The 72,089-nt window shown below is 46.7% G+C and overlaps 2 protein-coding genes, 1 non-coding gene and 2 pseudogenes across 3 annotated transcripts; 3 read left to right on the top strand and 2 right to left on the bottom strand.

Moving 5' to 3' along the window:
* Window positions 1–30,736: 30,736 nt before the first annotated feature.
* LOC123104935 (nuclear pore complex protein NUP43) lies at window positions 30,737–34,834 on the top strand. Its single transcript, XM_044526884.1, has 5 exons — window positions 30,737–31,488; window positions 32,500–32,569; window positions 33,991–34,225; window positions 34,317–34,390; window positions 34,472–34,834. Exons 1-5 carry the CDS (start codon window positions 30,902–30,904, stop codon window positions 34,544–34,546), a joined length of 1,041 nt encoding a protein of 346 aa, XP_044382819.1. The 5' UTR covers window positions 30,737–30,901; the 3' UTR covers window positions 34,547–34,834.
* A 44-nt stretch (window positions 34,835–34,878) lies between these two features.
* On the bottom strand, window positions 34,879–35,065 carry LOC123150620 (U2 spliceosomal RNA). Its single transcript, XR_006475246.1, has one exon. It is a non-coding gene; the product is annotated as a U2 spliceosomal RNA (small nuclear RNA).
* A 12,882-nt stretch (window positions 35,066–47,947) lies between these two features.
* Window positions 47,948–51,677, top strand: LOC123076280 (protein MAIN-LIKE 1-like; annotated as a pseudogene).
* A 14,278-nt stretch (window positions 51,678–65,955) lies between these two features.
* On the top strand, window positions 65,956–67,323 carry LOC123085347 (obtusifoliol 14-alpha demethylase-like; annotated as a pseudogene).
* Window positions 67,324–67,864: 541 nt separating this feature from the next.
* Window positions 67,865–69,296, bottom strand: LOC123085337 (BTB/POZ and MATH domain-containing protein 2-like). The gene is made up of 2 exons (XM_044506967.1): window positions 69,145–69,296; window positions 67,865–69,061 (listed from the first exon to the last, which is right to left on the bottom strand). The coding sequence occupies exons 1-2, from the start codon at window positions 69,197–69,199 to the stop codon at window positions 68,067–68,069; spliced, it is 1,050 nt and encodes a 349-aa protein (XP_044362902.1). The 5' UTR covers window positions 69,200–69,296; the 3' UTR covers window positions 67,865–68,066.
* Between the last annotated feature and the right edge of the window lie 2,793 nt (window positions 69,297–72,089).

Raw genomic sequence — 72,089 nt, 5'->3', positions numbered from 1 at the left:
GCTCCCCAAAAGGATTAATGCCATATGCGCTTAGACCAAACCATACGTTCCTTGGGTCACCTGCAAACTCCTCCCAGTACTTTCTCTCGATTTTTCTCCACTGCGAATCGTTAGCGGGTACTCTCAACTTTCCGTCTTTCTTATGGTCTTCTCCGTGCCACCGCATCGCCTTCGCATGCTCTTTGTTTTGGAACAAACGTTTCAGCCATGGGATTATAGGAGCATACCACATCACCTTGGCAGGAATCTTCTTCCTGGGGCGCTCGCCCTCGACATCACCAGGGTCATCGCGACTGATCTTATAACGCAATGCACCGCATACCGGGCAAGCGTTCAAATCCTCGTACTCACCACGGTAGAGCATGTAGTCATTAGGGCATGCATGTATCTTTTGCACCTCTAACCCTAGAGGGCAGACAGCCTTCTTTGCTTCATACGTACTCTCGGGCAATTCGTTGTCCTTTGGAAGCATATTCTTTATCATTACCAGCAACTTTCCAAATCCCTTGTCAGATACACCATTCTCTGCCTTCCATTGCAGCAATTCTAGTGTGGTGCCCAACTTTTTTTTGTCAGCTTCGCAATTCGGGTACAACAATTTCTTGTGATCCTCTAACATGCGCTGCAACTTCTTCTTCTCCAAATCACTTGCGCAGTTACTCTTTGCATCGGCAATGGCCCGACCTAGATCATCAGCGGGCTCATCTGATGCCTCTTCTTCAGCTTCTTCCCGCATTGCCGGCTCAGCTTCTTCCCCCATTGTTGTATCATCGTATTCAGGGAACCCATGGCCAGGATAGCCGTCGTCATCCTCTTCTTCTTCATTGTCTTCCATCATAACCCCTATTTCTCCGTGCTTGGTCCAAACATTATAGTGGGGCATGAAACCAGACTCAAATAGGTGGACGTGAATGGTTCTTGACGTAGAGTAATTGTGACCATTCTTACAGCCAGCACATGGACAAGGCATAAAACCATCCGCCCGCTTGTTTGCCTCAGCGGCAAGCAGAAAAGTATGCACGCCAATAATGAACTCGGGAGAGCATCGGTCATCATACATCCATTGTCGGCTCATCTTCATTACACAACACCGAATAGACCAAATTAATACAAGTTCATACATAAAGTTCATATACAACACTTAATTAAATTCAACATACAAAAGAACTCTCTAGCTAAAGAATTTAAATGCAACAACAAATGCGATCAAGATTGCAACTAAGGTAACAATTGATCCAACAGCATAATGATACCAAGCCACACTATCAATGGCATATTTTCTAATCTTTCTAATCTTCAACCTCATTTTCTCCATCTTGATCTTGTGATCATCGACGACATCGGCAACATGCAACTCCAATTCCATCTTCTCCCCCTCAATTCTTTTCAATTTTTCTTTCAAATACTCGTTTTCTCTTTCAACTAAATTTAACCTCTCGACAGTAGGGTCGGTAGGAATTTCCGGTTCACATACCTCCTAGATAAAAATATCTATGTCAACTTGATGGGCATAATTTGTCATAAACACGAAATGCAACAACTAGTTTTAAAAGAGAATATACCACATCCGAATCATAACAAGGACGAGGGCCGATGGGGACGGATATCAAAACCATGGCACTATGTATAAAAAACAACGTACGGGTAAGATAATTATACGGTAACTATATATCCAAATCACACAAACATCAATTTGGTAATGTAAAACATTCATGAACAAGAGCCTCACAGCAAGGTGGTACCGGCGACGGGATGGTGCGGGCGATCGACGGTGGTTACGACGGAGATTTAGAAGGCACTAAGTAAACCACACCTACATATGCAAACTAAGTGTTATTTTTAACCTCAAACTGCATATAAATCAAATACTAGCACATATAATTCCTCCCAAATTACTAAACTCACAAATTAATCAATATACAAAGCATTGCAAGAGCTAATCTAGCAATGAGAGATGAAAGGACAAAGTTGCAAACCTTTGTGATCATTTGAATGGATGGGGGCCTTCAAATCTTGACAATTTTTGGGAAAAATTTATGATGAGCTCGAGGAAGAGAGGGGAAGAACAGAGGAAGTGAGGGGAAAGGGGAAGAACAGAGCGAGCTCGGGTGGACGAAGAGTTTAAGTACGATGACCTTTAGTACCGGTTCATGCCACGAACCGGTACTAAAGGTGCTGGAGGGGCCCCAGCCTGACAACATCCTATCACCACTCTCTTTAGTACCGGTTCGTGGCACGAACCGGTGCTAAAGGTTCGCCATGAACCGGTACTAATGAGAGCGGCCGGCTAGCCGTTGGAACCGGCACTAATGGACACATTAGTGCCGGCTCAAAATCAAACCGGCACTAATGTGTCTCAGATTTGCCCCTTTTTCTACTAGTGTTATTACACCTAGACGGAGGGAGTAGTAAGTATACTAGATACGGTGGCACACTGACTTAATTCGAATACAAGTGCCCAAAATTTGTGTGCATGTTATAATAAGGATTCACTTAAAATAGTATGTGAGTGAACAGAGGGATCAATTGGACAGTGTTCCCGAGCAGTAGCGGGATGTGTGAGGTAAGATACACCACCGGCACTTTCAATTTTTCTTATTAATTTGTTTGTTTCACCCTCTGACTGGTGGGACCCAACGTACTACGTGGAGAGAGGTAAGGTGACTAAGGCTGCATTATTTCTGCACCACTGTGGATAGTCTTACCACCAAAGCCACATGACACGATTATGATTGAAATCCCAATGACTCTCACACGAAAAAAAACACGGCATGCTTGTCACACGAATGCAGGAATGTATAAAAGGTTATTTTCCTCTCGTTGAACATAACGGGAGGGTTGTGTAGCTGGTTAGCCTGTTCGCTCATCAAACTTGAGGTCTCGCGTTCGATAACTACACTTGAGCATAATTTGTGCCAGGAGGATTCTTTGACTGGTCAAAGTGTTTTCTAGGGTTTGCATGCTTCACACTCTCTCTCCAGTATATATATACACGCTGGAGCCTCAGCGCTTGTACTTGCTCTGTTCACACTCTCTCGCCCTCTCCCGCTGGAGCCTCAACGCTTGTAGTTGCTCTCTTCACACGCTCTCGCCCTCTCCAGATCTAAACAAGACTTCGTTGGCCTCTCTCTCCCCTCACTGCTGCTCAAAGAGCCGGCAGGATCCGTCCGCCGGGAAGGGAAGGAGGCTTAACGCTGTCGCCGTCGGCGAGGGAAGGAATCCACTACCGGCGCAGCTGTTCACTTTCCACCCAGCGGCGGTGCGGGAGGGCCTCCGACCCCTTATTCTTCACCGCTGTCCCGTCGCCCACCGAACCACGCCCCAAGAACCTTAAGGTATAATTTACTTACTCCACATGCATTGCTCTAGCTGCATGTATACCATGAATCTAGGACGTGGTTCAAAGAGGAAAGGAGTGGGAAAAGTTGAATATAGCATGAATCAAGGACGTGGTTCAAAGAGGAAACGAAGGGGGAAAGTTGTATAGCATGAATCTAGGACGTGGTTCAAAGAGGAAAGGAATGGGGGAAAGTAGTGGGGAAAGTTGTATCGCATAAATCTAGGATGTGGTTCAAAGAGGAAAGGAAGGGGCAAAAGTACTAGTTCAAAAAGGAAAGGAAGGGACAAGGCTGTAGAGTTTGAGCAAGACTAGATTTGCTGCGCTCACATAGGAAAAGGTGTCTAAAGATAACAAAACTGGGACCAACACAAATATGCTCCTTGGTTGTTTGTTCTTTGTTGCGACACTGTGCATGACCACAGTACATCGGTAGATGCACATGGTGCTGGTGCGTCCACTGTCCCGTCCAACTCATTAGCTATTGTTAATCCAAGGCCATGTTTGGTTAAAAACTCCCTAGTCCCTACCTGCTTGGTTCCATGGACTAAACATGGACTAGAGGTTATTAAATGACATGCTAAAAGACCATGTTACCCCTAGTAATGAACTAATAGAGACAAGGTGCGATGCATGGCAGGGGCAACTGTTGGAAAAAGTCCCAAAAAGACTCCCTTGGGGTCTTCTTTGTTTAGTCCCAAATGCCCACTTTTAGTCCCTAAAAGTCCCTCCTGTTTGGTTTAGATGGGACTGACATGGAGTTTTTTTAGTCCCTACACCAAAATGTCCATGTAAACAAACACTCTCTAATAATGCCGCTGGAAAATTGATGCAATGCCACAGTTAAAAGCAAATTACATGTTTAACGAATTTTATTGGTAATATAATCTCTATGTTAATATTAATCAATGCCACCTTTTGAGAAATGCTACTGTCTTGCTTTCTTTCCCATTTAGATAAGGTAGATGCTTCTTTTTGTTGGCTTCTATGTCATCCACCATTATTGACCACTAATTGTTTCCTTTGCACCTCTGTGTAAACAGGGTTATCTACTTCACCTCGTTGCCATTGTGACCTTTTGTTGCACTACACAAAACACTTTTGTTTTAAGAGTGTTTTGTGCAGTTCAACCAAAATGTCACACCGACAATGTTGCTTCATTGCTTGATCTTAGTGGAACTGCACAAGAGGAGATCTTACTTCCTATCCGTTAAGGCGAATTTGGTTCAGATCTTCTTCTTGTGAGTCGTTTGAATTCCGCGTCATGAGAGGTCAGTACTAGCCTTCTTTCACATGATTCTGCAGTGTGCTTTCATATGTTGTGCTACTTGTACGATAATGTTGCTTGATTTTAGTGAACTGCACAAATGGAGACAAGACTTCCAATCTGTATGTGCACCGTAATATCCCATTGAGGTAAGATAAGGATATTTCACAACAACTGGCCTGTATTTTACCACTTTCATCAGAAAATTAAGTTTAGTACTATACTTGTGCTCCCTAATTGACATGCCAAATCTTACATTGAAGGCGAAGCTTGTCTGTTATTGAATCAAGTGATGAAGGGGAAGGACAAGCGGAAGAAAAACAAAAATCAACTCCCCGTGCTGTAATGAAGCACTGGAACTGTGATGACACAAGTAATGATATAGTTTTGCATCTTAATTTATTGCTATGGCTGGAACGAGCAATTGTTTTGCCACTGATTTGATGCCACTCTTAATGTAATTCGTAATTATCTCTACTTGTGCAAACAGGGATCTTCTTTGAAGATACCATATATTTTAGTGGAACTGCACAAGAAGATGTTGGAAACATTAAACTAATCGAGGAGTATATAGTAAGCATGGCCACCACCGTAGATAGCAACAGATGGTTCTGGAGAAGTGCTTCATCTGTATGCTCTACACAATAAGCCTCCTGACAAAGGTTGGTACTCGCCCACTGATTTCATCCATATGATTGAGCTTTGGCATCTCTATTGGTGTTGTGCTACTGTTTAGATACTGTCATGAAAAAGTGGTATTGTCCTTGAGAAGTGCTTCATCTGTGTTGTTTTAAATATTTCCTTTCCTTTTTTTCGAGCAAACAGGGATGCTAGCATTTAGTAGTCCTCTTGTCTTTGCACAACAGGATCATCTTCCTCTGAAGAAGAATATGAAGTACGTGAAGTGACTAGTTCCGATTATGCCAGGATGAAGAAGCCATGTCTATCTTCTCATCAGAAGGAGCAGTTGAAGGATGGTTACATTACTCCCCACAAGACCAAACTAACTTCAACTCAGAAGGATTGACAAATCTCCATTTTTTTGCTATGATGCGCGAGTACAATGTTCTAGGATTCTTTCTGGTGAGTTCCATTTTTCTAAAAGTGCGCTCTACATGGACCATGTACCTGTTGAAACTGTCAATTCATAGTACAATTTGCTTTATACTAATCACCTTTTTGTATTTGTGCAAACAGGGGTGCTCAGCTTGATTTCAATGGGAACTGCACAAAATGTTCATGAATACATCGAATCATTCATTTCCACCACAAGAAAGGAGGTGCCGATAAGTTCAAGGCGTTGCAACATATAAGGGCGAAATCATACAAGCTACGCGCGAATTTGGTTGATTTTGGTGGAACTGCACAAAAAGAACAGCTGGTTTATTTAGCATGAGGGGCCATGTCAATGTTCGAACTGATGGCAAACCCTGCCCATTCCACAATCGTAGGCATTTGATTTTTTGGAATGGGAAAACCTTGTCAAATTTTGCTCATTGATTTTAGAAAGACATGCGTTTGATATTTTCGAATGGGACGCCCTTTGCTGTCAGCAGCGTCGATCAATTTTTTCTTTATTCTTAGTTGTGAAGTAAATATTGCCTCTGACATGTGAGTCACTAAGATGCATAATCGTCGATTGTTTTGAATGTTCTCTATGAATTGCCAGGCCTGTGTGTTTGATTGCAATGTACAGAAATGCTAAAAAGCTGCTCAAACTCTTTGTACTCCTTCTATTCCTTTTTACTTTGCACATTGTGAAAGTGCATACTTTTTTGTATAAGATTGGTCAAAGTAGAGATACTTTGACTGCAGACAAAACTTGTATGCAGACTAGAAAGGACCGGAGGGAGTACATGTGAAACTGCTGCAAACGAGGTGATCACCCTGGGAATAATGCTAGTACGTATTGTTTTGCATGTTCATCCAATGCCAGTGATACAGGAATTCGAACTAATCGAAATAAATTCATTCATACACAGTCGGATTTCATATAAACATGCCGGATTTCATTACATTTCATACATTCTTCAACTAAAAAGGGGTGCGCTGGAGGTATAATTAATTAACCGAAGCTACCCAACTGTGTCCCGCTGAGCCGAACAGAAGCTTCAGTGACTTAACTGCAGGTGCAGTTGCGTAACTGACATGTGGCCTGTTGGGCCCACGTGTCAGTCAGCCAACTGCACCAGTAGTTAAGTAGAAGCAGCGTTCTTCTCCAGCGCAGCTCTCCGACTCCATGTCGCCGCCAAGAAGCTAACCGGCCGTCAATGGTCAAGCCGCCTAGCTTGGCTTCAACCGGAGGGTAGCAGCGGTGGCCTTACTTGGACCCGAGCGGCGGCGACCTACCGTGTTCTACTCTTCCTTGTTTTCTGTGTGGCGTGGCCTCGTTGGCAGCGGGGCGGGGCCTCGGCGGAGCCGGCGATGTCCTCTGTCTCATTGCCGGCGGGCGGCACCTCAGCGGAGCGGTGGAAATCCTCCCCCACGTTGCCGGCAGGGTGGGGCCTCGGCGGGGCCGGCGATCTCCTCTGCCTCGTTGTTTGCGGGGCGGGGCCTCGGCGGGGCCGGCGGTGTCCTCTGCCTCGTTGTTGGCGCCACGGGGCCTCGGCAGACCAGGGCCTCGTCGACGCCAGCGGAGCGGGGACTCGTCAGAGCCGGCATTGTCCTCTGCCTCGTCCTCGGTCTCGCCAAACAGCGCCTCGCCCGCTTCATCGCCCTCTTTGCTAGCCTCTTTGTAGGCGGCCGCAGCCTCCGCCACCCGCATGCGGTACCGCCAGCGCTCGAGTGGCGGAGCGGTACGAGTCGAGCAGCGCCTCCTGCTCCGCCCGCTCTGCGGCGATCTGCTCCTCTGCCTGCAGGTGCTCCTAGAGGAGATGGTCATTGTATGCGGCGTCGACCTGCGCCTCCCGGAACTGCTCCTCACGCATCTGCCTCACGATGCGTATATATTGGGCACGGGCCTCGCCGATGGTCATGGTGCAATGCACCGGCGAGGATGGCGCGGAGGAGGGGGTTGGCGCCGGATCGTCGACTACCATGTTCTCCATTGGGACGTCGTCGTCCTCCGGCTGCCTGCAGGCCAGCCGGTCGGCAGCAATGGCTGTCATCTCCTTGTGGTCCGTCGTCCGCCCTTCTCGAAGAGCGCTGGAGCGTGAGGAAGCCATGGTGGGCAGTAGTGGTGTGGACAGGAGAAAGGTAACGGATGCGGATGACTGCGGCTATGACCGACGCAGCAGTTTATATAGCAATGGTGGGTGGGCGGAGGGACGGACATGTGGCACCGGAGTAGCCGCCTCGGCAACCGCGTATCATTAATATGGGAGGCAGATGGACGGACGGACGACACTTGTGTCGTTTGAAGGCGGAGCAATCGCCTGCACCGGGAAGCGGGTCGGGCGGCGCTGACTGTTTCGGGCGGAAAGCGCGCGCGGGTCAGGAGATGACTTTACTTAGAGAGGATGACAATGGGGACCCACCAGGTCCATAGCCTCACGTACGCAAGTGCCTCCTTATTATATATATATATATATATATATATATATATATATATATATATAATTTATTTTGCTTCCTCCTAGTTTCCTGACATCACGGTCCCACACCATTGTCAACCTATGTACTCCCTCCTTTCCGGTTTATAGGGCTTATCTCAAAATTTTAGTTTTCCATTTTATAAGGCTCAATTTGGTTGTTTTCCATCACATGTTCAGATTCCAAGGTGCATTAAATCATTGCATGCAAGTATTAAGAGAAAATTGACCAATGCATGTACTTTATGCATGCACGCATTGATAAACATAATTTTTTTAGGATAACAAGAGCATTAATTAGGTGGTTTTGGAAAACTACAAAAAGTATTCCACCACTCGTCATCTACCTTGATTGGTGAGATTTTTGAATTGAGCACTATAAACCAAAAAGGAGGGAGTAGTCAATAAACGAGAGAATTGCACAAGAAGCGGCCGACAGCTGGGACCAGGCAGCTCGAGCAGTATTTGTGTTTTTGAGGTGTGAGCACTGCAGAGTTTTCCGATGTTTAGCCCAGATATTAATTTTTCTCCTCTGAACAACAACGAAAACATCGCTGCAGGTATTAACTGGGCGGGCTGTGGCCCGTCTAGCCTAGGCCAGATATCCAGCCCAGATATTAATTTTTTTCAAGCTGAAAATGGCTAGCCCAGCTATACTTTTTTTTAGGTATACCCAGGCAAGGTCAAGTTGTTATTCTCCGCCCCGCTGGGCTGCAAATCTTTCCTAGGAGGGATGCATTAGGCTTAACAAGAAAATGGGCTTTAAGAAATAATAAATGGGATGTAATTATAAAAACTGGGCAGTAACTATAAAAAATGCACCAAACACGTGATTACTTTATAAAATATTATATTTGGATATTGAAAATTTTAATTTCATTAATTGTTGCGAGCGCAATGTTTTGTTGGATTTTTACGTAATATAAATTTATATTGAAATTGTATTTAATCTGACTAGAAATTTCGGGATAAAAATATTTCGGATCCCATCAAAATGTGGGAAATTTTATTGAATTCGGTTTTGAACGGTTGGTTGAAATGGGATGTACTTTTAACAAACTGTAAATGGGCTGTAGTAAATTCCATTAGAATTCAAAAATGGGCTACACATTCTTACAAATCTCAAATGGGCTATAAGTTATCTGCCACACACTTCTGGCCTTACTAAGTTGAAGCGTCCCCTAAAAAACAGAGTTGACGCGTATACAAGGCTTTGTCAACTTATAGTCAACACACGGTTCTAGCAGCAGTGGCCGTTGGATGTCCATCCAACAGATGCCGTGCTTCTTCTTTCAATCTCGGATATTCTAGCTTCACCCGCCCAAAAAATGATTCCTCCCCCTGACATCTGGGGCGCACCGTTTCGGAAGCTAGCCTGTGGGCCTACTAAGTTGACGTACCAAGGGCTTTGTCAACTTAGTCAATATAAAATGATTCTAGCCGCAGTGACCGTACGATGTCCATCCAACGGCCGTCGTGCTTCTTCAACCTCTAGTCTTCTTGCTCCAGCCGCCCAAAGCAGCGCCGGTCGTGCCGCCTGCTCCTGCCTCCCGTGGCCGGCTGTGTTGTTGCGGAGGCCTCACCGCCCCCTACTACTCCCACCGCTGGCCAGGCCATCCCTCCACTCACCCACACCCCCTGTTATTCTGCGGTGACGGCAGCGCAGCCGAACCAGTGAACCCTCATACTCCTCTCCGCGTGTGCATGCACTGTCGCGTCTTCCCCGGCTCCGCGTCATCCCCTTCCTAGGCCTCGCCGTCTTCCACCGCCGTGGTGCTCTCGGTGCGGCGTGGTCAACGTGGTCAAGGAACGACTTCCATCGGACGTGGACTGTACGTGGAGAGGCTGACAGCTGGGTCCACGGCAGCCGCAAGGAAGTGCCTCCTTATTACGCACAAAATAATTATTCCTCCACCTGACAGCGGGGACCCACCGGACGGGCCACCGTATTTCGCGAAAAAAATGATTCGCTCCCTGACTGCTAGGACCCACGAGCTACATATTCGCACGCAAGGAAGTGCGTCCAAAAAAAACAATTCGCCCCCTTGACTGCTGGGACCCACCAGCTACATCTTCGCACGCAAGGAACTGCGTCCAAAAAACGATTCGCCCCCCGATTGTTGGGACCCACCAGCTACACCTTCGCACGCAAGGAAGTGCGTCCAGACAAAAAACAAATAAACGATTCACCCCCCTGACTGCTGGGACCCAGCAGCTACAGCTTCGCACGCAAGGAAGTGCGTCCGGGCAAAAAAAACCAAAACGATTCGCCCCCCTGACTGCTGGGACCCACCAGCTACATCTTCGCAGGCAAGGAAGTGCGTGACAGTCGGGACCCACCTGGTCGAAGCGTACGTAGCGTTGTCATTCTAGTCGCGAACGTGTATGCACATACTGGTCGATGTAGAGGCGCGCACGTGTCGTAGTAGAGGCGCGCACGTAGCATGTACACGTAAGTACAACGGCCAGGGTGCAAGAAAGAAAATATGGCCACATACGTACATACGGGCAGGGTCTCGAACGCCTACTCGCGCATACGTACGGCCAGGGCTCGTGTACATGACTGGGTCGTAACGGAGAAACAGCGTTGTCGTCGTGTTCATGGGGAGGCAACGGAATGCGTCGTGTTCATGGGGAGGCAACGGAATGCGTCGTGTTCATCGGGAGGCAACGGAACGCGTGGGAGCCAACCGGCTGGGTCGAAACAGAATGCGTGGTCGTGTTCATCCGGAGGTCTTGGACGGAACAAGCGATGGAAACGAGGTCTGGCGTACCGCAGAACGGAGGAAACGGCCTTGTGTTCGACCGACCACATTCGAAACGGGATCCTTTTCATGGGGAGGGGTCTGGCGTACCGCAAAACGGAGGAAACGGACCTCCTATGGTTGAAACGGGGGTCCTGTTGATCGGGAGGGGTGTGGCGTACCGCAAAACGGAGGAAACGAACCTCCTATGGTCGAAACGGGGGTCCTGTTGACCGGGAGGGGTGTGGCGTACCGCAAAACGGAGGAAACGGACCTCCTACGATCGAAACGGGGGTCCTGTTGATCGGGAGGGGTGTGGCGTACCACAAAACGGACGAAACGGACCTCCTACAGTCGAAACGGGGCTCCTGTTGATCGGGAGGGGTGTGGTGTACCGCAAAATGGACGAAACGGACTTGTGTTGGAGCGCTAGGTCGAAATGGGGGTCCTGTTCATCGGGAGGGGTGTGGCGTACCACAAAACGGGACTCCACGGGATACTGTTCATCTCCATCATCGACCTCCTCCAGCCTCCAAGGGCTACCGTCAACCTCCTCCAGCCTCCACGGGCTCCTGTTCATCCAGCCTCCACCGCGTGCTACACCACCGGCTACTGTTCAACCACCCCTCCACCGGCACCCCTCCACCATCTACTGTTCATCCAACCCTCCACACCACGGGGTCCTGTTCAACCACCCCTCCACGGGCACCCCTCCACCATCTACTGTTCATCCAGCCCTCCACACCACGGGGTCCTGTTCATCCAGAGGCAACGCCACCGCTCACTGTTCATCCAACCCCTCCCCCCCCCCACCCCCCCCCGCAACACTCACTGTTTATCCCAGAGGCAGCATCGATCGGCTTCAGTTAGCAGCAGTAGCGAAGGAATCGCTCGATCGGGTTCAGTTAACAGCCATCGATCGATTGCTCGGGTTCAGTAACGCGTAGCCTGCAGTGCAATCGCTCGGGTTCAGTTAGAGCCCAACACCTCGCTCGGGTTCAGTTAGAGCCAACGCCTCGCACACACGCGCGTACGTGTACGAGAGAAACACGCATCGCTCGGCCCCCGACCTCCCATCGTAATTGGGAACTCCCCGAAATTTTCCTCGCCCTCGCTTCTACCACAGTCTTTTCCGTCATGGACGGCCCAAAGAATGTCATGCAGCTGCGTCTCCGGCTCGTCTAGGACGAAAAGCCCATTTTCTATCATGATTTTTTTCATAGAAGTAGGAGCCCACCACATCTATGATGATACCGGGTTTTGTCACAATTATCGTCATAGAAGTGTCATATGTATGACAGAAAAAAAATTCGTTCAGCCCAAAATGTCATGGATGTGTCTTTTTTTGTAGTGCTTTGTCATCGGTATGTTACTTGCCCAAGATTCGATCGTCGGTATCTCAATACCTAGTTCAATCTCCTTACCGGCAAGTCTCTTTACTCGTTCCGTAATACATCATCCCGCAACTAACTCATTAGTTACAATGCTTGCAAGGCTTATAGTGATGTGCATTACTGAGTGGGCCCGGAGATACCTCTCCGACAATCGGAGTGACAAATCCTAATCTCGAAATACGCCAACCCAACAAGTACCTTCGGAGACACCTGTAGAGCACCTTTATAATCACCCAGTTATGTTGTGATGTTTGGTAGCACACAAAGTGTTCCTCCGGTAAACGGGAGTTGCATAATCTCATAGTCATAGGAACATGTATAAGTCATGAAGAAAGCAATAGCAACATACTAGACGATCAAGTGCTAAGCTAGCAGAATGGGTCAAGTCAATCACATCATTCTCTAATGATGTGATCCTGTTAATCAAATGACAACTCATGTCTATGGTTAGGAAACTTAATCATCTTTGATTCAAAGAGCTAGTCAAGTAGAGGCATACTAGTGACACTATGTTTGTCTATGTATTCACACATGTATTATGTTTCCGGTTAATACAATTCTAGCATGAATAATAAACATTTATCATGAAATAAGGAAATAAATAATAACTTTATTATTGCTTCTAGGGCATATTTCCTTCAGTCTCCCACTTGCACTAGAGTCAATAATCTAGTTCACATCACCATGTGATTTAACACCAATATTCATATTTGTAAGTGATTAATACCCATAGTTCACATCGTCATGTGATCAACACCCAAAAGGGTTTACTATAGTCAACAATCTAGTTCACATCGCTATGTGATTAACACCCAAAGAGTACTAAGGTATGATCATGTTTTGCTCGTCAGAGAAGTTTAGTCAACGGGTGTGTCACATTCAGATCCGTATGTATTTTGCAAATTTCTATGTCAACAATGCTCTGCACGGAGCTACTCTAGCTAATTGCTCCCACTTTCAATATGTATCCAGATTGAAATTTAGAGTCATCTGGATCAGTGTCAAAATTTGCATCGACGTAACCCTTTACGATGAACCTTTTTGTCACGTCCATAATCGAGAAACATATCCTTATTCCACAAGGATAATTTTGACCGTTGTCTAGTGATCTACTCCTAGATCACTATTATACTCCCTTGCCAAAATCAGTGTAGGGTATACAATAGATCTGGTACACAACATGGCATACTTTATAGAACCTATGGCCAAGGCATAGGGAATGACTTTCATTCTCTTTCTATCTTCTGCCGTGGTCGGGCTTTGACTCAATTTCACACCTTGTAACACAGGCAAGAACTCTTTCTTTGACTGTTCCATTTTGAACTACTTCAAAATCTTGTCAAGGTATGTACTCATTGAAAAACTTATCAAGCGTCTTGATCTATCTCTATAGATCTTGATGCTCAATATGTAAGCAGCTACACCGAGGTCTTTCTTTGAAAAACTCCTTTCAAACACTCCTTTATGCTTTGCAGAATAATTCTACATTATTTCCGATCAACAATATGTCATTCACATATACTTATCAGAAATGTTGTAGTGCTCCCACTCACTTTCTTGTAAATACAGGCTTCACCGCAAGTCTGTGTAAAACTATATCCTTTGATCAACTTATCAAAGCGTATATTCCAACTCTGAGATGCTTGCACCAGTCCATAGATGGATCGCTGGAGCTTGCATATTTTGTTTAGCACATTTAGGATTGACAAAACCTTCTGGTTGCATCATATACAACTCTTCTTTAATAAATCCATTAAGGAATGCAGTTTTGTTTATCCATTTACCAGATTTATAAAATCCGGCAATTACTAACATGATTCGGACAGACTTAAGCATAGATACGAGTGAGAAATTCTCATCGTAGTCAACACCCTGAACTTGTCGAAAACCTTTTGCAACAATTCTAGCTTTGTAGATAGTAACACTACTATCAGCGTCCGTCTTCCTCTTGAAGATCCATTTAATCTCAATGGTTCGCCGATCATTGGGCAAGTCAATCAAAGTCCATACTTTGTTCTCATACATGGATCTCATCTCAGATTTCATGGCCTCAAGCCATTTCGCGGAATCTGTGCTCCCCATCGCTTCTTCATAGTTCGTAGGTTCGTCATGGTCTAGTAACATAACTTCTAGAACAGGATTACCGTACCACTCTGGTGCGGATCTTACTCTGGTTGACCTACGATGTTCAGTAACAACTTGATCTGAAGTTTCATAATCATCATCATTAACTTCCTCACTAATTGGTGTAGTAGTCACAGGAACAGATTTCTGTGATGAACTACTTTCCAATAAGGGAGCAGGTACAGTTACCTCATCAAGTTCTACTTTCCTCCCACTCACTTCTTCTGAGAGAAACTCCTTCTCTAGAAAGGATCCATTCTAAGCAACGAATATCTTGCCTTCGAATCTGTGATAGAAGGTGTACCCAACTGTCTCCTTTGGGTATTCTATGAAGACACATTTCTCTGATTTGGGTTTGAGCTTATCAGGATGAAACTATTTCTTATAAGCATCGCAACCCCAAACTTTAAGAAACGACAACTTTGGTTTCTTGCCAAACCACAGTTCATACGCTGTCGTCTCAAACGAATTTATATGGTGCTTTTTTTTACGTGAATGCAGCCGTCTCTAATGCATAACTCCAAAACTATAGTGGTAAATCGGTAAGAAACATCATAGATTGCACTATATCCAATATAGTACGGTTATGACGTTTGGACACACCATTATGCTGTGGTGTTCCAGGTGGCATGAGTTTGTGAAACTATTTCACATTGTTTTAATTGAAGACTAAACTCATAACTCCAATATTCGTCTCTGCGATCAGATCGTGGAGACTTTATTTTCTTGTTACGATGATTCTCCACTACACTCTGAAATTCTTTGAACCTTTCAAATGTTTCAGACTTGTGCTTCATTAAGTAGATATACCCATATCTGCTAAAATCATCTGTGAAGGTCAGAAAATAACGATACCCGCCGCGAGCCTCAAGATTCATCGGACCACATACATCAGTGTGTATGATTTCCAACAAATCTGTTGCTTGCTCCATTGTTCCGGAGAACAGCGTTTTAGTCATCTTGCCCAAGAGGCATGGTTCGCAAGCATCAAGTGATTCATAATCAAGTGATTCCAAAAGTCCATCAGCATGGGGTTTCTTCATGCGCTTTACACCAATATGACCTAAACGGCAGTGCCACAAATAAGTTGCACTATCAGTATTAACTTTGCATCTTTTGGCTTCAATATTATGAATATGTGTATCACTACGATCGAGATCCAACGAACCATTTGTTGGAAATATGCCCTAGAGGCAATAATAAAAGCATTATTATTATATTTCCTTGTTCATGATAATTGTCTTTATTCATGCTAGAATTGTGTTATCCGGAAATCGTAATACATGTGTGAATAACAGACACCAACATGTCCCTAGTGAGCCTCTAGTTGACTAGCTCGTTGATCAACAGATAGTCATGGTTTTCTGACTATGGACACTGGATGTCATTGATAACGAGATCACATCATTGGGAGAATGATGTGATGGACAAGACCCAATCCTAAACATAGCACAAGATCGTATAGTTCGTTTGCTAGAGTTTTCCAATGTTAAAGTATTTTTTCCTTAGACCATGAGATCGTGTAACTCCCGGATACCGTAGGAGTGCTTTGGGTATGCCAAACGTCACAACGTAACTGGGTGACTATAAAGGTAGACTACGGGTATCTCCGAAAGTGTCTGTTGGGTGACATGGATCAAGACTGGGATTTGTCACTCCGTATGACGGAGAGGTATCACTGGGCCCACTCGGTAATGCATCATCATAATGAGCTCAGAGTGACCAAGTGTCTGGTCACGGGATCATGCATTACGGTACGAGTAAAGTGACTTGCCGGTAACGAGATTGAACGAGGTATTGGGATACCGACGATCGAATCTCGGGCAAGTAACATATCGATAGACAAAGGGAATAGCGTACGGGATTGATTGAATCCTCGACATCGTGGTTCATCCGATGAGATCATCGTGGAGCATGTGGGAGCCAACATGGGTATCCAGATCCCGCTGTTGGTTATTGACCGGAGAGTCGTCTCGGTCATGTCTGCTTGTCTCCCGAACCCGTAGGGTCTACACACTTAAGGTTCGGTGACGCTAGGGTTATGAAGATATGTATATGCAGAAACCCGAATGTTGTTCGGAGTCCCGGATGAGATCCCGGACGTCACGAGGAGTTCCGGAATGGTCCGGAGGTAAAGAATTATATATAGGAAGTGCTATTTCGGGCATCGGGACAAGTTTCGGGGTTATCGGTATTGTACCGGGACCACCGGAAGGGTCCCGGGGGTCCACCGGGTGGGGCCACCTGTCCCGGGGGGCCACATGGGCTGTAGGGGTGCGCCTTGGCCTAGATGGGCCAAGGGCACCAGCCCCTATAGGCCCATGCGCCTAGGGTTTCCACCATGGAAGAGTCCATGTGGTGGAAGGCACCCCTAGGTGCCTTGGGGGGAGGGAAACCTCCCCTTGGCCGCCGCCCCCCTAGTAGATCTCATCTACTAGGGCCGGCACCCCCCCTGGCACCCCTATATATAGTGGGGGGAGAGGAGGGATTTCACACCAGCCCCTGGCGCCTCCATCCCCCCCCCCCGTTACGTCTCTCCCTCGTAGTCTCGGCGAAGCCCTGCTGCTGTGACGCCCTGCATCCACCACCACGCCGTCGTGCTGCTGGATCTTCATCAACCTCTCCTTCCCCCTTGCTGGATCAAGAAGGAGGAGACGTCTCCCGTCCCGTACGTGTGTTGAACGCGGAGGTGCCGTCCGTTCGGCGCTGGTCATCGGTGATTTGGATCACGTCGAGTACGACTACATCATCACCGTTCTTTTGAACGCTTCCGTGCGCGATCTACAAAGGTATGTAGATGCATCTAATCACTCGTTGCTAGATGAACTCCTAGATGATCTTGGTGAAACGAGTAGGAAAATTTTTGTTTTCTGCAACGTTCCCCAACAGTGGCATCATGAGCTAGGTCTATGCGTAGTTCTTCTTGCGCGAGTAGAACACAATTTGTTGTGGGCGTAGATTTGTCAACTTTCTTGCCGTTACTAGTCCTTTCTTGCTTCAGCGGTATTGTGGGATGAAGCGGCCCGGACCAACCTTACACGTACGCTTACGTGAGACCGGTTCCACCGACTAACATGCACTAGTTGCATAAGGTGGCTGGCGGGTGTCTGTCTCTCTCACTTTAGTTGGAGCGGAATCGATGAACAGGGTCCTTATGAAGGGTAAATAGAAGTTGACAAATCACGTTGTGGCTTTAACGTAGGTAAGAAAACGTTCTTGCTAGAACCCTAATTCAGCCACGTAAAACTTGCAACAACAATTAGAGGACGTCTAACTTGTTTTTGCAGCAAGTGGTTTGTGATATGATATGGCCAAAGTTGTGATGAATGATGAATGATCTATATGTGATGTATGAGATGTTCATGCTATTGTAATAGGATTCACGACTTGCATGTCGATGAGTATGACAACCGGCAGGAGCCATAGGAGTTGTCTTTATTCTTTTTATGACCTGCGTGTCATCGAGAAACGCCATGTAAATTACTTTACTTTATTGCTAAACGCGTTAGCCATAGTAGTAGAAGTAATAGTTGGCGAGCAACTTCATGGAGACACGATGATGGAGATCATGATGATGGAGATCATGGTGTCAAGCCGGTGACAAGATGATCATGGAGCCCCAAGATGGAGATCAAAGGAGCTATGTGATATTGGCCATATCATGTCACGTTTATTATTTGATTGCATGTGATGTTTATCATGTTTTGCATCTTGTTTACTTAGAACGACGGTAGTAAATAAGATGATCCCTCACAATAAATTCAAGAAGTGTTCCCCCTAACTGTGCACCGTTGCGACAGTTCGCTGTTTCAAAACACCACGTGATGATCGGGTGTTTTATTCAGACGTTCACATACAACGGGTGTAAGACAGATTTACACATGCAAACACTTAGGTTAACTTGACGAGCCTAGCATGTACAGACATGGCCTCGGAACACAGAAGACCGAAAGGTCGAGCATGAGTCGTATAGAAGATACGATCAACATGAAGATGTTCACCGACGTTGACTAGTCCGTCTCACGTGATGATCGGACACGGTCTAGTTAAACTCGGATCATGTAATACTTAGATGACTGGAGGGATGTCTAATCTAAGTGGGAGTTCATTAATAATTTGATTAGTTGAACTTAATTATCATGAACTTAGTCTAAATATTTTACAATATGTCTTGTAGATTAAATGGCCAACGTAGTCCTCAACTTCAACGCGTTCCTAGAGAAAACCAAGCTGAAAGACGATGGCAGCAACTATACGGACTGGGTCCGGAACCTGAGGATCATCCTCATAGCTGCCAAGAAAGATTATGTCCTACAAGCACCGCTTGGTGACGCACCCGTTCTCCCTGCAGAACAAGATGTTATGAACGCTTGGCAGGCACGTTCCGATGACTACTCCCTCGTTCAGTGCGGCATGCTTTACAGCCTAGAGCCGGGGCTCCAAAAGCGTTTTGAGAGACATGGAGCATATGAGATGTTCGAAGAGCTGAAAATGGTTTTCCAAGCTCATGCCCGGGTCGAGAGATATGAAGTCTCCGACAAATTCTTCAGCTGTAAGATGGAGGAAAACAGTTCTGTCAGTGAGCACATACTCACTATGTCTGGGTTGCATAACCGCTTGACTCAGCTGGGAGTTAATCTCCCGGATGATGCGGTCATTGACAGAATCCTCCAGTCGCTTCCACCAAGCTACAAGAGCTTTGTGATGAACTTCAATATGCAGGGGATGGAAAAGACCATTCCTGAAGTATTTGCTATGCTGAAATCAGCAGAGGTAGAAGTCAGGAAGGAACATCAAGTGTTGATGGTCAATAAAACCACTAAGTTCAAGAAAGGCAAGGGTAAAAAGAACTTCAAGAAGGACGGCAAGGAGGTTGCCGCGCCCGGCAAGCAAGCTGCCGGGAAGAAGCCAAAGAATGGACCCAAGCCCGAGACTGAGTGCTTTTATTGCAAGGGAAGCGGTCACTGGAAGCGGAACTGCCCTAAGTACTTAGCGGATAAGAAGGCCGGCAAAACAAAAGGTATATGTGATATACATGTAATTGATGTGTACCTTACTAGTGCCCGTAGTAGCTCCTGGGTATTTGATACCGGTGCAGTTGCTCACATTTGTAACTCAAAGCAGGGGCTGCGGAATAAGCGGAAACTGGCAAAGGACGAGGTGACGATGCGCGTCGGGAATGGTTCCAAGGTCAATGTGGTCGCCGTCGGCACGCTACCTCTGCATCTCCCTTCGGGATTAGTTTTAAACCTTAATAATTGTTATTTAGTGCCAGCTTTGAGCATGAACATTGTATCGGGATCTCGTTTAATTCGAGATGGCTACTCTTTTAAATCTGAGAATAATGGTTGTTCCATTTTTATGAGAGATATGTTTTATGGTCATGCTCCTATGGTGAATGGTTTATTCTTTATGAATCTCGAACGTGATGCTACACATGTTCATAATGTGAGTACCAAAAGAAGTAAGGTTGATAATGATAGTCCCACATACCTGTGGCACTGCCGCCTTGGTCACATAGGTGTCAAACGCATGAAGAAGCTCCATGCTGATGGACTTTTAGAGTCTCTTGATTATGAATCATTTGACACATGCGAACCATGCCTTATGGGTAAAATGACCAAGACTCCGTTCTCAGGAACAATGGAGCGAGCAACCGACTTATTGGAAATCATACATACTGATGTGTGCGGTCCAATGAGTGTTGAGGCTCGCGGTGGCTATCGTTATGTTCTCACCCTCACTGATGATTTAAGTAGGTATGGGTATATCTACTTAATGAAACACAAGTCTGAAACCTTTGAAAAGTTCAAGGAATTTCAGAGTGAGGTTGAAAATCAACGTGACAGGAAAATCAAGTTTCTACGATCAGATCGTGGAGGAGAATACTTGAGTCACGAGTTTGGCACACACTTAAGAAAATGTGGAATAGTTTCACAACTCACGCCGCCTGGAACACCTCAGCGTAATGGTGTGTCCGAACGTCGTAATCGCACTCTATTAGATATGGTGCGATCTATGATGTCTCTTACCGATTTACCGCTATCCTTTTGGGGCTATGCTTTAGAGACTGCCGCATTCACTTTAAATAGGGCTCCGTCGAAATCCGTTGAGACGACACCGTATGAATTATGGTTTGGGAAGAAACCTAAGCTGTCGTTTCTAAAAGTTTGGGGATGCGATGCTTATGTCAAGAAACTTCAACCTGAAAAGCTCGAACCCAAGTCGGAAAAATGCGTCTTCATAGGATACCCAAAAGAAACTATTGGGTACACCTTCTACCTCAGATCCGAAGGCAAGATCTTTGTTGCCAAGAATGGGTCCTTTCTGGAGAAAGAGTTTCTCTCGAAAGAAGTAAGTGGGAGGAAAGTAGAGCTTGATGAAGTATTACCTCTTGAACCGGAAAATGGCGCAACTCAAGAAAATGTTCCTGAGGTGCCTGCACCGACTAGAGAGGAAGTTAATGACAATGATCAAGATACTTCTGATCAAGCCCCTACTGAAATTCGAAGGTCCACAAGGACACGTTCCGCACCAGAGTGGTACGGCAACCCTGTCTTGGAAATCATGCTGTTAGACAACGGTGAACCTTCGAACTATGAAGAAGCGATGGCGGGCCCGGATTCCGACAAATGGCTAGAAGCCATGAAATCCGAGATAGGATCCATGTATGAAAACAAAGTATGGACTTTGACTGACTTGCCCGTTGAGCGGCGAGCCATAGAAAATAAATGGATCTTTAAGAGGAAGACAGACGCGGATGGTAATGTGACCATCTATAAAGCTCGGCTTGTCGCTAAGGGTTATCGACAAGTTCAAGGGGTTGACTACGATGAGACTTTCTCACCGGTAGCGAAGCTGAAGTCCGTCCGAATCATGTTAGCAATTGCCGCATTCTATGATTACGAAATATGGCAAATGGACGTCAAAACGGCATTCCTTAATGGTTTCCTTAAGGAAGAATTGTATATGATGCAGCCGGAAGGTTTTGTCGATCCTAAGAATGCTGACAAAGTGTGCAAGCTCCAACGCTCGATTTATGGGCTGGTGCAAGCATCTCGGAGTTGGAACATTCGCTTTGATGAGATGATCAAAGCGTTTGGGTTTACACAGACTTATGGAGAAGCCTGCGTTTACAAGAAAGTGAGTGGGAGCTCTGTAGCATTTCTCATATTATATGTAGATGACATACTTTTGATGGGAAATGATATAGAACTCTTGGACAGCATCAAGGCCTACTTGAATAAAAGTTTTTCAATGAAGGACCTTGGAGAAGCTGCTTATATATTAGGCATCAAAATCTATAGAGATAGATCGAGACGCCTCATAGGTCTTTCACAAAGCACATACCTTGATAAGATATTGAAGAAGTTCAATATGGATCAATCCAAGAAGGGGTTCTTGCCTGTGTTACAAGGTATGAAATTGAGCTCAGCTCAATGTCCGACCACGGCAGAAGATATAGAAGAGATGAGCGTCATCCCCTATGCCTCAGCCATAGGTTCTATTATGTATGCCATGCTGTGTACCAGACCTGATGTTAACCTTGCCGTCAGTTTGGTAGGAAGGTACCAAAGTAATCCCGGCAAGGAACACTGGACAGCGGTCAAGAATATCCTGAAGTACCTGAAAAGGACTAAGGAAATGTTTCTCGTTTATGGAGGTGACGAAGAGCTCGTCGTAAAGGGTTACGTCGACGCTAGCTTCGACACAGATCTGGATGACTCTAAGTCACAAACCGGATACGTGTATATTTTGAATGGTGGGGCAGTAAGCTGGTGCAGTTGCAAGCAAAGCGTCGTGGCGGGATCTACATGTGAAGCGGAGTACATGGCAGCCTCGGAGGCAGCACATGAAGCAATATGGGTGAAGGAGTTCATCACCGACCTAGGAGTCATACCCAATGCGTCGGGGCCGATCAAGCTCTTCTGTGACAACACTGGAGCTATTGCACTTGCCAAGGAGCCCAGGTTTCACAAGAAGACAAGGCACATCAAGCGTCGCTTCAACTCCATTCGTGAAAATGTTCAAGATGGAGACATAGAGATTTGTAAAGTACATACGGACCTGAATATAGCAGATCCGTTGACTAAACCTCTCCCTAGAGCAAAACATGATCAACACCAGAATTCCATGGGTGTTCGATTCATCACAATGTAACTAGATTATTGACTCTAGTGCAAGTGGGAGACTGTTGGAAATATGCCCTAGAGGCAATAATAAAAGCATTATTATTATATTTCCTTGTTCATGATAATTGTCTTTATTCATGCTATAATTGTGTTATCCGGAAATCGTAATACATGTGTGAATAACAGACACCAACATGTCCCTAGTGAGCCTCTAGTTGACTAGCTCGTTGATCAACAGATAGTCATGGTTTCCTGACTATGGACACTGGATGTCATTGATAACGAGATCACATCATTGGGAGAATGATGTGATGGACAAGACCCAATCCTAAACATAGCACAAGATCGTATAGTTCGTTTGCTAGAGTTTTCCAATGTCAAAGTATCTTTTCCTTAGACCATGAGATCGTGTAACTCCCGGATACCGTAGGAGTGCTTTGGGTATGCCAAACGTCACAACGTAACTGGGTGACTATAAAGGTAGACTACGGGTATCTCCGAAAGTGTCTGTTGGGTGACATGGATCAAGACTGGGATTTGTCACTCCGTATGACGGAGAGGTATCACTGGGCCCACTCGGTAATGCATCATCATAATGAGCTCAGAGTGACCAAGTGTCTGGTCACGGGATCATGCATTACGGTACGAGTAAAGTGACTTGCCGGTAACGAGATTGAACGAGGTATTGGGATACCGACGATCGAATCTCGGGCAAGTAACATATCGATAGACAAAGGGAATAGCGTACGGGATTGATTGAATCCTCGACATCGTGGTTCATCCGATGAGATCATCGTGGAGCATGTGGGAGCCAACATGGGTATCCAGATCCCGCTGTTGGTTATTGACCGGAGAGTCGTCTCGGTCATGTCTGCTTGTCTCCCGAACCCGTAGGGTCTACACACTTAAGGTTCGGTGACGCTAGGGTTATGAAGATATGTATATGCAGAAACCCGAATGTTGTTCGGAGTCCCGGATGAGATCCCGGACGTCACGAGGAGTTCCGGAATGGTCCGGAGGTAAAGAATTATATATAGGAAGTGCTATTTCGGGCATCGGGACAAGTTTCGGGGTTATCGGTATTGTACCGGGACCACCGGAAGGGTCCCGGGGGTCCACCGGGTGGGGCCACCTGTCCCGGGGGGCCACATGGGCTGTAGGGGGTGCGCCTTGGCCTAGATGGGCCAAGGGCACCAGCCCCTATAGGCCCATGCGCCTAGGGTTTCCACCATGGAAGAGTCCATGTGGTGGAAGGCACCCCTAGGTGCCTTGGGGGGGAGGGAAACCTCCCCTTGGCCGCCGCCCCCCTAGTAGATCTCATCTACTAGGGCCGGCGCCCCCCCTGGCACCCCTATATATAGTGGGGGGAGAGGAGGGATTTCACACCAGCCCCTGGCGCCTCCATCCCCCCCGTTACGTCTCTCCCTCGTAGTCTCGGCGAAGCCCTGCTCCTGTGACGCCCTACATCCACCACCACGCCATCGTGCTGCTGGATCTTCATCAACCTCTCCTTCCCCCTTGCTGGATCAAGAAGGAGGAGACGTCTCCCGTCCCGTACGTGTGTTGAACGCGGAGGTGCCGTCCGTTCGGCGCTGGTCATCGGTGATTTGAATCACGTCGAGTACGACTACATCATCACCGTTCTTTTGAACGCTTCCGTGCGCGATCTACAAAGGTATGTAGATGCATCTAATCACTCATTGCTAGATGAACTCCTAGATGATCTTGGTGAAACGAGTAGGAAATTTTTTGTTTTCTGCAACGTTCCCCAACACCATTTTCATTGGGTGTATAACCATTGAAGGTTTTATTCATGTAAACTGAACAACAGTTATTCTCTAACTTATGAATAACTGTATTGCAATAAACATGATCAAACCATATTCATGCTCAACGCAAACACCAAATAACATTTATTTTAGGTTCAACACTAATCCCGAAAGTATAGGGAGTGTGTGATGATGATCATATCAATCTTGGAACCACTTCCAATACACATCGTCACTTCACCCTTAACTAGTCTCTGTCCATTCTGCAACTCCTGTTCCGAGTTACTACTCTTAGCAACTGAACCAATATCAAATACCGAGGGGTTGCTATAAACACTAGTAAAGTATACATCAATAACATGTATATCAAATATAGCTTTGTTCACTTTGCCATCCTTCTTATCCACCAAATATTCAGGGCATTTTCGTTTCCAGTGACCATTTCCTTTGCAGTTTAAGCACTCAGTTTCAGGCTTTGGTCCAGCTTTGGGCTTCTTCGCGGGAGTGACAACTTGCTTGTCATTCTACTTGAAGTTCCCTTTCTTTCCCTTTGCCCTTTTCTTGAAACTAGTGGTCTTGTCAATCATCAACACTTGATGCTCTTTCTTGATTTCTACCTTCGTTTGATTTCGACATCGCGAAGAGCTCGGGAATCGTTTTCGTCATCCTTTGCATACTATAGTTCATCACAAAGTTCTACTAACTTGGTGATGGTGACTAGAGAACTCTGTCAATCACTATCTTATCTGGAAGATTAACTCCCACTTGATTCAAGCGATTGTAGTACCCAGACAATCTGAGCACATGCTCACTAGTTGAGCAATTCTCCTCCATCTTTTAGCTATAGAACTTTGTTGGAGACTTCATATCTCTCAACTCGGGTATTTGCTTGAAATATTAACTTCAACTCCTGGAACATCTCATATGGCCCATGACATTTAAAACGTCTTTGAAGTCCCAATTCTAAGCTGTTAAGCATGGTGCACTAAACTATCATGTAGTCATCATATTGAGATAGCCAAACGTTCATAACGTCTTCATCTCCTCCTGCAATAGGTCCGTCACCTAGCGGTGCATCAAGGACATAATTCTTCTGTGCAGCAATGAGGATAATCCTCAGATCACGGATCCAATCCGCATCATTGCTACTAACGTCTTTCAACACAGTTTTCTCTAGGAACATATCAAAATAAACATATGAAAGCAACAACGCGATCTATTGATCTACAACATAATTTGCAAAAATACTACCAGGACTAAGTTCATGATAAATTTAAAGTTCAATTAATCATATTACTTAAGAACTCCCACTTAGATAGACATCCCTCTAATCATCTAAGTGATCACGTGATCCAAATCAACTAAACCATAACCGATCATCACGTGAAATGGAGTAGCTTTCAATGGTGAACATCACTATGTTGATCATATCTACTATATGATTCACGCTCGACCTTTCGGTCTCAGTGTTCCGAGGCCATATCTGCATACGCTAGGCTCATCAAGTTTAACCCGAGTATTCTGCGTGTGCAAAACTGGCTTGCACCCTTGTAGATGGACGTAGAGCTTATCACACCCGATCATCACGTGGTGTCTGGGCACGACGAACTTTGGCAACGGTGCATACTCAGGGAGAAAAATTTTATCTTGAAATTTAGTGAGAGATCATCTTATAATGCTACCGTCAATCAAAGCAAGATAAGATGCATAAAAAATAAACATCACATGCAATCAATATAAGTGATATGATATGGCATTATCATCTTGTGCTTGTGATCTTCATCTCCGAAGCACCGTCATGATCACCATCGTCACCGGCGTGACACCTTGATCTTCATCATAGCATCATTGTCGTCTCGCCAACTATTGCTTCTACGACTATCGCTACCGCTTAGTGATAAAGTAAAGCAATTACAGGGCGATTGCATTGCATACAATAAAGCGACAACCATATGGCTCCTGCCGGTTGCCGATAACTCGGTTACAAAAGAGGATCATCTCATACAATAAAATATAGCATCATGCCTTGACCATATCACATCACAACATGCCCTGCAAAAACAAGTTAGACGTCCTCTACTTTGTTGTTGCAAGTTTTACGTGGCTGCTACGGGCTGAGCAAGAACCGTTCTTACCTACGCATCAAAACCACAACGATAGTTCGTCAAGTTAGTGTCGTTTTAACCTTCTCAAGGACCGGGCGTAGCCACACTCGGTTCAACTAAAGTTGGAGAAACTGACACCCGCCAGCCACCTGTGTGCAAAGCACGTCGGTAGAACTAGTCTCGCGTAAGCGTACGCGTAATGTCGGTCCGGGCCGCTTCATCCAACAATACCACCGAAGCAAAGTATGACATGCTGGTAAGTAGTATGACTTGTATCACCCACAACTCACTTGTGTTCTACTCGTGCATATAACATCTACACATAAAACCAGGCTCTGATACCACTGTTGGGGAATGTAATAATTTCAAAAAAATTCCTACGCACACGCAAGATCATGATGATGCATAGCAACGAGAGGGGAGAGTGTGTCCACGTACCCTCATAGTCCGAAAGCGGAAGCATTAGCACAACTCGGTTAATGTAGTCGTACGTCTTCACGATCCGACCGATCCAAGTACTGAACGCATGGCACCTCCGAGTTCAGCACACGTTCAACTTGATGACGTCCCTCGAACTCCGATCCAGCCGAGCTTTGAGGGAGAGTTCCGTCAGCACAACGACGTGGTGACAATGATGATGTTCTACCGATGCAGGGCTTCGCCTAAGCACCGCTACGATATTATCAAGGTGGATTATGGTGGAGGGTGGCACCGCACACAGCTAAGAGATCCAAGGGATCAATTGTTGTGTCTACGGGGTGCCCCCCCCCTCCGTATATAAAGGGGGGAGGAGGAGAGGGTCGGCCAAGGGGAGAGGCGCGCCCAAGGGGGGGCAATCCTACTCCAAGTAGGTTTGGCCCCCACTTTCCTATTCCAAGTAGGAGAAGGGGGAGGAGGAGGTGGAGAGAAGGAAGGAGAAGGGGGGCCGCCTCCCCCTTCCCTTTCCCAATTCGGATTGGGGCAAGGGGGGCCGTGCGCCACCTCCTGGCCTATCTCTCTCCTTTCCAGTAGGGCCCATAAGGCCCAATAGCTTCCGGGGGGGGGGGTTGGTTCCGGTAACCCACGGTACTCCGATATATATCCGATAACCCCCGGAACTATTCTGGTGTCCATATATAGTTGTCCAATATATCAATCTTCATGTCTCGACCATTTCGAGACTCCTCGTCATGTCCCCGATCTCATCCGGGACTCCGAACTACCTTTGGTACATCAAAACACATAAACTCATAATATATCCGTCATCGAACTTTAAGCGTGCGGACCCTATGGGTTCGAGAACAATGTAGACATGACCGAGACACATCTCCGGTCAATAACCAATAGCAGAACCTGGATGCTCATATTGGCTCCCACATATTCTACGAAGATCTTTATCGGTCAAACCGCATAACAACATACATTGTTCCCTTTGTCATCGGTATGTTACTTGCCCGAGATTCGATCGTCGGTATCTCAATACCTAGTTAAATATCGTTACCGACAAGTCTCTTTACTCGTTCCGTAATACATCATCCCGCAACTAACTCATTAGTTACAATGCTTGCAAGGCTTATAGTGATGTGCATTACTGAGTGGGCCCAGAGATACCTCTCCGACAATCAGAGTGACAAATCCTAATCTCAAAATACGCCAACCCAACAAGTACCTTCGGAGACACCTGTAGAGCACCTTTATAATCACCCAGTTACATTGTGACGTTTGGTAGCACACAAAGTGTTCCTCCGGTAAACGGGAGTTGCATAATCTCATAGTCATAGGAACATGTATAAGTCATGAAGAAAGCAATAGCAATATACTAAACGATCAAGTGCTAAGCTAACGGAATGGGTCAAGTCAATCACATCATTCTCTAATGATGTGATCCCGTTAATCAAATGACAACTCATGTCTATGGTTAGGAAACTTAACCATTTTTGATTCAACGAGCTACTCAAGTAGAGGCATACTAGTGACACTATGTTTGTCTATGTATTCACACATGTATTATGTTTCCGGTTAATACAATTCTAACATGAATAATAAACATTTATCATGAAATAAGGAAATAAATAATAACTTTATTATTGCTTCTAGGGCATATTTCCTTCACCAAGAAAATGGCTTCCATGGTTGACTTCCCAGGCATGAAACCAAACTGATTTTTGGTCATGCTTGTCATTCTTCTTAAGCGGTGCTCAACGACTCTCTCCCATAGCTTTGTTGTATGGCTCATCAGTTTAATTCCATGGTAATTAGTACAACTCTGAACATCCCCCTTGTTCTTGAAGATTGGTACTAATATACTCCGTCTCCATTCTTCTGGCATCTTGTTTGCCCGAAAAATGAGGTTGAAAAGCTTGGTTAGCCATACTATCGCTATGTCTCCGAGACCTTTCCACACCTCAATGGGGATACAATCAGGGCCCATCGCCTTGCCTCCTTTCATCCTTTTTAAAGCCTCCTTGACCTCAGACTCCTGGATTCTCCGCACAAAACGCATGCTGGTCTCATCAAAGGAGTCGTCCAGTTCAATGGTAGAACTCTCATTCTCCCCATTGAACAACTTGTCGAAGTACTCCCGCCATCTATGCTTAATCTCCTCGTCCTTCACCAAGAGTTGGCCTGCTCCGTTTTTGATGCATTTGACTTGGCCAATATCCCTCGTCTTCCTCTCTCGGATCTTGGCCATCTTATAGATGTCCCTTTCGCCTTCCTTCGTGCCTAACCATTGGTAGAGGTTCTCATATGCCCGACCCCTTGCTTCACCAACAGCTCGCTTTGCGGCCTTCTTCGCCATCTTGTACTTCTCTATGTTGTCTGCACTCCTATCCAGGTATAGGCATCTAAAGCAATCTTTCTTCTCTTTAATTGCCTTCTGGACATCATCATTCCACCACCAGGTATCCTTATCTTCGCTTCTCCTTCCCCTGGACACTCCAAACTCCTCCGAGGCCACCTTACGAATGCAAGTCACCATCTTCATCCACACATTGTCCGCATCCCCTCCTTCCTCCCAAGGGCCCTCCTTAATGACCCTCTCCTTGAACGCCTGAGCTACCTCCCCCTTGAGCTTCCACCACTTTGTTCTAGCGACTTTGGCACGCTTATCCCGTTGGACACGAACCCGAAAGCGGAAGTCAGCAACCACCAGCTTATGTTGGGGTACAACACTCTCTCCAGGTATCACCTTACAGTCTACGCACACACGCCTATCTTCTCTTCTCGAGAGGATGAAATCAATCTGACTAGAGTGTTCGCCACTACTAAAAGTCACTAGATGTGATTCTCTCTTTCTAAAGAGGGTGTTAGCTACAATCATGTTGTAGGCTAGAGCAAAGCTTAAGACATCTTCTCCTTCTTGATTCCTGATGCCATAGCCAAAGCCCCCATGCGCCCCTTCAAAACCTGTGTTAGATGTACCCACGTGGCCATTGAGGTCTCCTCCTATGCAAAGCTTCTCACCAATCGGTACACTCCTAACCATGTCTTCCAGGCCTTTCCAGAACTCCCTCTTGTTGTTCTCATTGTTGCCTACTTGCGGGGCATACACGCTGATAACATTGAGAACCAAGTCCTCAACTACCAGCTTGACCAGGATAATCCGGTCCCCACGTCTCATGACGTCTACCACTCCATACTTGAGGCTCTTGTTGATCAAGATGCCTACGCCATTTCTGTTTGCAGCCGTCCCCGTGTACCACAATTTGAAGCCGGTATCCTCCACCTCCTTCGCCTTCTGTCCTCTCCATTTGATTTCTTGGACGCAAAGGATATCAACACCTCTCCTCACCGCTGCATCAACTAGCTCCCGAAGCTTCCTTGTCAGAGACCCTACGTTCAAGCTACCTAAGCGAATACTCATAGGCTCGGCTAGCTTCCTTACCCTTCACACTCGTCGAGTCAAATGCGAAGACCCTTGCTCATTTTCCACTACATCCGGGCGCCGATGTAGCGCGCCACTAAGGATGCGACGACCTGATCCTCGCTCACTTGCCACCGTATCCGGATCAAGATACGACGCGCCACCTAGGGGGTGACGTCCCGGCCCTTGCCCATTTTCCACCACACCCGGGTTCCGATGTAGCGCGTCGCTGAGAGGGTTACGCCCCAACGAAAATCTTTTGGGTTTCATCTCCATAAGAGTGGCTGAGTTTTTACGTTGGCTCGCCAAGCCTATCACAACCCTCCTCCTTTACCCGGGGTTGGGACCGGCTATGTTGAGACAACAACATATTTTTTAATTATTTTATATTTATAAAATATTATTGAACTCAAATATTTTTTTTTGAGAAAGAGATGCAAAAGAGAGATAGGGACGTGTAAAGGCCGTGCAGTGCAGCCCAGGAACAGAATTCCCCCCCATAGACGACAGCCCAGAACCAGCCACGCCCCCGCCCTCTTCACTCTCCGTCGCCGTTCGCTCGCGCCGCCGCCCGTGAAACCTAGCGCCGCCGCCGGTGGGAGCGCGCCTCCAAGCCACCGCCCCCGCCCCCAAACCCTCCAAGCAACAGCCAACAATGGCGGACTCTCCCTCCTTCCGCCGCCACCCGCTCCCCTTCTCCGTTGACCTCGTCCGCTGGCTCCCGTCCTCCGCCTCCTCCGGCCGCCACCTCGCGGCCGCCGTCCACGACCCCTCCGTGCCCGCCTCCTCGCGCCTCAGCCTCCTCCCGCTCCACGACCCCGCCTCCCCGCTCGCCTCCCTCCCGCTCCCCTCCCGGCCCACGGCCCTCCGCTGCTCCCCCTCCGTCCTCGCCGCCACCACCTCCTCCGGCTCCCTCCACCTCCTCCCCTCCTCCTTCGACACCGGCTCGGCGGTGTCCGTCCCCGGCGGCGCGGGGTTCCACGTGGGGCCCGTGCGCGGGCTCGACTGCGGCGGCGAGGGGTGGGTGACGGCGGGGGAGGACGGGAGGGTGCACGTGGTGTCGGACGGCGGCGATGGCAGGGTGGTGGCCAGGAGGGTGTGGGATGGGAAGGGCATGTCCGGGTACGAGGCGGCGAGGTGGGCGTCGTCGGCGGAGTTCGCCACCGGCGGCGCCGGCTGCGGCGTGCAGTGGTGGGACCGCAGGAAAGGGGACGCCGTGGTGGCGCACTGCAAGGGCGTCTGGTGAGTTTCTGCTGCTGCTTGTGGTTGATCGCTCGAGAGTGCTTGGTTTCCGCCGATTGTTCCGAAGTTCAGGGATCTATACTTCACTAGTTCTGTTATTATCTGGGTATGGTATGGTTGGATGGTAAATTGTATTCCCTCCGTTCAGATTTAGTCGTCGTGGTTTTAGTTCAATTGAACTAAAACCACAACGAGTAAATCGGAACGGAGGGAGTATCTCAGTGGCTATGCATTGACACACGGTTACTTCATTTCAATCAGATACCTTTCCCATTTCTTATTTACAAATAAAAGTAAGGTAAGGTTTACTCTATGTGTTTGTGTTATGGTCTCATGTCAAGATGATTATGTTCGGTAACAGTTTGATTCAAAATACTATGTAAATGCTTGGCCATCTTATATGGCCCATTTCTGGGAGGCTATTGCTCATCAGTTTTTCATTTTATTCGCTGATTAGTAGCTACACATAAGCTTGCAGGTGCCAAACTTCATTAGCTGCTGTCATGTCTGCCTATGTTTGAAGCATACTGTACTGCTAAGATATTCTCTAATGTTGGTATTAGCTGGTTCCGGTTCTATTAAATGAGATGTGGAAAGTTTGGACGTCCGTGGCTTTTCAGAGAATTTACGGCTTTTAGGTCCAAGTGTACTCGCGCAAGTTGTGTGGATTCAGCTGTAGCCGCCCAGCAAACAGATAGTTGTACTGTCAAGGTTCTTTCACATGTTCTAATATGGCATCAGATGTATTTCTTACAAATTTCAACTGGTGGCCGAACCAATATAGTCTACTGTCGATATCTAGTCCACGATTGATACGCAAATTCCTCTTTGAACTCTTGCTTCTCGACATCAGCTGTTCAAGATCATATCTGCTAACCTGTGATTAAATTTAAGAATTCAGAAATGACCATTGTGTTTGCGCTGTGAAACTTCATTTCATTGAGTTTTCATCATCCCGACTGCACCATGTAGTGCTCTTTATGCTGACTTGATGAACTTGTGATTTTTTAGGGGTCGTGGTGTCGCCACGGGCATGGTGCATTCCATTGATATACATCCATCAAGAAAGCATGTCTGTGTGGTATGGTCAATATCACTCTTTACATGAACTGGGAAATGGCAAATGAATGTTCGCTTCAGTTTAGGCATAATAGTTAAATAAATCATCATTTTTACAATTTCCTATGATATTTGTTAGCCTCGTGTTGACCATAAAACATAACCTCCATTCTTGTACACGAGGATATCTTCGTAGTATATGGGTAGGTGTCTGGACCGGATGTGAGTACCTGCAAGGACTCGTTGCTTTACACCCAGAGCATAGGCCGCCTAGGTCGGTGGTGCTATGTATGGGCTTCTTAGTCTTGCGTACACCTGCGCCCTTATGGCCCTATATGGTATACACACACATGGATATGGTAGTGCGACTACCCATCGTCAGAACTCATCTATATAGCTGAAAGTCAAACAACTTATTGTCAATATACAGCAATATGACCAATTTGTACCATGAAATTCACTAGGATAGAACATCCAACACTAAGTGAACATTTATGTCTATCCCCAAAACCTGCAAAATTCCAGTATTCAAAACAGGCACTGATTTATTTTATTGAGGCTGAGCAATCTTATGTCAATAAATCATCAATATACATAGGTAAATCAGTCTTCCATAAATGAATATTAGTCAAAAATAGTACAGAGGCAGCAGTTGTATGAATAGCGCCCCTTTTACTCTTTCAGAGTAAATCAAGTACTATATGTTTTGGTTTGTATATAACAATTGAAGCCTTTTCAGAGGTAAAGATGACCAATATCTTTGCAATATCCTTGGGTTGGATGCTTTTGCCGATTTCATCGTAATTCTCTGAAGCTATGCACACTGTTTCCCTGTTAAGCATATATTGTGCATAACCCGAAAGATTGAAATGGAATTACCAAAGGGCTTAATAGTACTGTGCAACATAGGGGCTGGATGCTGCTCTTTTGTTAAGCTTATACTGTAAAGGCACTAGCTGGTCTTTGCTCTGAAAGTTTCACTTCCTACATTTACCAAAGAAAAGCAAGCTTTGAACTGAACTCTTTTTGCATGTGATAAACAACAATGCTCTGTGAGTGTTACTTACCTCAACCAAAGATATTCTAATCCTTCATTGTGAATTATATTCAGAATTGTTTTGACTATCTGACTTACAAAATATACGTAGTGGAATGGTTCGTTAGCCCAGCAGTGTCCAGCCCCTATGTTGCACATTCAGCATCTGTGGTTTGTATACGTGTCAGGTAAGCCTAGTAGTAAGTGTGGGAGACTTGGCCTAGGAAGTGGTACGGAGTAACTGCTGACTGTCGAATGGCAAGGTGATTGAGCTGCAGAACTTGGATCACAATGTTAAGTCCAGAGTACGTATAACTGGCCAGATTGTTAGAAACGAATTAATGGGAGTGTTTAGATGAGCCATTACTACAAATATAAATCACGTCTGATTCTCTGATTGTTTGTAGGTTGGAGGGTCCTCAGGAACAATATTTGCTTGGGACCTACGCTGCGCACAGCAGCCAATACCACTCTCTGGTGTAGGGCTTGATGAAACAGCACAACCCGTGTGCGAGAGTGAGGTCTGGGAGGTTCTTTTTGACAACTATACACAGTCTTCTGATATTATCTCGTCTGTCTCAACAAGAATATTACCTGTGATGCTGTGCTCAGAGGATGGAATCCTTGCAATCGTCGAACAAGGTGAGCCTTTACCCAGAAAGCGTTGAATTAATGTGTCTGTTGTTGACTTATTCCATGCAAATTGCTTACGATATGACAATTTAATCACCAGATGAGAGGCCTCTTGAATTGCTTGCCGAGCCCTGTGCTATCAACTCCTTTGATATCGATCCTCAGAACCCTTCTGTAAGTTTGTCTGCTCCAGGTTGGAAACAGCAAGTTTCTTTTTCTTTCTTGTACTTGCTTTAATTTTCTCCTCGTACACAGGATGTCGTCTGTGCCCTGGAATGGGAATCGATTGGTGTGCTTACACGTGGAAGGGATGCAATGGCAGAGGAATGAATACATTCGCTCTCCGACAATTCTATTGAATTTCCATGCACAAGTTCCTGTGATGGCCCGTGGCGTGACTAGTCGAGAAATCAGGGTAAGCATCTTCCGAGGACACCGGCATGCTGTCCTTTTGTTGCTCATCAGCTATCAATGATGGAATAGGCGTGCTCGGCGTGTATTTCATTTGTTGTTTTGTGGGAAACTTTGTTGTCATTGTAATCGCGGATCGTGTAAAACTTACACTGGATCATGCGTAGCTGTGAATTGGTGTTCAGCATAGGTGAAATTGGAAGCATAGCTGTGAATTACTGGATCTATATTATTTTTATTTTTTGTTTTGGTTGGGGTGTGCCTGTTCCAAGCAGTAGTGCAACGCTTGGACGACGTATGAGAACGGCCAATAGGCGGATTCTCCCCCACAAAAAAATTAACTTAATATCTCATGGATCCGTAGATCCATGTATCAGATATTAAACTGATAAGAACAGATACTACACTTGATCTTAGCCAAGAGGCCGAGAAAGGTATGCTTCGATAGGCGTCCCCGGTTCTGGTTTTATTGCTCTCTAAACCGCCTAATCACAGCTTCAAAAGCGGTATGGGATTATTCCAATGAGTTCGAAGCTGCTACTTATTTGGGAAAAAAAGCCGACTCTTATTTTACGTTTGGCGGCCCTGCGCTCGTCCAACCAGGGAAGAAGCCCAACAAGTAGATGACGGCCCACATGCTGCCTATCTGGCGCCTCAGGCTCCAAATACAGAAAAAATGGTACCTGGTGCACCCTCGCTGCAGTTCCTTCTTAAAAGGGCAGTCCATATTATAGGGAGAAAAAAGAAGCCCCAGGTTATCTGGTTTTAGCCTTGTTTTTACTTTTCTCCGTTTTCGTTTTGCTTTACTTTCTCTCTTTTTTTAATTTTTTTCCTCTTCATTTCTTCTTTCTCAAATCCATGAACTTTTTTCTTAAAAATTCAAAAACTCTTTTACAAATTTGCGATTTTTCTTTCAAATTCGTTAACCTTTACCAACTTTCATCAACTTTTTTCAATTTTCTAGAATTGTTTTTTCAAATTCGTGATTTTTTTTCATTTCTGCTATTTTTTTTCGAATCATCAAAATTACTAAGTCATGAAGTTTCTCAAATTAGTTATTTTTTCCGCAAATTTCGTGGAATTTTTCAAATTGACATACTTTCTTCAAAAAAATATTTTTTTTGTGGATTTTTTAATTTTTTGAGTACATGATATTTTATCATGAATTTTTTGAATGTTCGTGAACTAGTTTTGAAATCTGCGAACTTTCGAAATTCGTGAAATTTTTCCGAACACGTAAGCGAACGGTCAATGGGTTAAGCGAACAGTCAACAGGTCAGTTATTGGTATTCGTGATATTTTTTCCAATATTTGATTTTTTGGATTCGCGATTTTTTTTTTCAAATTCATGATTTATTTCTCAATTGCTGAACTTTTTTTATCCGTGACTAGTTTTTTCAAATTTTTGATAAGTCAAGAGTCAATAGGGTCAAACGGTCGGTTGTCCACGATCAAACGACGAACTAGCGATTCTTTTAGCAGAACCGATCGAAGGAGCAATCCTGTTGTCGAGTGATGGAGCGAAGCGAGCACTCGTGCTAATGGGCCAGCCCAAGAGACTGCGCACGTGAGCAGCGGTACGGCAACCAACGCTCAAAGCGCTGGCTAGGATCTCAAGGTGGAGCATCCATACTACTCCTACATGCGGCTCGCAATTTGTGGAGATAGAGAGTGCCCTCCTCACCAAACATCATTAGTACTAGTAGTGAGGATAACACACGCTTTAAAATTCACATTTTTTCAAGAATGATTTGAAATAAATAAAAAACAGATTTGCGGATGTAAATACTACTTTAAATTTAACTGCACCGAGTGGTTAGCAAGCCCACAGGACCAGCAAGCCCACACACGTCGCTTGGGCCATAACTAAGGCAACAGGCTTAGAATCAATACGCGAGGAGAGAAGCAACGTACCAAGAGATCGGACAAACGCGTCAAGCCAGCTTCACTTTTGGTGACCCATTTTAAAGGTCCGCAAAGCTGCATATCAGCGATGAAGCCGCATCGAGCTCGGGTGAGGTGGTGATTCGTCATTTTTTTTTCGGTGGCTGTTGTGGTGGTGCCAGAAGCAGTTGACGAGCGTTGATGTCAAGCTCAGAAATGTTCTACTATCTTTTCAGTTTTGTCATATCGGTCTTTACGTGATTTGTACTTTGTTCTTTATGATATGAATGAGACACGTATTACCTTGCAAAATAAAAGAGCGACGTACGAAAAAGTTATTGTACACAGAAAAAATGGAAAAACAATCGGTCCTTTAATATTAGTATATATATATATAGATTAGATATAGATATAGATATAGATATAAATATAGATATAGATTCCGTGGGGTACAAGCACCTTGTCCGGGTGTATTAATTGGGCCAGCTCGCAACTGCACGAGGTGATACAGTAAATGCTCAGAATAGACATGCAGAACGAGGCAGATTATGTAAATGCCGATAAAGAGCGTTCCCTGTCGTGTGTTCCGTTTGGAGGAAGCGTGGAAGTTTTCCTGCCGCGAAGATGTGTAATCATAATTTTTTTATGTTGGTTTCACTATCGGCATAACTAAGGGTAGGTGGTTCATGACAATTTGTCGGGCCTTCGTCTTTCTCGGGAGTACTTCAGTGCTTCTCAATCAGAGTCGTTTTCATGCCGACTGTTCCAAATGTTCCTGTTTGACCAGATTTGATTACTTGTGGTACTATTTACATGTTGTTTATTTCTTTGGATGCCCCGTGCGTGCGTGTGTTTGGGCCGCGTTTGTATCCAAACAGACACACGCGGATGGGGTTGGACGTGTGCCCTCGTCCTCCCTGGCCCGCCCATCGGGGATGCAGACACCCCTTTTCCCTTCCCCTCCCCCTCCCGCCGCCCCTTTCTCCGCCATAGCCGCCGCCCATTTTCCCAGCCGCCGGATTATCCAAGCTGCCCAAAGCACGACCACATGATTTGTGCCTCTCTCTCCCCGGCGCCGACGGCCAACCGGTAGATCTGCAGCGACGAGATTTGGCACATCCAGCTGCCGGCAACTGCGCCTTGCCATGGATTGGTCGGGTACAATACCACACAGCGCCGGCAACGCCTCCGTGCCGCATGCATGTATTGAATCCGCCTCTAGCCGCTCATATCTATTCCGTCGGTGGTTCACTTGCAAGGACACGCCTGACCGTCGCCTGGACTAAGCGCTGACCCAACGGTTTGTGGGCTCACTGTTGCCGGTCATAAAGTGTGACGCCCCCGATTCAATCGTACACTAATCATGCACGCAAACGTGTACGATCAAGATCAGGGACTCACGGGAAGATATCACAACACAACTCTAAAACATAAATAAGTCATACAAGCATCATAATACAAGCCAGGGGCCTCGAGGGCTCGAATACAAGTGCTCGATCATAGACGAGTCAGCGGAAGCAACAATATCTGAGTACAGACATAAGTTAAACAAGTTTGCCTTAAGAAGGCTAGCACAAACTGGGATACAGATCGAAAGAGGCGCAAGCCTCCTGCCTGGGATCCTCCTAACTACTCCTGGTCGTCGTCCGCGGGCTGCACATAGTAGTAGGCGCCTCCAGTGTAGTAGTCGTCATCGCCGGTGGCGTCTGGCTCCTAGGCTCCATCGTCTGGTCACAGCAATCGGGTAGAGGTATGGGGAAAAGGGGGAACAAGGCAACCGTGAGTACTCATCCAAAGTACTCGCAAGCAAGGAGCTACACTACATATGCATGGATATATGTGTAAAGGGCCATATCAGTGGACTGAACTGCAGAATGCCAGAATAAGAGGGGGATAGCTAATCCTGTCGAAGACTACGCTTCTGGCAGCCTCCGTCTTGCAACATGTAGAAGAGAGTAGACTGAAGTCCTCCAAGTAGCATCGCATAGCATAATCCTACCCGACGATCCCCTCCTCAATGCTCTGTTAGAGAGCGGCCACCGGGTTGTATCTGGCACTTGGAAGGGTGTGTTTTATTAAGTATCCGGTTCTAGTTGTCATAAGGTCAAGGTACAACTCCAAGTCGTCTTGTTACCGAAGATCACGGCTATTCGAATAGATTAACTTCCCTGCAGGGGTGCACCACATTACCCGACACGCTCGATCCCATTTGGCCGGACACACTTTCCTGGGTCATGCCCGGCCGCGGAAGATCAATACGTCGCAACCCCACCTAGGCACAACAGAGAGGTCAGCACGCCGGTCTAAACCTAAGCGCACAGGGGTCTGGGCCCATCGCCCTTAGCACACCTGCACGTTGCGTACGCGGCCGAAAGCAGAACTAGCCCCCTTAATACAAGAGCAGGCTTACGTTCCAATCCGGCGCGCGCCGCTCAGTCGCTGACGTCACGAAATGCTTCGGCTGATACCACAACGCCGGTTGCCCATATCTTGTCCCACGTGGCGGTTAGTGCGTATAAGGTCAACGACCCAACTCAGATCAAATATCAAGATCTCGTTAAGCGTGTTAAGTATCCGCGAACGCCGAACAGGGCCAGGCCCACCTCTCTCCTAGGCGGTCTCAACCTGCCCTGTTGCTCCGCCTCAAAGATCCACTCGCGGGCACTCCTACGAGCCGACCCGTCTTTAGTCACCACAAGTATCATGTATAAAGTATATAGTATATACCCGTGATCACCTCCCAAGTGATCACGGCCCGATAATATAGCACAGCAGACGGACAAGAATGTAGGGCCAAAGATGGAAATACTAGCATCCTATACTAGGCAAGTAGGAATGCAGGAGCAAGGACAGGCTATGCATCAGGATAGGATAAACGAAAAGCAGTAACATGCGACACTACTCTAATGCAAGCAGTATAGAGAAGAGTAGGCGATATCTGGTGATCAAAGGGGGGGCCTGCCTGGTTGCTCTGGCAAGAGAGAGGGGTGGTCAACTCCATAGTCGTACTGGGTAGCAGCGGCGTCGGTCTCGGTGTCTAGCGGAAGAAGAGGGGGAAGAAACAATGAATACAATGCAAACAGATGCATGACGATGCATGACAAAGCAAAGCGTGATGCTAGGCGTGCCCTAACGCGGTATGAGGTGATACCGGTGAAGGGGGGGGGGAACATCTGGGAATGTATCCCCGATGTTTCGCGTTTTCGGGCAGAGGAGCCAGAGGGGGAAAGTTGCGAGTTTGATATGTTAGAGGTGTGTGGCGGACGAACGGGCTGCGTATCCGGGTTCGTCGCGTCGTTCTGAGCAACTTTCATGTTGAAAATAATTTAATCCGAGTTACGGATGAAAATATATGATTTCCTAAAGATTTTATTAATTTCTGGAATTTAATTAATTATTTTAAATTAATCCGAAAATGGATTTATGACATCACCATGATGTCATGCTGGCGTCAGCAGTCAACAGAGGTGTTGAATGGGTCACTGACAGGTGGGTCCCACTAGTCATTGACTTAGTTAACTAAACAGGATCAGTTAGTTTAATTAAAGTGATTAGGTTAACTAGTTAATTAGGCTAATCTAATCAGGATTAATTAAGTTAATTAAGTTAATTAATTAATATGTATTTTATTATTAGTTATTTTTAAACCTCTTTTTTTATTAAACGTTCTCGGGGCTAGGCCCCACATGTCATTGGCCCTAGGGGCATCACGGGGGCCGGGTTACGGGCGCACCTGAACGGGCGATGGCCCTCGCGGGTGGGGCTTGCTTGTCAGGACGCGGGACGAGGCCGTGGCCACGGCAGGGCTCGCCGGCCGGCCACAGCAGGCGGACGCAGGGGGCGGCCCGGTGCGTCGCCCGGGAGCAAGGCAGCAGCAAGGGGCTGGCCACGGCGCGGGAGCGTGGTGGCAGAGAGGGGCGCGGCCCGGCATCGGTGCGGTGTTGCCCGAGAGGGCCGCCGGCGAGCAGCACAACAGAGGGGGAAGGCGAGGCCAGGGCGCGGTCGGTGGTGCCGGAGCACGACCAGGGGGCTGAGCGGGGTGCACGGCCCAGACCGGCGCGGGGAGGCTGCGGCCCCGGGGCAGCAACAAGTGCGGGCGGCGGCAGCGGTCACGAGCTCCGGCGCGGGAGCAGAGAGCCACGGTGGAGGGCGCGCCGGTGAGGTAGAACAACAGCAGGGGGGTCAGCCACGGCGCGGGCGATGCACGTGCGGGTTCGGCCGGAGCAGGTCCGGGCTCGGGAGCGCCGAGGCACAGGCGGGCGACGACGATGCGGATCATAGGAGAAGGGAGGGGACGTGCGGTGGAGCTCACAGGGGTTCGTAGGGGTCCGGGCAGCGGGGCGTGGGGAGGTAGGCGGGGACGACGGCGTCGAGGGGGCAGTCCGACGAGGTGGAGGAAGCAGGCCGGCGGGGGAGGAGGAAGCAGACCGGCGGGGGGAGCTCCGGGCGCCGGTGTCGACGTACAGGGGCGAGGGGATCGGGAATCCTCCCGATCCAGATCCAATCGAGGGGGAAAGTGGGGGGAGCGAGTGGGCGACGTGGGGAAACGGCTAGGGTTTCGGGGGGTATGGGGAGTGCGGGGGGGGGCCGGCTGGTCTCTTGCCTAGTTGGGCTGGTGGCCTGCTGGGCCAAAGCCCGGGGGGGGGGTTGTTTCCTTTTTTTTTTTTTGTTAGTTTGTTTTTCTCTTTTGTATTTTCTTTCTTTATTTCTCTTTTTTGTTTTAATTCATTTTAAAATATTTAGGCATTTTATAAAAATGTGTTTACTTCACCATAATTACCTATGCAATATTTGGCACCCCCCGAACATTTTTGTTTTGACTTTTGAAAACTTTGGGTGTTTGTCGCTAATTCATTTTTGAATTTGCAATGTTTTTGAACTACCACTTAATTAGCAACAGTAACATAGATTACATGGCATCATCAGGAGAGTTTTACTGTAGTCTAATTATCTGGGCGTCACAATTCTCCTTCACTACAAGTAATCTCATCCCGAGATTTAAGAGGGGAGTAAGGGGGAAGTTCTGGTTATGGTATTCTAACGGATCTTCTCGAAGGAGTTAATCCCTTTCGTTGATGTCTTCATTTCTTTATTCCAATGCATCATGATAAAGTTGTCGTCCTTTCTTCGGGAACTCCATCGTACTTACGAAAGTATAAGGGGTAGCTCAGCTACGACATAATGCTTTTGAGGGAAACAATCTGGGTTAACCCATGAATGAGTATAAGATTATCTCTCGAGTTGAACATATAAAATACATCGAGAGTAAGGTACGAAGGTACAACAAGAGGTTCCAAGCGGATAGATAGCTGCTCGAAGTCTGTACCAGAGTGAGAAAGGGGTTCAGAGTAGCGAGAGTAAGTATTGCGTCGGATACCAGAATAGAGCACTAGGAAGGTGGCCCATGAATTAAATACAAAGCCAAGCGTGGGGAATATCCATTAGAAATAGGGTTGTACATGAGAGTCAGGTTTCGACCCTGTGGAACTGTGGGTTATGGGCCCACCATGTGGGTTAAAAGTAGGAAGGGCGGAGACGTCTTGCGTGATCATGCAAGCAAGGCATGCCAGAGGGTAGCCTGTCGATTATGTCGGCAACAACGTCGATGCCAAGGGCGAGGGACGAAGAGAACCATTTTCCTACTTGTTGAATGAGGCGGACCAATAGGCAAAGTTCTCGTCCATCGGTGGTTACCGTAATGTCATCAACAATAGTAACAGGCTCTTACTGACAGAGTTGTACATCGAGATGTTTGCACAAGCAGGTAATTATTTCTGCTTATATCATATAGATCATAGAAATGTTTAAACAAACCAATGGAAAGGAAAAAATGTCTATCAGAATTAATCAGAACAATGGAAAAAAATGTGTTTAGACACATTTTTCAGGGGTATATCCTTCCCAAGGACAAGCAGAGCATGATATCCATGACAGGATATAACATAGAAAACCCTTTAGGAATGGGGAGAGAAATTTTATACCATTACCCATACAACGGTGTTGGATAATCGATAAAGAAAATTTAGCATTGTGCTTCAAATGTTTTTATTGAAATTCGGAGTACCACAGACATGCTTCAAGATAGCATTGACAAGGTCTTCAAGCAAAGGTCAGACTTTGGATACACAAAGGATCCATCAAGGACAACTTATAGAATAAGTCTTACAATTTCCTCATGGAAGAATGGATAATCTTGCAGAAAAGGAAATTATAACAATAGGTCCTCCGGCTAGGTGCGCTAGGCATGACATCACCTTACCAGGTCACATGTAGACCAACGTTATAACGCTTGGAATTATGTTCCAACCATCATATCAGACCGAGATTCAGTTCAGATAGGTGGCAGGATAACTCAGACTCACGATGCCTGAGAAGAAAGGTGCAACACCAATTGTCGAGATGACATTGTAAGATTCTCGGGAATTGAACTGTGTGAGCGAGTTCCGAAACAAGATTTCATCATTAAACCAAGGAGAGGAAGAGGATGTGGCTGATGGACTCAACGACAATTCATCAAGATTTCCAAAGGATGGATTTCCACAATTAAATATTGAACGAAAATGCACCTGGAAATATGGACCAAGTAGGACGTTTAAAGTTAGAATGGTGATTCGATAACGAAACTATCGGCCATTCACTTCAAAACAATAGGGTTGCTAGAGATATCAAATTCCCACAACAGAGTTCACTCAACACGGGGGCCAAGAAAAGAATGGTGATGGCGAGAAGTATCACTGTAACAAGAATTTCTTAAGAGGTGGTGAAATCCTCACAACATTGTTGATATAAAAGATGGTAATACTCCAATGTAAAGAAGAACAATGCTGGGTAGCAACGAACTCAAGGTATAACACACAACACGAACAAGTTTGTGTTGGAGGGCGGCAATAAAGTGGCCGATGATAACACGACTCATCGAGGGCAAGGATGTCATTTCTCTTCATGAATCCGATTGATATCTTGGAAGAGCTCATAAGGTTGATGATGATCACGACACATTTGTCGAGAGATTTCATGAAGAAGTAATCAATCAGCGACGACATCGAGTCAAAGGAATGATGAAGCGAAAAGTTATTGGAACCATGGATATGACACAAACTCAAAATCAAGTCTGTTCAAGGAGAAATGATATGATGAGGAAAATCGACGTATGCTTAGCTCATCATCGAAAGTGGTGCTCCGGGAATAAGGACCAGGTAGCACAGTTAAAAGTTGCACGATAATGATATCGCCGATCAGGCTAGCGATGACTTGAAGGATTAATAAACTCATAAGTAATGAAAATTACTTAGAGTTATTGAATCGGAGTGTGGAATCAATTCACTTATCGGTGTTCTCGGTTGACAAACAACCCAGAACCCATGAAGTGACAAAGACAAGGTAAGGTAGTGTTTCATCAAAGTTTATAAGATGTAGTGCAATGGCAAGATATCCTCGAGATACCCGGGGTAATACTCGACACAAGATCAAAGTAAAAGGTTGGACTGGTGTATTGATCCATAGAAGACAAGTGATTAAACTTGCCCGAGAAATGGGATCAAAGAGAAAATATGGTCAGAACCACGATTGCATAGGATAAATTCACAGATACCAGATGCTATTGTATCAACGAAATAGTTATTATCGCAAGAAGCTTCTATGGTAGGATCTTATCGTGTCCATGGGCATGAACACAAAGTTCAAGGTCGACTCCCACTTCTTCAATGTATAACCTTCCATTCACCTCTCACTTTTGAAGAAGTCGTAGTGTTGAAATTTTATCTAGCAAAATACCAGAAGAGTATGACTCGTGAAAACTTTCGAGTTCACACATATAAAGGAAGGCATAGGTCCAACCCATAGGGGCTTCTTAGAAACATATACCACAAGTTTCAAGAGTAAATATCACAAGCTCGAAAGTAGAGCAAGGTTGAGAAAGTAGATGATACAATTTACCAAAGGCATTATGTATCCAAGGGAAGGCTCACAAGGTTATTGAATATGAAGGACAATGTCGGATAAATTCCAACAAAGGATCCGGTGGTCCTCAAGGTATCTGATGTGAGCATCAGTACTCAACCAGAGGAGGAAAGAATGCAAGGAGATCAGATTATAGAAATAACTGACTGATTCAATGCTCAAAAGCAAAGGAATAATGATTCCCAAATCAAGGGATCAAAAGCAAACACTCTGATTAAGGATGGATAAGATGAGTAAGCTTAGGGGTACAATCAACGACAATTTGATTCGTCGAGATCCAACTCATGTTTCAAATGACGTCTGAGCCAGAAAGATGAATTCTAGGATCTGATTAAGGATTGCAACATTCGCAACATATTGAATCAAGGGACCCAAAATGATATTGACAAGGGATGCCAATAAGATTACCAGACTTATGGGATTAATCATAATGCTAGTAAGCAAGAATTTCAAGAGCATTAGGATGTCAAGGATTTTTAGAAGAACGAATGGTATTTCGAAGACTTTTGTGAAATACGGGAATCAACTGTGGATGAACGGATACTCGATAAGTGCGAGAATTATCCGTAAGGGTATTCAGGTGACAAAGAATAGCAAGGCAGTAAGCTCAAAGGATTATCGAAACAACGACGAGTGTTTCGGGGTATCTTGTAATAACAAGACCAACCGGGGATTAATGTAAGAATAACAACTGCAAGTAGTTATCCATAAGGGTTGACGGTGGAAGGGGAATTGCAAACGCGATGAACACAAGTTCTCGGGTTAACAGCGGAGAGTATCTTCAGGGTCTTCATGTGTAGCAGACGATCATCAGTAATAAGGGGCTCTCCGGGTGAAAGTGATAACGAGAACCTAATGTTAGATTTAGCAAAATTCATTTAACCCGAATAGAAGAGATGTCAGAGTCCCAGAGTATAGGTTGAGGAATAAAAGATCCTACTACCACCCAATGGCGACGTGTGCCCGTAAGACACACAGCCATGTTAGTAAAAGTTTTGTATTGACTAGACTCGACTTCGGCCAAGGAGTATAGAAGGGGGATTCCTACAGGCAGTCGGCTCTGATACCAACTTGTGACGCCCCCGATTCAATCGTACACTAATCATGCACGCAAACGTGTACGATCAAGATCAGGGACTCACGGGAAGATATCACAACACAACTCTAAAACATAAATAAGTCATACAAGCATCATAATACAAGCCAGGGGCCTCGAGGGCTCGAATACAAGTGCTCGATCATAGACGAGTCAGCGGAAGCAACAATATCTGAGTACAGACATAAGTTAAACAAGTTTGCCGTAAGAAGGCTAGCACAAACTGGGATACAGATCGAAAGAGGCGCAGGCCTCCTGCCTGGGATCCTCCTAACTACTCCTGGTCGTCGTCCGCGGGCTGCACGTAGTAGTAGGCGCCTCCAGTGTAGTAGTCGTCATCGCCTGTGGCGTCTGGCTCCTGGGCTCCATCGTCTGGTCGCAGCAATCGGGTAGAGGTATGGGGAAAAGGGGGAACAAGGCAACCGTGAGTAATCATCCAAAGTACTCGCAAGCAAGGAGCTACACTACATATGCATGGATATATGTGTAAAGGGCCATATCAATGGACTGAACTGCAGAATGCCAGAATAAGGGGGGGATAGCTAATCCTGTCGAAGACTACGCTTCTGGCAGCCTCCGTCTTGCAACATGTAGAAGAGAGTAGACTGAAGTCCTCCAAGTAGCATCGCATAGCATAATCCTACCCGGCGATCCCCTCCTCAATGCCCTGTTAGAGAGCGACCACTGGGTTGTATCTGGCACTTGGAAGGGTGTGTTTTATTAAGTATCCGGTTCTAGTTGTCATAAGGTCAAGGTACAACTCCAAGTCGTCCTGTTACCGAAGATCACGCCTATTCGAATAGATTAACTTCCCTGCAGGGGTGCACCACATTACCCGACACGCTCGATCCCATTTGGCCGGACACACTTTCGTGGGTCATGCCCGGCCGCGGAAGATCAACACGTCGCAGCCCCACCTAGGCACAACAGAGAGGTCAACACGCCGGTCTAAACCTAAGCGCACAGGGGTCTGGGCCCATCGCCCTTAGCACATCTGCATGTTGCGTACGCGGCCGAAAGCAGAACTAGCCCCCTTAATACAAGAGCAGGCTTACATTCCAATCCGGCGCGCGCCGCTCAGTCGCTGACGTCACGAAATGCTTCGGCTGATACCACGACGCCGGCTGCCATATTCGTATAAGGTCAACGACCCAACTCAGATCAAATACCAAGATCTCGTTAAGCGTGTTAAGTATCCGCGAACGCCGAACAGGGCCAGGCCCACCTCTCTCCTAGGCGGTCTCAACCTGCCCTGTCGGTCCGCCTCAAAGATCCACTCGCGGGCACTCCTACTAGCCGACCCGTCTTTAGTCACCACATGTATCATGTATAAAGTATATAGTATATACCCGTGATCACCTCTCAAGTGATCACGACCCGATAATATAGCACAGCAGATGGACAAGAATGTAGGGCCACAGATGGAAATACTAGCATCCTATACTAGGCAAGTAGGAATGCAGGTGAAGGTATCAACAGAAGTAGCAAGGACAGGCTATGCATCAGGATAGGATAAACGAAAAGCAGTAACATGCTACACTGCTCTAATGCAAGCAGAAGAGTAGGCGATATCTGGTGACCAAAGGGGAGGCTTGCCTGGTTGCTCTGGCAAGAGAGAGGGGTCGTCAACTCCGTAGTCGTACTGGGTAGCAGCATCGTCGGTCTCGGTGTCTAGCGGAAGAAGAGGGGGAAGAAACAATGAATACAATGCAAACAGATGCATGACGATGCATGACAAAGCAAAGCGTGATGCTAGGCGTGCCCTAACGCGGTATGAGGTGATACCGGTGAAGGGGGGGAAACATCCGGGAATGTATCCCCGGTGTTTCGCGTTTTCGGGCAGAGGAGTCGGAGGGGGAAAGTTGCGAGTTTGATATGTTAGAGGTGTGTGGCGAACGAACGGGCTACGTATCCGGGTTCGTCGCGTCATTCTGAGCAACTTTCATGTTGAAAATAATTTAATCCGAGTTACGGATGAAAAGATATGATTTTCTAAAGATTTTATTAATTTTTGGAATTTAATTAATTATTTTAAATGAATTCAAAAATGGATTTATGACATCAGCATGATGTCATGCTTGAGTCAGCAGTCAACAGAGGTGTTGACTGGGTCACTGACAGGTGGGTCCCACTAGTCATTGACTTAGTTAACTAAACAAGATCAGTTAGTTTAATTAAAGTGATTAGGTTAACTAGTCAATTAGGCTAATCTAATCAGGATTAATTAAGTTAATTAAGTTAGTTAATTAATTAATATGTATTTTATTATTAGTTATTTTTTAAACCTCTTTTTTTATTAAACGTTTTGGGGGCTAGGCCCCACATGTCATTGGCCCTAGGGCCATAATGGGCGCCGGGTTACGGGGGCACTCGAACGGGCGATGGCCCTCGCGGGTGGGGCTTGCTTGCCAGGACGTGGGACGAGGGCGTGGCCACGGCAGGGCTCGCCGGCCGGCCACGGCAGGCGGACGCAGGGGGCGGCCCGGTGCGTCGCCCGGGAGCAAGGCAGCAGCAAGGGGCTGGCCACGACGCGGGAGCGTGGTGGCAGAGAGGGGCGCGGCCCGGAACCGGTGCGGTGTTGCCCGAGAGGGCCGCCGGCAAGCAGCGCAACAGAGGGGGAAGGCGAGGCCAGGGCGCGGTCGGTGGTGCCGGAGCACGACCAGGGGGCTGAGCGGGGTGCACGGCCCAGACCGGCGCGGGGAGGCTGCGGCCCCGGGGCAGCAACAAGTGCGGGCGGCGGCAGCGGTCACGAGCCACGGTGGAGGGCGCGCCGGTGAGGTAGAACAGCAGCAGGGGGGTCAGCCACGGCGCGGGCGATGCACGTGCGGGTTCGGCCGGAGCAGGTCCGGGCTCGGGAGCGCCGAGGCACAGGCGGGCGACGATGATGCGGATCATAGGAGAAGGGAGGGGACGTGCGGTGGAGCTCACAGGGGTTCGTAGGGGTCCGGGCAGTGGGGCGTGGGGAGGTAGGCGGGGACGACGGCGTCGAGGGGGCAGTCCGGCGAGGTGGAGGAAGCAGGCCGGCGGGGGAGGAGGAAGCAGACCGGCGGGGGGAGCTCCGGGAGCCGGCATCGACGTACAGGGGCGAGGGGATCGGGAATTCTCCCGATCCAGATCCAATCGAGGGGGAAAGTGGGGGGAGCGAGTGGGCAACGTGGGGAAACGGCTAGGGTTTCGGGGGGTATGGGGAGTGCGGGGGTGGCCGGCTGGTCTCTTGCCTAGTTGGGCTGGTGGCCTGCTGGGCCAAAGACCGGGGGGGGGGTTGTTTCCTTTCTTTCTTTTTCTTAGTTTGTTTTTCTCTTTTGTATTTTCTTTCTTTATTTCTCTTTTTTGTTTTAGTTCATTTTAAAATATTTAGGCATTTTATAAAAATGTGTTTACTTCACCATAATTACCTATGCAATATTTGGCACCCCCCGAACATTTTTGTTTTGACTTCTGAAAACTTTGGGTGTTTGTCGCTAATTCATTTTTGAATTTGCAATGTTTTTGAACTACCACTTAATTAGCAACAGTAACATAGATGACATGGCATCATCAGGAGAGTTTTACTGTAGTCTAATTATCCGGGCGTCACATAAAGTGCGAGATTACCCACAGCAGGTCGTGCACCGCGTTTCTACCACGCTAGAACATCCCGGATGGGTGTTCTTTAAGTGCAAAAAGATGGGGTATGTGCTTCTTTTTATTCAGTTGTGCTCTAGGATTCGATGCATTTTCGGTGGCTCATTTCTTACTCAAATTGGTGTGTAGGATGGATGCAAATTTTGGTATTGGGAAGAAGATTACATCGATCTATTGATAGCACGAAATTTGATACATGCTTGTGCACACATTGCTAGAATAGAGGTTAGAGATGGGATTAGATGTGAAACAACATCTACTCCATTCAAATCAAAGAAGAAAGAAGTGTGCGAGCTCGAGAAGTCGTAGATCAACAATGAAGACATAGAAAGATATTAATCCAGCTAGTGGGAGCAGTTATGGAAGTTGTATATCTTTTAGAATGACTGATTGTAATTCTTGTTTTCTTTGGCCTTACTCTCCTAGCGAAGAATTGATGAATTTTTTATGTACTCCAATGTAACAAAATGTCCTTGATGAAATAAAAGAAATGTGTTTCGGTAGCCAATTTTTTTATACATAGGGGCACTAGCCGGCCGTGGCGGACGTCCGTGCATTAAGTGCACGGAGAGCGCATCTAAGAAAACACCGAACACCGCACCATTGCCCTACCGAAACAGACACAATCCTGTAAAAATGAACTTCTGTTCCAAAGATAGAGACAAAAGAAAGGTAATTATAATCGGACTTGGCTTCTTTTTAGGCATGGGCGTTGGAGTTGGCCTCAGTTTTCAGATTCAAGGAATTTCATCGCGAAACTGTCAGGATGCCGATGGTGGCAAATTTGACAATTTTGACCTGTGAACGAAATCAATTCACGGAATGAACTGCCCGTGAAACTATTTCACTCCCCTGACCCATTTGTGTAGCGCCCGCCACGATGGCGCCACACCCTACTATGCAGCGCCTAGCTCGGGGGTGTTGCACGCCAGTCCACCGTGGCAGCCCCTGGGCCCGCACCCAGCAGTGCAACGCCTCCGCGCTAGGCGCCACACATGTAATGTGCAGCGCCCAGCCCGTAGGCGTTGCACTGTGACTTAGATGCCAGCCGCCCGCTCCCCCTCCCCCCACCCCACCCCATTCGTTCAGTTGCAAGTTACAGAAGCAGCGGCGCCGGTGGCTTGCTCCTCTCCCCCTCTCAATCCCCTCTCCCAAATCCTTCAGATCCGACGATTTGGTCCGTGCATTTCTTCACCAATCCATCCTAGAAGGTACTTTCCTCCGATCCCCTTCTTTCTATCCATAGAAAATATGATATTTTGAAGATTTGGGGAATACTTGTTTGATTAGATTAGATTTGAATCTTGCATGTATTAGAACTTTGCATGTATTGATTTGGGGAACCCTTGTTTGTTTGATTTGTGGAACCCTAGTTTAGTTTATGGAAGAGTTATTTTTATGAAGTAGGCATAGTTTATGGAAAAGTTATTTGTATGAAGTAGGCCTAGTTATTTGTGGAACCCTTTTCTATTAGTTATGTTTGATTTGATATGGTTGGATACATAGATTGGTATGGTTGCATCTAGTAGGCCTACTTTAGTTTTTTTGTATTCAAAAGATAATCGTGTTGACAAGAAAGCTTTCTTGCAAATTGCTAGGATAGTTTGGCTTCTCAATGATCATTGGGATGTACAACACCGGTCGTACGCTATGTCGGTGAAGCAGCAGGTAATAATGAAAGTTGCCGGTGTTATGAATTTCGTGTTTTTTTTCAAACACATACCCCCCATATGCAATGATTTGTTGGTTTGCTTGTAGGAGCTTGCACCTCTGAAGCTTCGGGCTCACGGGGTCAACCTTGGGTGGATGCTCTATGATGAGCGGTACACGCCGTATGTTAGGGAGACAGGACTTCTCCCTTTCATTCAGTTGGTCAGCCGGTCGACGCCACCCAACAATGCTCCAGCACTCACTACGCTTATTGATCATTGGAGGCCGGAGACACACACACTTTCCATCTTCGGACTGGGGAGATGACCGTGACGCTCCAGGATATAGCTATGATCACCGGTCTTCCTATCGATGGGAATCCTCTATGTATGAGCACCGATTCTGATGGGTGGCACGAGCAAATGCTTGCCCTTATCGGTATGGTTCCTCCGGAGCCGCGGGAACCAGAAGTAGAAGGCAAGAAGAAGGAAAGAGTCGCAGCCGGTGCTACTTTCACGTGGATTGTATCGAACTTCAGTAATTGCCCTGAGGATGCTGATGAGGACACGGTGAAGACATATGCTCGTGTCTACATGTGGTACGTGATATCCAGGAGTATGTTTGCTGATGGCACAGGCAAGAATGCTCCATGGATGTGGCTCAAAGCGTTGACCGTCTTCGATAGCAAATGGAGTTGGGGTTCGGCGACACTGGCTTACTTGTATAGACATGTATGAAATTGTTTCTGTTTCAATTCATTGGTACATTGTGAATGTGATCTTGTTGTTAACTCAACCATGTTCTCTTTTATGTGCAGTTGGACGAAGCCTGTTGTAGGCTATCTGGAGGTATTAGTGGTTGTTTGCTCGCACTTTCCATATGGAGCTGGGAGCGTTTGCCGGTTGGACGACCGAAGACCGTGAAGTTCGATGATTGGGACGAGAAAGACGACCCACTACGGCTCCCCACTTGGGCTTACAAGTGGGATGTGTTAAACGAGATGACGGATGATCCCTCGGTCATGTACAAGCTGTACAGGAGCGAGATGGATGAGATCACGCCTGAGCAGGTGAATCGACATTGCATAAGTTATTATCATGCTTCCATCGTAACTCGATATAAATTTTGCATTTTATCCCATTTTGTAGGTTGTATGGGAACCGTATGGAAAAGGAGAGAGTTTTGGGAACCCTATAGAGTCCAGGCTGAATCCGATGTGCACTAGGGATAGGGATCTCTGGCATATGCGGTGTCCACTCATATGCAACTGGGCGGTTGAGCTTCACCTGCCACATCGGGTGTACCGTCAGTTTGGTTTGTTCATGCCACACCCGCCGGAGTGGGAGGACACCTCCATAGTGCTACACGCGTAAGATATAATCAACCTTGAGCAATTAGCAGCTCCTCGGTGGTTTCGTTGATGCTAATATTATGTTTGTAACTTGCAGGTTGGATAGGAAAAAACAGCGGAAGATCAAGGATTGGGCCAAGCATCACAACAACTTTGTCATACAGTGGGCGCTTGCTGTGGAGCAAGCTAGGGCTGCAAAACGAGCCAAGCTTCGTGAGCACTGCCCGATTGTGTTCAACAACTATCTAACATGGTTTCTAGGCATCACGCATGTGGAGGTATGCAAGCCGGCGTATGATGATAAGATTTTGGAAGAACCCACCGTCTTTGATGAGGTAGCCCAGCAGCAGTACAACACATTAGTCAGGAAAGGCAACTCAGTGATCCCTGCGGGGCCAATGATGAACTTTGTGGTAATTGCCCTTTTTGCTTTTCAATTCGCACTATTCACATCTTCACTTGCCTAACACGTTAATACTGTTTATGCTCATAGCGTGCCCAGATCAAGAAAGCAGCTGATGAGACCGACACTATTCTGGAAACAACCCCAGCTGGCAAAAGCGATGGGGAAGGTGCACTTCGAGCATTCATTAAGGTTCACATATCCTTCAAACTAGCACTTAACATGTGTTGCTACGTTCGATGTCTCATTCACTTGTTCATGTTGCAGCGCCAGGGCCAAAAGTTAAGGTGGCTCTCAAACCTTTTCGGTTGTCGCGACCCCGAGTATGTATCACCAGAACGTTCTAGGTCGGCGACACCATCAGATCCAACTTCTGGCAATGCTAATCCATTGGACGATGAGGATGTGGGTGTGGTCACCCAAGAGGTATGGCCTGAGGATATATATCCAATTATTGATGCATTGCTAACTATATCCTCACACACGGTCTTTCCATATCTTTTGTGGATGCATAGGTTCCTGATGATATGACCTTGGAGACTTACAAGGTTCGGTCTGCATACGAGTTAAAGCCTAGGAAGGGATTCAAGAAATACACACCTGAGGACTTCACCCAAAGAGGCAAAAGGACGGTCGGCACCTCGCGGATGGCGGCTTTAGATGACTATTTGGATGACGATGTGGATGACGTGGAGGAACCGGAGCCGGAGCCGGAGCGGGTTCGTCTTCATAGGAAGGTGAAGAAGATTCCCTGCAAGAGAGGGGGAGGAGCAAGCAAGCGCGGAAGGAACTAGTCGTCGTCCTCTTTTAGCAATGGTAGTAATGGTAGCTCTATGTTGAACTCTATGTTGGTGGTAATGTCGAACTTGTCGTGTCGTGATGGTCACTCTGTGTTGAACTCTATGTTACTGGTAATGTCGAACTTGTCGTGTCGTGATGGTCACTCTATGTGTTGAACTCTATGTTGCTGGTAATGTTTAACTAGAAGTTGTTAGTAATGCTTATTGTGTGATGCAACTATCTGTGATGCGTATGACTTGAAATGACCCATTTAGAGGGACAAAAGAACTGGAGCAACAAAGAGCAACAGAAAGTTGGACAAGTTACAGACCTATGTGGCGCCTAGCTCAGAGGCGCCACAGTCCACAGTGCAACGCCTACATGCCAGGCGTTGCACTGTACAATGTGGCGCCTCCAGGCTAGGCGCCACACGGGTCTGTAACTTGTCCAACTTTCTGTTGCTCTCTGGATAGTTACAGACCTGTGTGACGCCTAGGCCAGAGGCGTCACACTCCACAGTGCAACGCCTAGCACGGCGGCGTTGCACTATGGTGTGTAACGCCTCCACCCCAGGCGCTGCACAAGCACTTAGCGAAATTTTTGGCCCAAACTGGAGGGATACATTCTGTTGCTCTCTGGATAGCTACTGACCTGTGCAGCGCCTAGCCCGGAGGAGTCACACTCCATAGTGCAACGCCTAGCTCCACGGCGCTGCACTATGGAGTGTGGCGCCCACGAGCTAGGCGCTGCACAGGTCTGTAGCTTGACATACATTCTATTGCTCTCTGGATAGCTACTGACCTATGCAGCGCCTAGCCCGTAGGCGCCACACTCCATAGTGCAGCGCCGTGGAGCTAGGCGTTGCACTATGGAGTGTGACGCCTCCGGGCTAGGCGCTGCACAGGTCTGTAGCTTGACATACATTCTGTTGCTCTCTGGATAGTTACTGCCCTATGCAGCACCTAGCCCGTAGGCGTCACACTCCATAGTGCAGCGCCGTGGAGCTGGGCGTTGCACTATGGAGTGTGACGCCTCCGGGCTATGCGCTGCACAGGTCTGTAGCTTGACATACATTCTGTTGCTCTCTGGATAGTTACTGCCCTATGCAGCGCCTAGCCCGTAGGCGCCACACTCCATAGTGCAGCGCCGTGGAGCTGGGCGTTGCACTATGGACTTAGTGAATTTTTTAGCATATGCAATGCTAGGCGTTGCACTATGGACTTAGTGAATTTTTTAGCGTGCTAGGCGTTGCAAACATTGTAAGATGACGTGAAGTAGGATTGATACATAGCAATCTAACAACTGTGAAGAGAACATATGCACGAAGTAGTTCACGACATATAGTAGTTCATAACACATAGTACTTCACGACACATAGTAGTTCTTACAACCAGCTCGAGGAGGAGACATAGTAGTTCACGACACATAGTAGTTATTACAACCAAATCGAGGAGGAGACATAGTAGTTCACGACACATAGTAGTTCACAACCAAATCCAGGAGGAGACATAGTACTTCATGACACATACTAGCTTTATTGGGTAGAGCAAGGGCCCTTTCCCTTCTTCTTCTTCCTCTCTTCTTCCTCTTCCTCCTCCCTTTTTCTTACGAGGTTAGCCTCCTTAACCACCCTTTCCATGAATATCTGATTGTCCCTCTCTTCTTTTTCAGCTGCAATTGCCCAAAGCTTCATGGTTTTTTCTTGAAAATCCTTTAGACGCTTCTTCTGTGCCTCCTCACATTTCCTCACCAACGCTTGCTCCCTAGAGCGCATCGCATCTGACGCTCTCTCTCTCCTCTTCCTCTCCTTCTCACGCTCCTCTTCCTTCTTCTTCTTTAGCTTGGCTGCATCCTCATCTCTAAGCTTCTTTGCAGCCTTCTCCCACCATCCCGCCATCTCATCTTCGCCATCCTCCTTCATCGTTGGTTTGTTGGGTTGGGAAGCCGCCATACCTACAATGAGTGAAACATAATGGTTAGTAAGGACAACAAGAACAAAAGGAAGCACATATGATAAACAAAAACATATGAAAATATGATAAACAAGAACATATGAAAAACAAGAACATACGGAAACGGTCCATCTAGGTATCCAAACATTCCTCTATAACGAACTTGCCCTTCTCCATCACCACGGCCAAGTCCACCACCAAGGCCAAGACCATCACCAAGGCCTAGACCATCACCACGGCCATTGCCACCACCACGAGCTCTACCACCACCACGGCCTAGACCACCACCACGAGCTCTACCACCACCACGGCCTCTTGTAAGTCCTAGTTGCCGACCTCTTTGTTGCCTAGATCCTCTTTGGCTAACACTTGGTTGGTTTGGCACTTGTTGGCTACCACTTGGTTGGCTTGGCACTTGTTGACTACCACTAGGTTGGCTACCACTTGGTTGCCTTGGCACTTGTTGGCTACCACTAGGTTGGCTACCACTTGGTTGCCTTGGCACTTGTTGGCTACCACTAGGTTGCCTTCGCTTTTCTTGGCTACCTCTTGGTTGGCTTGGCACTTGTTGGCTACCACTTGGTTGGCTCCCTTGTGTAGCTCCTTGTTGGCTTGTGCTTGCATCATTTGTCTTGGACCTTTTCCTTGGTTTCGTACATTTTCTTTTGTTGTGTCCATGACCTTTGCACTCCCCACAACGGGAGCTCTCAGGAGGCTCTTGGAATTGGTCGTTGCCCGCTTCGCGGCGGCCACCATGGCCCCATCCGTCCATGTCTCCTCTAAGACGCTTTGTCTGACGTCTACCCCGTTTAACAACCTTCAACTCCTGATCCGGCCATAGTTGAACTCCATGATACTCCGGCCATTGTGATTGGTCAAAGTACGGGTGAAAGCGGGGAGCCCATGTTTTCTTGACCGTCATGATTGAGAACTCCGACTCCCTCATGGTGCGTGGGTGATTGATGTCCACATTCCTAACGCGACCAGCGGTATACAAGTGTGAGCATGGGAGATGAAGCAACAACGGCCTCCCGCAAGTGCAATCACATTGTGTTAACGACACCTTGAAAGCCCGACCTCCATGTTGCCGGCCATCGTTTGTGGTTCCTCCTGGCTCTTTCACTTCGTACTTCCACTCTTCGTTGTCATATAATATAGCTTCTTCTGAGTCCGCCTTCCGTGATTGAAATACCAACCATTCATCAACTTTGGGTGGGAACTTGTACTTGTACTTCCATGGGTTCTCACCCGCTATTTGTGCATCGGTTTCCATCGAGTACTTTACAAAGTACGCATTCATCTTGTCAAATGTGTATTGAACTATTGCCGTCACGGGTAATCCACGTGCACCTTTGAGCACCCTATTGAAGCATTCCGCCATATTGCTTGTCATTTGACCGTATCTCCGGCCATCTTCATCAAAGGCACGTGCCCACTTGTTCCGGTATTGAATGTGCTTATTGAGAAAGTCTTGACCCCCGGCATCAAGTTTTTTGTGTGCGAGCAATTTGTGGTACAAAGTGGCGAAGCGCTTCTCGGAGAAAGCAAGACAACAATCTTGAAGATCATCGGCCAACTCCTTAAGGCCACATGCCCTATAGAAGTTTGAACAAAATTGCCTCATGCACCATCGATGGTGCAATGGAGCATGCCCGGGAATGTCAATCTCCACCGCGTTAAGAATTCCTTGATGCCGATCCGATATGACACAAATTTCCCTTTGAGCGGGTAACACCTTCGTCCTCAAAAGATGCAGAAACCACTCCCAGTTGCCATTGTTTTCCACCTCAACCAAAGCAAATGCCAATGGCAACACCCGGTTATTGGCATCACTTGCTATCGCAACCAACAAGGTGCCCTTGTATTGCCCGGTCAAGAACGTGCCATCAATTGCGATGACCGGCCTACAATGTTCGAAAGCCCTCACACATTGCTCGAATGCCCAAAAAGCACGGCCAAATACTCTGACTTTCCTTCCTTCATGAACCGTTGTTTGGTGCCCATGAGGCTCGACCACATGAACCATGCCCGGGTTTGTCGCGGCCATGGCTAACAACAACCTAGGGATTCGGTTGTATGCTTCCTCCCAAGTACCATACAACATCTTAAAAGCGGCTTGCTTCGCCTTCCATGCCTTGCCGTACTTCACCTTGTAGTGAAAGATGGCTTTCACAAGGTCAATGACATGTTGGACGCTCATTGTTGGAAGTGTAGATATTGAGTTGGAGAGCCTGTAAGCGATGAACTCGGACGTGAGTTGTTTGTGGTTTTGGGACACAATCTTGCCATCCACCCTTTTGCCTTGGCACATGTGAGTTGGCACACAACTCACTACGTGCCAAGTGGGACCTCCTTTCCATGGTCTTGCACGCACAATCCATGGACATATTTCATCTTCACATGCACATGCAACCGTGTAGCGCACTTTGACGTCCGAGTGCACCACCTTGTGTGGACGATAATGCGTAACCGAGTAGTTGTCGAGCCACATCTTCAATTCCAAGAAGGTGTCGAACTTAGAACCTTTAGCAATCCGGTTCTCGTCGTCTCCCAAATCACGATGAGAGCTTGGCCTAACCCCAAGAGGTACACATTGGCCACCATCTACCACGGCTTCATCCGCGAGACTAACATCCTTCAACAATGTAGTCCGATGATCCCGACCAAATACCTTCTCGAAATCTTCGGCCTCCTTCACCGTGAACCCCTCCGCATGAACTTGTTCATTGGGACCATCGTCATCCGAGTCCGATGCATATGCACGGGAAAAAGGGATGGAAGGGTCCATTGTCTCTTGCAAGTGATATTTGTTGAGATCACCCACATTATTGTCATGGAGATCAACTTCATTGTCATCGTCCGCATACTCATCATTGTCCTCTTGCAAAGCTTCATCTTGGTTGTTTGTAAACGGGCTCAATGTTGGCCTCACTTCTTGGGTCAAAAGAGGTTCAACAATTTCATCTCGCTTCAAGGGTGTGGGGCTACTAGCAACCAAAGGGGAGGGGTTCGGTTCAAGTCCAAATGCAAACTTGAATCAACCTTCTTCGTTGCAAATAACTCAAGAGCCTTGTCTAGTGATTCGGCCACCGTCTCCTTGTATGCAACCCAACGTTGCTCCGAGTTGACACGCATTGTCTTCCAACGGATGTGCATTCCAAAACCAACATTATGCCTTCCCTCCAACTCTATGATATCACTAGGGTCCGTCCAATTCAAATCTTTCCTAACTTGTTGCAAGAGCTCCGCATAGCTAGGACTACTATCAAACACCATGTCAACCTCATCCGGGTCCGGTTCTACATTGCCTTTCAAAAAGGCGTCCTTGTCCCCATGATGAACAAACACACATGTTCTTCCCATCCCTATAAGCATTCCAAAATCACAAGGTAACATTGCTTCCATGAGTACTAATACAAGGATTAACACGGAATAGAAACCCTAATATATATATCAAACAACAACCCTAACCCTAACCCTAACCCTAACCATAACCATAACCATAACCATAACCCTAGCCCTAAACCTAACCCTAGCACCAACATAAGAACACCCATAAGAATAACCCTAGCGTACTAACAAAGCCTAACCATAGAAATTGGCAAACAAACATCTCACATCTCCATGCAAATCTCTAAATCCAAACAAAACTAGGGTTTCCCCAAACTAGCAACAAATGAGCAATGGGAATTTTACTTGGACCAAAACAAGGGGATCGGAGAATATTACCTTGGGGGAGGGTTTGACTTCGAAATCCACGGAAAAATTCTTCAAATTTGCAAGATTTGGGAGAGGATTTGAGAGGGGGAGAGAGTGTGAGAGGGGGCAAAGCTCGGGGAGGAGAGTGGGAGAGTGTGTGGTGTGGGGGGTGGGGAGGGGGGGGGGAGCCAAGTGGCTGGATAAGTCACAGTGCAGCGCCTAGCGCGTAGGCGCTGCACTTTACAAGTGTGACGCCTAGCACGGAGGCGCTGCACATTACATGTGTGGCGCCTAGCGCCGAGGCGTTGCACTGCTGGGTGCGGGCCCATGGGCTGCCATGGTGGACTGGCGTGCAACGCCCCCGAGCTAGGCGCTGTACAGTAGGGTGTGGCGCCGTCGTGGCGGGCGCTACACAAAAGGGTCAGGGGAGTGAAATAGTTTCACGGGCAGTTCATTCCGTGAATTGATTTTGTCCACTGGTCAAAATTATCAAATTTGCCGCGGATGGTTCGTAATTCTCATGTACGATTCCGTGGAGTACAAGCACCTTGTCCGGTTGTATTAATTGGGCCAGCTCGCACTTGCGAGGTGATACAGTAAATGCTCAGAATAAACATGCAGAACGAGGCAGATTATAAAAGGGCGTTCCCTATCGTGTGTTCCATTTGGAGGAAGCGTGGAAGTTTTCCTGCGGCGACGATGTGTAATCATGAAATTTTTATGTTGGTTTCACTGTCGACATAACTACGTACGGGTGGACGGTTCATGGCAATTTCTCGGGACTTCGTGTTTCTCGGGAGTACATTTGTAATACCAGTGGAGTGTTTTTCAATCAGAGTCGTTTTCTTGCCAGGCTGTTTCAACTGTCCCGGTTTGACCAGAATTGATTACCTGTGGTCGATTTCTTCGGATGCCGAGTACGCACATGCACATGAGATTAGGGAAAATCAATTAAGCATGTGGGCACGAATCAATTAACCATGTGCACACATAGGGTAGTGCTATTTTAATTTTAACAATTGGTCTCAATATGGATGAAAACGGAGCGGAATGGATAGAACAGAGAGCTATCACATTTGTTTTCATATTTTTTTGTAGAAGTGAAAACGAATACAGAAACCCCGAAAATGAATATGGAAACAGATACTACCAAAAACAGACACATAGCGAATACAGAACGGACACGAAAACAGAAGTGTGCGTTGACCGGAACTTAAAAACCCCTTGAATCGTAGACAAATACACACAAAAACAACCAAATTTATGAATTGATAACATGGCTAAAATAATAAGATTATGTTCGCAACTTACCGCAGTATTGCAGTACCACTGGACAATTGCGTATAGGATCTAGTTGAGTACGTGTGTGGTAGTGGGAGTTGGGTTTCAAATGATCCATTCTGCTCATTGTGTCATTGTGTGTTGTTTGGTGGTTGGGATATAAAGCAGCCATAAGCCTATGATAAAAACAGAAATTCCATATTTACGGAAACAAAAAGTTCCGTTTCCACATTTGTTCCACCGGAAAACACCGTTCCATTCTTTTTTTTATTTCCGCATAAAAAAATTCCATTTCCACTTCCGTTTTGTAAATTTCCGTTTCCATTTTCATATTTCCTCTCCGTTTTAATTTTTCTTTCGGAAAAGCGAAAAGTTTCCACTCCATTTCATCCCTAGGTCTTAGTCAAGTGATATACTCCCTTTGTCCATGGAAGGAGAGTGCATCTACATACCCTTGTAGATCGTTAAGCGGAAGGGTTCAAGAGAACGGGGTTGAGGGAGTCGTACTCGTCGTGATCCAAATCACCGGAGATCCTAGTGCCGAACGGACGGCACCTCCGCGTTCAACACACGTACAACCCGGTGACGTCTCCCACGCCTTGATCCAGCAAGGAGAGAGGGAGAGGTTGAGGAAGACTCCATCCAGCAGCAGCACAACGGCGTGGTGGTGGTGGAGGAGCGTGGCAATCTAGCAGGGCTTCGCCAAGCACCACGGGAGAGGAGGAGGAGGAGAGGCAGGGCTGCACCAATAGAGGGAGAAAACTCATGTGTTGGCAGCCCCAAAACCTCAAGTATATATAGGGGGGAAGGGGGCTGCGGCCCCTTTAGGGTTTCCCACCCCAAGGGGTGCGGCCAGCCCTAGATCCCATCTAGGGGGGGTGGCCAAGGGGGGAGGAGTGCCTCCCAAGTCAAGTGGAGGCCTCCCCCTTTAGGGTTTTCCCCTTCCCATGCGCATGGGCCTTGGGGGGGGGGGGCTGGTGCCCCTGGCCCATTAAGGCTAGGGCGCCCCCCTATAGCCCATGCTACTGTATTGGACGTGGTGGAACAATTTCCGGACCTCCGGACCCCTCCGGAATCCTCCGGAACCTTCTGGAAGCTTCCCGGTACAATACCGAAAAAACCCGAACTTTTTCCGGAACCCGAACAACAACTTTCCATATATAAATCTTTACCTCCGGACCATTCCGGAACTCCTTGTGACGTCCGGGATCTCATCCGGGACTCCGAACAACATTCGGTAACCACATACAAACTTCCTTTATAACCCTAGCGTCATCGAACCTTAAGTGTGTAGACCCTACGGGTTCGGCAGACATGCAGACATGACCGAGACGTTCTCCGGTCAATAACCAACAGCGGGATCTGGATACCCATGTTGGCTCCCACATGTTCCACGATGATCTCATCGGATGAACCACGATGTCGAGGATTCAATCAATCCCGTATTCAATTCCCTTTGTCTAACGGTATTGTACTTGCCCGAGATTCGATCGTCGGTATACCGATACCTTGTTCAATCTCGTTACCGGCAAGTCTCTTTACTCGTTCCGTAACACATCATCCCGTGATCAACTCCTTGATCACATTGTGCACATTATGATGATGTCCTACCGAGTGGGCCCAGAGATACCTCTCCGTTTACACGGAGTGACAAATCCTAGTCTTGATTCGTGCCAACCCAACAGACACTTTCGGAGATACCTGTAGTGCACCTTTATAGCCACCCAGTTACGTTGTGACGTTTGGTACACCCAAAGCATTCCTACGGTATCCGGGAGTTGCACAATCTCATGGTCTAAGGAAATGATACTTGACATTAGAAAAGCTTTAGCATACGAACTACGATCTTTGTGCTAGGCTTAGGATTGGGTCTTGTCCATCACATCATTCTCCTAATGATGTGATCCCGTTATCAACGACATCCAATGTCCATGGTCAGAAAAATGTAACCATCTATTGATCAACGAGCTAGTCAACTAGAGGCTTAATAGGGACATGGTGTTGTCTATGTACCCACACATGTATCTGAGTTTCCTATCAATACAATTATAGCATGGATAATAAACGATTATCATGAACAGGGAAATATAATAATAACTAATTTATTATTGCCTCTAGGGCATATTTCCAACACCCTTCGTATCGGAATATATGTCGCTGGAGTAGTTGAACTACGGCTACTCCAACAACATATATTTCGGTACACAGGGAGTAGCATATAAGAAAAAAAAAGGAAAAGATGAAAAGAATTGTTTTGTATGAATCTCCATGCAAGATCAAAGGAATATAGCATCGACTGAGACATATATAACAAAGTCTTAGTCGGCTGAAACTTAGCAAAGCTGTTTAACAACACCACTTACGATAACTGTTGAGTTTGAAGAGAGAGAAATGAATAATGTGTCCTTGTCTTCACTTATTAGCTAATAGATGGTCCATAATATAAGTCAAATTTAATCTATGTTATGAGATGCCTATTCATACTATCCCTTGGCCAGATGATGTAGATCGCATAACAAAACTATCTTCTCAAACCACTGCGATACAACCCATGATACTAACAGCTAATTAATCACGTTGAAGTCTTTACGTGTGGTTAACCTCCTCAGGTGCCGAGCTTAAATGAGATAAGGAGGAAATGAATTAATGGTGTGGCTAGGTCTTATCTAGATGGGATTTTAATTTTGGATAAGGAGGTTGAAACCCCCGGCATCTGCATAAAAAGACGCACACAGTCATTTTTATTAAATTATGCAACAAAGCCCGACAAAAAGAATACAACGGTCAACCCAAAGCAACCTTCATTGCGGCAATTGTTGCTGCCCTACAAGCTCAATGATGGTAGTGTTCACGATCGGGTCCAAGTGCTCGAACCTCTCATCGGAGCCTCACCATCTATATCTAGAGTCTCACCAGGCCAACCAAAAACGAGTCGGGAGCACAAACCAGTTAAACAGATCCTCAGCACACACCGCAGGCACATGCTAAAGAAGCAGCCGCTGCCATCAGCTGTGACCCATTTTCAGGACAGAAAACCCCACAAAACCCTTGTTAGGCCTGTTGTCGACGCTGCCATGACACCAAACATTGCCACATGCATATGTCCATCATCACTCTTCTGTCATCAAGACCCGCCGTGTCATCGATGTGGTAGCTGCAACAGCACTCCAACTCCTGGCCCCACGAGCCAGCACCTACTGCAAAACGACGCCCCACGGGAAGAGAACGACACCAAAGGCGTTGCCTATGTCCGATCTGGGATACCCAGATCTAGGGTTTCCTCGGAGCAGCCCGAGCGAGGTGACGAAGACTACAACACGATGACTTCGACAAGGAAATGATGCCTAAGCCGCCGCCATTGTCCGCCATGACCGAAGTCGGCACGGTTTTTACTAGCAGCCGCACCACTTCAAACCAGCAGCTAACTGGATTCATGCGGAGCCGCACCGTGAAGACGCACATAACCGTCGGAACGCCAGCAGTGGGACTTCGGCAGCCCCTCACTAGCACCTCTACGTGCTGCCGGCCGATCAAGAGCCACACCAACGACGGATCTGGGCGGGAATCAGATCCATAGCCCACCGCCAGGAAAGACCATGGAGGCAACAACCACCGCTGCATCATCCAAGGGACTCTGCTCTGGCCGCCACGCGTGATGTTCCCACAGGCACCACCCCAGCCGAACCAGGGAGTCACCATCATGAACCACCCGCTCAGGCACCTTTGGTGTTGGGCCCACCGCCACTGCGACGATAGGGGAAACGCCGAGATCGAGGGGCTTCTGGTGGTGCTACGGTTGGGCCCCTAGTGTCGCCCTGGGAGCGACGCGATGAGCGTTTCTTCTTTCCTTCCATCTAGATGCGACTGAACTAAGTCTTATCTAATTCAAATGCCATTTGACTTTATGCGGAGATTTATGATGATTTTTTAAATTTTTTAGATAATTAAATGATGTACTCCCTCCGTTCCTAAATATAAGTCTTTTTAGAGATTTCAATATGTACTATATATAGAGCAAAATGAGTGAATCTATTCTCTAAAATATGTTTATGTAGATCTGTATTTAGTTCGTATTGAAATCTCTAAAAAGCCTTATTAGATACGTAGGGAGTAGGAACTAGAGAAGAATTTGTTAATACTCATCTACTAGCTAGCTGGATGAGAATTAGCAATCTGTATTAATTAACCACATGTGGATGACTAATAGGCCGGTCTAGACCTTCTCATTAACCATGCCCACTAGACATGTGATCATTTGCTGGCTTAATTAACTTCCTCCACTATAAATATCCGCGCAGCGCACTCCCTAGTCTCTCCATCTCCCACTGAATCATTTTGGGCGCCGGGTAGCTCAGACCTAGGTGAGCAGAGTGCCCTAGGCTAAACACCCATAGATCTTTGATGCACCTGCGCTTCACTTTGCCATCCTCTACAGAGTCCCTGAAGGCCAGAAGCAACTGTTAGGTGTAAGCTTGCATTCCTTGAAGAGAGCTAAATACATACATGCAAGTATAGCTAGCGGTATAACATATGTAAATTGTTTATAATAGTGTCACACTTACCCTAACGTAGCGAAATTCCTTGTCATGTAAGTTCTGACCCGCACGCAAGGCATAACTTTTTCGCAGGAAAATAGTGTCATACTTAAGCATCTATATATAGCTTTCTTCTATCTCAAACAAATTCTTTTTAAAAATAAATCTTGCAGTCTATATCTATATATCTTATAGCTACATATAGCTTTCTTCTCTTCGGAACTAGCAAGCATTAATATCCTTTTTTTTGCTCTTAGAATGTGCCACATCATCAAAATTGTTTTGGCCATTGATTTTGTTGGTTTGATCTACAAACATCAGTGTGATCTAAATGGAATCCCTCTCTGCCATGCAGCATGCATGAATGCATTTAAGTGGGGTTAAATCTTGCATTTAGTTATGGCATGTTTAACTTTTCATGTTAATATTTTTTATCTTTATTTTGTTTTTTTAGGAATTTCTCACATGATTTCAATCTTAACAAATGAATTTATATTCAATGCAAAATTTGAAAATTACTTTTCAATCCTGTGTCGAGAGGAGTATCATCTATTTATTAATATTTAGCATCTCAATAAGCAGATCCATCTCAAATATACCGATAATTAAGTTCACGTTTTGGAGAATGTTATGTCGACAAAACATTACCATGGAAGCCTATGTGTAAGACCCGACAAATTGCAATATTACAAAAATAGTATTCTTGAGACATCTCTACGTATATAGCAGACAAAGATATAATGAATTCTAAATACCAGCAATGATATGGACATGTCTGGATGGTGCCCAAAACATACCTTAGCAATTTTTGGGTCAAGAAGAAAACTTTGTTTTTTGTTTGAGTGGCTGCCAATATTTTGGCTTGCCAATGTCTCTTTGGCAACTAGTTCAGTTTGCTTGCCAATGTTGGCCAATTTTTGGGCAAGGAAAATTTGAGCAAAATTTAGGGTAGCTGAATTTTTACCCTATTTGTGTGGTAGCTTTGGCTTTAGGAGCACATGTGATTACATTATTGATGGGTGTCTCGCGTACTCACAAGTCACAACTCAGTTACTAACTTGTTTTACCACGTTCTTACAGAATTAGCCCCGGCCGTCGCATTTGGAGTGCAAAGATGGAATTGACAAGAGTCCTTTGGCTAGCATCTTTTCCTATTTTGGTCACAATTGTGTTGATCAGAATGGCATGGCAACGAGCGACGTTCTCCCGAACAACCAAACGATCACCTCCTCCGCCGCCCGTGGCCACAGGGGCTCCCCTACTAGGGATCCTCCCGGCGCTTCTCATTAAGGGCCCGCTGCAAGTAATCCGCGACGCCCATGCAGAGATGGGGAGCGTGTTCACAATGAGACTGTTGCAACGCAAGGTGACCTTCCTGGTTGGGCCAGATGTGTCAAGCCATTTCTTCCAAGGGCTGGATACGGAGATCAGCCAGGACGAGGTCTCACAGTTCACCATTCCGACCTTCGGCCCTGGCGTTGCCTTCGACGTAGATTTCGCCACTCGCCGCGAACAATTCCGCTTCTTCGGCGACGCGATGAAGCCGGCCAAGCTCAGGTCCTACGCCCGACTCATGGTGCAAGAAGTCGAGGTAGGAAATAATTAAGATGGCATCATCTTTAAGTACGGCATGCGCCTCGTCACCATCCTATTCCCGCACCTGCCGATCCCGGCGCACCGCAGACGCGACACGGCACGCGCTAGGCTCTGCGAGATATTCTCCGGCATCGTCAGCTCCCGCAAAACAAGCTACCCCGACGGTGGCCCAAACGACATGCTGCAGTGCCTGATCGATTCCAGGTACAAAGACGGCCGTGCCACCACCGAGACGGAGGTCGTCGGGATGGTGGTCTCGGCGCTGTTCGCAGGGCAGCACACAAGCTCCAGCACGGGCACATGGACCGGAGCGCGCCTGCTCGCGCGTGCCAACGCCAAGCACCTGCGCGCTGCCGTCCAGGAGCAGGAGCGGATCGTGGAGCGGCTCGGGGACCGCGTGGACTACGAGGTCCTGCAAGAGATGGACACCCTCCACCGCTGCATCAAGGAGGTTCTGCGGCTTCACCCGCCGGCCATGATGCTGCTGCGCCACGCGCGGCGGAGCTTTACCGTGCGGACCATGGAGGGCGACGAGTACCAAGTCCCGGAGGGGCATACGGTCGCGAGCCCGCTGGTGATCCACAACCGTCTCCCGCACGTGTACAAGGACCCGGAGAGGTACAAGCCGGACCGGTTCGGCCCCGGCAGAGGGGAGGACGCGGCCGGCGGAGCATTCTCGTACACGGCTTTCGGTGGTGGGCGGCACGCCTGCGTAGGCGAGGCGTTCGCGTACATGCAGATCAAGGTGATATGGAGCCACCTACTGAGGAACTTTGAGATGGAGATGGTGTCGCCGTTCCCTGAGACGGACTGGAACGTGGTCATGCCGGGGCCCAAGGGGAAGGTCATGCTCCGCTACAACAGGAGGATGTCAACGACCGCTTAAATCATGATCCTTCAGAGACCCTACATATATCTACTACTACATATATGGACCAATAAATTACAGTTGCGCCGTGCATAGTTGAACTACTGTATTTGTTCGACAAGCCAACGGTGGAGGGCACTTTCGTGAGTGACATAATAGTGGTGGCCCTGTGTGTGTGTGTGTGCACATTGTTGTTTTTCTCGATGGAGACTATAGCTAAAACTTTAAGACTTGTGAATGTATTATACCGCCTCTTATAGCAAAACATAAAGCATATAAATTTGGTTGTAGTTCAAAATGTTCTAATTTCAACCAAGTGTGTAAATAATACAAGTAGACCCGCCCCCCCCCCCCCCCCCCCCCCCTCAAAAAAAAGTAAATCAGTGATAGAGATAATAAACGTGCCCCTTCAGTTTAAAGGGCACGATGGGCAAATTAACAACTAATCTGTTCACTAGTTCATGTACATAGGTTAGATAGTAGGAAATCCTCTAACAAACTTGAAACCATATCTAGTACATAAATTTAGCAACAACAAAACACAGTAAATCCCAGTTGATACACCTTTTGTAAGAAAAAAACTATGATTATCGTATAATTGTGAAGGTACTTGTTAAACACAAGAAAACCCTAATTATTGTCAAAGCACAAATAGTGAATATGCACCGACCTATGTAAAATACTCCAGTATATTATGTTCCAGCGCTCTCTTTAATGTCTAAACTCGCCAACTATAATAATCCATGAAGTTTGTGCCCTAGCTAGACCGATGAAGACTCCTCCAGCTGCTTCTTGGATCCTTTCTTTTTAACAATAAAGTCAATGCACTTGTCCTTCAACTCAGGGCAATTGTACATCTCAGCGCAAATTTGAATATCTGTAACTGTATCCATCGACACATTATCCCATAACTTTTGGACACACATAAGTTTTAGCCGGTCTAGCGCGTACCGATCTGCAGCGGCAAGTAAATCAAACAATATCTCATTGGAGGGGTTATCCTGCGTACTAGTGGGAAACTCATCCGTGTATATGAACCGAAGCATACGTTTGAATGTTGAAGGCGTGATATCGTGCAGTGTGATGGATGGCATTGTAGCTTCGGCCATGGACCCAAAAAGCTCTGCCTTGAAGACGGGCGAGCGGGCTGCAAGAATGGCTCGGTTCGCCGGGAATGTCTCGCCGTCAACGGTAAACGACACGTCCGTCCCATGTGGCTGATCCAGCAAGCAGCCGAGTTGGTTTCCGATGTCGGAAGGCGGCACGGTGACAGGGGTATCACGCATGACGATGATGGTGCATACAAACGTGATGTGCCCGTCAACAACATAGTTTTCCTCGAGGACCGTTCTGGCCACGAACCGATGATATCCCCAGTCGTCATGCTTTGAAGGGTCGCCCTTGATTTTGAACTTGTGAAGTCCAGTCGTCTTTCGTTCTTCTGACGGGTCGTCGTTTCCGTCCATCAAGAACGCGTCGAAGATTGCATTTACGCTTCTGGAGCTGCTCATGTGCCTAAGGTACAGAGAAACGTAATTTCCAGTGTCCTCGTTGGAGTACTTTTCTGGTCCCCGCGGGTAACAGTCGATCCTCCACAGGTGTTGGCCGACGGAGACGACCTCAGAGGAGACGACATCGTCGACGCTAAGGTGCTTGACTTGCTCGTAGTCTACCCTGAACTGGAGGACGGCAGAATCCATCGGAGTCGTCGTGGTGCAGGCCGCCGGCGGCTCTGTGGTTGTGCCTCCCTTGCTCACTGTAGTTGCAATCAAATCAAGCAACAGTTAAGTAGACTAGTTCTCAAAACCGAAAGATCCAAAGAAACGTGAGGCCACCCACCGGCTTCCCTGCCGCCACAGGTGGTGGCGGCGATCGGTGGTGAGGATGAGGCCATCCAAGGCGTTCAGCCGCCGCGGTCGGTGGTGTTGGGTCGCCTGATCGCCGCTCTCGTGGGCTCGCTCCTCGGTGGCTAGGGTTTCGTGCTACTGACCTCCAACGTATTGCTCTTGGTCTCCAGAGTCCTGATGATAACTATATATACGCTGATTGTCGTTAAGATTTTTCTGGGTCTGTTCCCATGTACGTTTAGGCGCAGACTCTTTTGGCCGGCCCATCAAATGCTAATGCTAATTTGGCCGGCCCATTTTGCGTCGCTGTATGTTTTTTCTGCGGGGGCTGTAAGCGGAGACTCAATTTTTCTTCTTAAGCTAACGGGTGTCAAGTAGAAAAAAGCCCATGCGACCCCTCCAAGAAAAAAAAAAAGGAAAAGCCTATGCGCTCCATGTCTCTTTTTTCTTTTGAGAAATCTCGCCCACTTTGATATGCAATAATGTTCATCAATACAAGGTTTTGGTCATGGGGTATGCCCAACCAAATATGACGCCCAATACCTAGATTACAACCAAATTTGACGAGATGATGAGCTTCAAAATTGAAAACTCAACGTTCATGAATAAAACTTCATGAACTAAAAGCACCCTTTCTATCAATGATCTCCCGGATAATAGCTCCATGTCTACCACCAGAGCCTTGCTTTCTGTCATTCACCACCCCTTCACAAGCTGATGCAATGGGAAGTCTTTCTAGATCAAGATCCCCAGCCAATGCCAGGGCTTCTCGTGCTACATATGTTCCAGTATGGTTGGGTTTGTTATACCCCCGAAAACAACTTCCGACGTTTTGATCTCTACATACCGCCGCTACAGCTCCACACTGTCCCTGCCGATTGACTGCCCATCTATGTTCAATTTCATATGATCCTCCAGCGGGGGGAGCCAACGTTGCACTGCAGCAACTCTTGGGACAGGTCCAGTAGCTGCCACCGTACCAACTGGACCCAGCTTCGGCAATGATCTAAGATCCAACATGTAGTTGTTTATGAAGGGATGTGTTTGGTTTGGGCTCTGGAAGATTACTTCATACACCACTTTTCTTCTTACGTACAAAATAGACCATAGTGTCACCACCATCAGCGAGAATTGCTCTTGACTCAAACATTCATGCATATCAAAGTTGACATTCTTGGCATTTGGTTCCTTGTTGTCATCCATATGATCAACAACCTCCTCGCCCGACAAAGCCCAGATGCAACGTGCCATGGTGCAACTTATCAACGCATGCCTCCAAGAATCTTCGCCACCACACATCGGGCATCTATGAACAGTTAACATGTTTCTTTTGTGGAGCACATCAAAGGTAGGCAACGAATGGTGAGCTAGTCTCCACAAGAACACCTTGACCTTTGAAGCAACCAAAAAGTTCCAAATAGATCATGCTTTCTCCTATCTCGTGCTATCAGTAGACCTGCCACTTCTACCCTCTAGCCAATCCTCGCGCTGAGTTTTGGTTTTGATTATCAGTTTGTATGCTGAACTCAGCGAAAATAGGCCCTTTTCCTATCTGGCTGCCACACCGAGAAATCCTCCAAATTCCTAGTGCACACAAGAATTTTCACAATTGCGTTAGCGTCAATAGGCATAAAAATAGTTTGGATGGACTCGTCGTTCCATTGAGGAGTAGCCTATGCGCTCCATGACTAAGCTCCAACCACTGATAACCTTGTTACAGGGCATGGGGAGGAGATTATTTGTGGCGGGTGAGGCATTGTGCCCATTGAATAACTGAGCTCTAGTGAACATGTACACTTCATTGAATAACTGAGCGATGTGAATATATAAAGATGCAAAATGCTATGAAGCATTAGTAATGCGAAAAATTATAGAAAAGTAAGTCCCAGGAATAGTATGAAAGAAAGATGGCAAGATACCCAAAATATAACTCCTATATTTGAATAAATAAAAATTAGGATACCCCAAAGTACAAAAGCTTAAGTGTTGCTGCCCTCATACTACAAACTAAAAGAGTTAGGATGGACCAACTTCCCTGAGGAGAGCTACCACGAGATGAGGATGGAAGAAGAGCTAGCACGACTGATACCACGACCAATACACAATAAACACACAACCCTTCCCTGACATGCCTTTTTTTACATTTCTTTACGTTCATTTTGGTTTGGTTTCTCCCTCTCATTTCTTATTTATAATTATTTTAAATTATTTCTTATTAAATTCTTAAACAATTTCCAAATTTGGAATTCATGATTTATTTTTGGATTCACGAGCATTTTCTCAAATTCATGAACATTTTTATAAATTCAAAATTCTTTTTATTCCACAAAAACATTCCAGATTGTGAACATTTAAAAAATTGAAATTATTTTAGTTCCTGAACATTTTTTGAATCCACGAACTTGCAAATTCTTGAATATTTTATTAATCCATATTGTTTGAATTCACAATTTTTTCAAATTCATGAATATTTTTTCAATCTGCAAACACTTTTTTGAATCCATCATCATTTTTCAAATTTGCTAATATTTTTTGATGCGTGCCTATGGTGTCCGTGCGTTTGGGCCAGCCCATAAATCACGTTATTGCTGCTCCAGTCACTGTTTTGCCTGAAAAAAACACGAGTCTGTTTTCAGGTTAATCTCAAGAAAAAAAACAGGGAAAAAATTCGCTGCTCAGGTCGTTGGTCCAGTCAGCTTCCCTTTTTCTACTTCTTTCGCTGTCCAACTGTGTGGACTGGTCCGTCTTTGACTGTTACTATAGTGGTTGGGGTGCGTCCCAGGCGCACCTCTTGAGGCGGGATTGTGCGCTCTAATCTTGTCTACAGCTAGTTGGGTTCCTAACCTAAGCTTGGTCATGCATGTTGGGCTTCTTCAAACTTACCAATATCCAATGCTTAGATTAGGGTGGTTGGCTGGGTCCAGATATAGCTTAGCA

This window comes from Triticum aestivum, chromosome 1B (genome assembly GCF_018294505.1).
Source record: "Triticum aestivum cultivar Chinese Spring chromosome 1B, IWGSC CS RefSeq v2.1, whole genome shotgun sequence".
NCBI lineage: Eukaryota > Viridiplantae > Streptophyta > Magnoliopsida > Poales > Poaceae > Triticum > Triticum aestivum.
The sequence above is the reverse complement of the archived record's forward strand: the minus strand, read 5'-3'. Positions and strand labels throughout refer to the sequence as shown.

Bases quoted from the DNA above. Each gene is read 5' to 3' on its own strand.
- LOC123104935 (XM_044526884.1), top strand. From the start codon at position 30,902: ATGGCGGACTCTCCCTCCTTCCGCCGCCACCCGCTCCCCTTCTCCGTT. The intron at 32,570-33,990 runs GTATGGTCAATA...GATTGTTTGTAG, and splicing joins CAAGAAAGCATGTCTGTGTG to GTTGGAGGGTCCTCAGGAAC. The intron at 34,391-34,471 runs GTAAGTTTGTCT...CCTCGTACACAG, and splicing joins TCGATCCTCAGAACCCTTCT to GATGTCGTCTGTGCCCTGGA.
- LOC123085337 (XM_044506967.1), bottom strand. From the start codon at position 69,199: ATGGCCTCATCCTCACCACCGATCGCCGCCACCACCTGTGGCGGCAGG. The intron at 69,062-69,144 runs GTGGGTGGCCTC...TTGCAACTACAG, and splicing joins CTGTGGCGGCAGGGAAGCCG to TGAGCAAGGGAGGCACAACC.